At 38.2% G+C, this 71,266-nt stretch overlaps 1 protein-coding gene across 2 annotated transcripts; it reads right to left on the reverse strand.

Moving 5' to 3' along the window:
* Positions 1–322: 322 nt before the first annotated feature.
* On the reverse strand, positions 323–43,249 carry ocrl.L (oculocerebrorenal syndrome of Lowe L homeolog). 2 transcript variants are annotated; one of them, XM_018229874.2, is made up of 24 exons: positions 43,093–43,249; positions 35,890–35,963; positions 31,724–31,803; positions 30,970–31,008; positions 26,840–26,953; positions 21,802–21,909; positions 21,142–21,268; positions 20,167–20,313; positions 19,962–20,063; positions 19,162–19,276; positions 18,920–19,036; positions 16,229–16,416; positions 15,656–15,767; positions 14,930–15,039; positions 13,517–13,652; positions 12,917–13,027; positions 11,332–11,497; positions 8,085–8,320; positions 7,359–7,382; positions 4,041–4,160; positions 2,601–2,685; positions 2,309–2,436; positions 1,295–1,406; positions 323–1,095 (listed from the first exon to the last, which is right to left on the reverse strand). In XM_018229874.2, the coding sequence occupies exons 1-24, from the start codon at positions 43,129–43,131 to the stop codon at positions 950–952; spliced, it is 2,736 nt and encodes a 911-aa protein (XP_018085363.1). In that variant the 5' UTR covers positions 43,132–43,249; the 3' UTR covers positions 323–949. The 2 variants fall into 2 exon arrangements, with proteins under 2 accessions (XP_018085363.1, XP_018085364.1); XM_018229875.2 differs by lacking the exon at positions 7,359–7,382.
* Between the last annotated feature and the right edge of the window lie 28,017 nt (positions 43,250–71,266).

Consider the following 71,266-nt stretch of genomic DNA (forward strand, 5'->3'; position numbering starts at 1 on the left):
TTAAAAAGCTGATGAGCACGTGTCTATGTTCAGGGATGTTCCATGATGATTGCTACCTTAATTTAACCCCCCTTATTTGCCTTTGGGAATTTTTACTTGGCATCACTGATATATGCCATTGTACATATGCCAGGTGCCCTTCAGTATCTGTAATACTCCCGGAATATTAACTTAATAAGAACAATAGCAGGATCTGGCTGAAAAATGTAATTAACCTTTGGCTTGGTTCTAAGGTGCTTTAAGTTACCAACACAGCCGTCTCATCTGCAAGTATAAGAAAAACTATCCGAAACCCCAGAGCAAGTCAACACGTATATCGACATAAATTTTGAGAAAATATTTAAATACAGTTAAAAACAAAATAATGATCACAGGCCATGAACAGTCACTTGGAGAGTGAACATGGCTGCTAATCCCTGCCAAGTGCAAAACTAAAATCGTGTGAATCTTATGAGGCAGAATGACAGGCAGTTAATGTTTCCCAACATCATATATATATATCTACACAATGAAATCAAACAAAAAGAAAAAGGAAAGAGCCGTGACAATGGCACCACTGTTCGAGACGGGACTGACAAAAGCATGACAAGGAGGGGGGTGGGTTCATGGCTATTGTACAAGGTGACTGGTGTTTCACAATTGTGGCTAATATACAAGGTGACTGGTGCTTCACAATCATGGCTAATATACAAGGTGACTTGTGTTTTCACAGTATGAAAGCACGGAAACAGATCTACACCTTGTACAGATAAACCAACTAGGAAGTGTGGTCCATTCTTTGGAGATCATGTTATACACTACACTGGAATACGCATGGGTACAGTACTAAACAACTGCTATAGGCTTTTTCTTTTTTCTGTCCCTGCCATAAGAAGCAGATGCAATGTTCCCAGTCATAGTCCTTTGGCTCTGTAGCAGCCTGGCCCACGTGCCTACTTGTTTTAATCCTCTACAGCACGCCTGATATGGCTTGCTCCTCATCAGTTGACAAAAGGAATCCCAGAATGAAATTGATCCCCCGTTGCCGTTCGCTCGGTGTCTGTTTCCCGATCAAGTTTGGTGGAGGTCGTAGCAGGAGGCTAGTAAAGACTGTAGCTGTTTAAAACAGAAAAGTAAAAAAGGGGTTTGAAATTGAGAGGGGCAAAAAAATTACTTTGTCAGACAATGGCACAATCATATTTTATGCTGAGCAGATAGGCTCGCCCGCAGGCACGCACTGGAAATTTGGAATGTGCAGATGTAACACAGGTCCTTCTGGAGCAGAATACAAAAAAGTGATATGCTGAGCCCTTACCGATCATGTTGGCACTTAGGTTGTTGTCTCCAGTGTACTTAAGCAGCTCTCTCAGAAATGCCATTAAATAGCGGAAAACGTTTCGATGACAACGTGGCAGCTGAGAAATCACCTGTGTGTGAAAGATGGGAAACATCACGGACTGTGACAATAAATGGCAAGAGTCAGGTGGAAGGAATCCACCTCAGAGACATACATACATTTATGGGCCCACTTAAAGTGATACTGACAAGAAAAATAATTCTGAATGTACATTAAAAGTTACCTATAGGTCATGTTGATAATTTTTCACTCATCTGTTTTTGTAAGTAATTGATACTTGAAGTTCCAAAACCTGTTTTGCCAACCTGATACTAACAGATTACTGAAACGCAAATATGGCAGCCCCCTCCTAGAGGAACATGGGGGATCAGATGTGTAATGTAAAAGCATCTGCAAATACTTTTATGGCAAAATTATAGATTACATGCAAACACAATGATAGATGTAAAAAAAGGTTTAATTTCTGGTGTCAGTATCTTTTTAATATGCAGCATATATGGCTGACGTTTGTTCCCCTACTGAGGAATCATGATAGCAATGTAATACAGCATGTACAAAGATATGAAGGTTAGTCGACTATTTCTGTGGGTTACCACATCTCTGCAGGCAAAAAAAACATTGGTAGAAATTATGCTCCATGTTCCATGGGTTATAACAGCTCCAACGTCCCTTTAAATCGAAACACACACATAAAATATGCTTGATAAAATTTAAGGAAGAGCTAATCAGCAGTGATGGCAAATCTGACTCGTTTCGCCAAAACTTTGCAAAACGGCAAAAATTCGAGTCCATGGGCGACAATGTTTTTCGACAATCGACAAACTGGTTAACAAATTATTGACACGCAGCAATTAGAGTCTTTGGGTGTCAATTTTCATAGCTAAACCTAGCCCAAAATGTTGCTCATCAATACTAATTATCTGCCGCTACAATATAAGCTATTAGAGCATAATAACTACACTGCTTTTATACCTGTCGGCACAGTCGGGTATCATGGGAGCAGTCAACGCATCTCTGGTACAGCTCGTAACAAATCACTGGTTCTGGCAATGCTTCCAAAAAGATCAGTAACGCTTCTGCAACAGAATGGTTACTACCAGCTAGAGAGGCTGAGTTAAGGTCGACATTCATTTTTAATATTAGTCTGCATACTCTGTACCCTCCACTGGATGCATTTTTGGCTGCATGTTATTATTTGTATTTATATGGTGAAGGAAAAACAATTCTATGCAATATTACGGATTCATCAGCCTGTTAAGGATACGGATTGTCTCCGGAATGCTGGTATCTAAACATTCAATAATCTGCTGCAACTCCTCTTGTTTTCCTGGGGTCTGAAAGAGATCCTCCTGTAAAACAGGAAAGAGAATGTGAAAAACCATAGAGTTCCCCTGCACTATTAAACAAATAAATAAATATAAAATCTCAAAAAACAAAATAAGGCAGAGACTAGCTAATTTAATGACCCTGCCCGAATAGTCTGATCTTATTGTGTACTTAAAGGTGGCCATACACTATAAGATCCGCTTGTTTGGCAAGATTGACAAACGAGCGGGTCTTAACCCAATATGCCTTCTAATGGCTGGGCGATATCGGGTGAAGCCGAACGATCGGATTACAATGCTGCGAATGGGCGCCGGACCGCATCAACTAGCCGATAATGTCCTGGATCATAGAAAAAAAATCAAACTTGACTGATCGATATGTGGCTGATTTTTGGCCTGATATTGATCAGGAGGACCAGTCGGGAGCCCCCACACACGGGCAGATAAACTGCTGAATCAGTCTGAAGGGTTAACATGTCCAAGGTTCCAGTGGCAGTCGTTTCGTTTGTCCCCTTCACAGTCTAAAGGACCGATATCGGCAGCTTTAATCTGCCCGTGTATGGCCACCTTAACACAGTAAAAACTAAACTGAGTGGCTGCTATGGGGAACTGCATTGAAGCAATAAGTACATGAACTCGTTGTGCGTTACATTAGGAAAGTTTGATTTAAAATGAACAGCATGGAACACTGTGACGTTAGTGCTGAGAGAGGCGGCTTTGGAAAGGACAAAGTGCAGCTGCTGAAAACTACTCTTTGCACAACCACACTCACAAAGACAACTAGAGAAGCACAATGTAAATATAGCTATGAGGAACCAAACATACTGTACATACACACATAGCTAACACAAAAGCAAACATAGAAATGAAATACAGCCTCCTAAAGTTAGACTCATTTTTGTCAGAATGCCAGTCCTAGGGCAGACTCAATGTTGCATTTGCCATTCCACGTTTTAAAAAACACCTTTTAGGCCAGGGGTCCCCAACCTTATTCACTCGTGAGCAACATTCAGATGTAAAAAGAGTTGGGGAGCAACACAAGCATGAAAAATGTTCCTGGGTGGCGCCAAATAAGGGATGTGATTGGCTATTAGTAGCCCCTATGTGGACTGGCATCCTACTGGAGGCTCTGTTTGGCAGTACATCTGGTTTTTATGCAACAAATCTTGTCTCCAAGCCTGGAATTCAAAAATAAGCACCTGCTTTGAGGCCACTGGGAGCAACATCCAAGAGGTTGGGGAGCAACATGTTGCTCACGAGCTACTGGTTGGGGATCACTGTTTTAGGCCAACCTACACCTACCAATTTTAGCTAAAAGGTGTTTGTAGATGTCTGTTTTATGGATACTGTAAGAACGGACACATGCACCCCCAACAAACCTGGTGGCAAGAGTTTTTATATAAGTGATCGACCAAGAGCCAGATCTCCTTTGGGATTTTCATGGGCTTGTCAGCTGCCCCATCACTTTCATCTGGAAGCATCTGCAGAGCTGCTTTCTCCTAAGGGAATAAAGAGATGTAATAACTACTGTAGAACTCACTGTGTGCACTGCAAGGAAAGTTACATTAAAAAATAAATAAAAAAAAACAGTGGAGAATATCTCCATAATAGCAGGCTAAAGATACAAGCTACTTTCACAAAGAAGCAGTACGTCCGTTATTATTACTGCAGTCAGTTATTTAGTTTTCATGGACATTTTATTTCAAATGAAACTAAATAATGAGCAGAGTTACATCGCCCGGCTATTAGCTTGCATATCTTCTGGCCTGCAATTTACATTGCGCAACAAGCAATAAATACATTTCTCACCATGTTTTAGAGAGAGTCTTTGTTTAAAGGAGACACATAGGGTAAAGTAAGTACATTTACAATTTCCATTATTGTGTGTAGATTTTCATGTTTGCAGTTCTTACATGTATCGTGTATGCTGAGCGCCCTCTGCTGTTCTGACCAGAAAACAGTTGGGTAGAATAGCAAAAATGTATTTCCATGCATCAGGAAGAGTCTTTTATATCCGATTGGTTCTGTCACGTGGAGTACGAGAACTGATCATCATGTTTTACTTTACCCTATGTATGCAGCTGAAGGCAAACGTTTGGGCACCACTTGCCAAACAACATAATTAATTCGTTTTGGAAGTGAAAAGTAGTGCACAACTACAGGAATCAGTGGGTTAAAAAAAATCCCAGCAAATGTTAATGTGTATAGTAACACACCCAGCTTGCAAATGTATTTATTATCCAGCTAAGAGCCTTTCAGATCTTGTTGGCAAGTGCCAAAGTTTGGACATCCTCCCACTTGTTCAGCGATAAACACTGGCAGAATGGATTCCACTAAATATCAGCAAATTCTGCATATCAATGTGAAACAGTCCCAGGTTTAGGAATGGCCCCCACATTGACTATCTGTGGGTAGATCCTGAAAGGCACCCCAAGAAGATCTCGGAATTAGCAGTGATCAGCATGAAAGAGTGGGCAAAAATTCCTACAAGAATGAAAGACTTAGCTGGATACAAAAAGCATTTACAGGATGGGATCTGGTGTTACTAAATACTTAAAGGGATACTGTCATGGGAAAACATGTTTTTTTCCCCCCCCCACAAAACGCATCAGGTAATAGTGTTGCTCCAGTCGAATTCTGCACTGAAATCCGTTTCTCAAAAGAGCAAACAGTTTTTTTTTTATATTTAATTTTAAAATCTGACATGGGGCTAGACATATTGTCAGTTTCCCAGCTGCCCCCAGTCATTGTCAATTGTCTTCTGATAAACTTCAGTCACTCTTTACTGCTGTACTGCAAGTTGGAGTGATATCACCCCCTCCCCCCCAGCAGCCTAACAACAGAACAATGGGAAGGTAAACAGATAGCAACTCCATGACACAAGATAACAGCTGCCTGGTAGGAGAAAAATAGTAAAAATCCAGGTCCCACTGAGACACATTTAGTTACAACTGAGTAGGAGAAAAAAAAGCCTGTCAGAAAGCAGTTCCATCCTAAAGTGCTGGCTCTTTCTGAAAGCACATGACCAGGCAAAATGACCTGAGATGGCGCCTACACACCAATATTACAACTTAAAAAAATACACTTGCTGATTCAGGAAATACAATTTTATATGGTAAAGTAATTATTTGCAGTGTAAACAGTGTAATTTAGAAATAAAAACTACACCATAAAAATCATGACAGAATCCCTTTAACTAAACTTTTGCACATGACACAGTTACCATTATCTTTGTTCCTAAGTTTGTAAAATAAACTGTGCATTAACATTTGCTAATACTTGGATTTCTGTAGTAGTTTTGTCCAACGTTTCACAATCAACAAAATATGCAATTTTGCAAGGGTTGCCAAAATGTTGTTTTCAGCTGTATGCCCTTTTTTCAAGGGGCTTTTAGTGTGATGTAGACATTGATATTCTGAGACAATTTCCAATTGGACTTCATTTTTTATTTTAATTGTGTTTTTTTTTTCTCTAGGTATTTAGCTTTCTGGTCTTATTTACCTTGGCAGCCAGGCAGTGTTTTATATGAGAAACTGGAATATGAGTAAATGAGGGACTGAATAGGAAGCAGTGTAAACTAAAAAAAATTGTAGCCTCGACGAGCAATAGTTTTTGGCTGCTGGGGGTCAATAAACTCAATTTGAAAGCTGAAGAGATGAAGGAATTTTTTTAAAAAAAAAAATGAAGACCAATAGCAAAGTTGCTAGGAATAAGACATTCTAGAACAGTGATCCCCAACCAGTAGCTCGCGAGCAACATGTTGCTCTCCAACCCCTTGAATGTTGCTCTCTGTGTCCTCAGAGCAGATGCTTATTTTTGAATTCCAGGCTTGGAAGCAAGTTTTAATTGCATAAAAACTAAGTATAGTACCAAGTAGAGCCTTTTGTAGGCTTCCAGTCCACATAGGGGCAACCAAATGGCCAATCACAGCCCTTATTTGGCACCCCATGGGACTATTTTATGCTTGTGTTGCTCTCCATCTCTTTTTACATTTGAATGTGGCTCACGGGTAAAAAAAGGTTGGGGACCTCTGTTCTAGAACATACATAGGGGCAGTTTTATTGAAGTGTGAAACTACAGCTCACCACAGAAAAAGTCACCCACTTTCTATTCCTATGTTATTATTAGAAGTGTATTTATCAAAGGGTGAAAGTTAGAGTTTCTTATTAATAGTCCCTTAGGAATGAATAGAAAGTGGGTGATTTTTTCTGTGGTGAGTTCTAATCTCACACAACAGATAAAGTAAGTATAGTGTGAATGAGCACAAACAGAAATGGGACAGAATGAAGACTAATGACAATAACTATAACGCCAATATGAACACCCAGCAATAAGAGGCAATATATATACCTGTGTTCTATGTGAGCCCAATATTTTATTGGAAAAATTATAATAGTAAAAAAAAAAAAAACATATTGTTTTATTAATGCTTTATTACACTTCACGCACTGAGCTGGGACAGCTGGAATAAACAATTGTGCTTCTTGCACCAATGAATCGATATCCTGATTAATATATATATATATAAATATATATTGCCCCTTAAATTGCTTGGATGAAAGAGAGGCCTGAACCCTTGGAAAGCTTCTCTGACAGGGAATGGCAGAGACTAACACAAAGACATTACTGTACAGATAAGATCACATCACCAACAACAACAGGGAGAAATACAAATCCTATAGTCTATATTGGGTTACCTTCTCTGAGAAGCTGTCTTCTCCCTAAGAGCAAAAGAAATCAGGTGGCAGAGAGAGGGGAAAAAGAAATGGTGAGATGTACCAATTTCAGATGTTAAAAATATGAAGTATAGGGTTTTATAGCGTGCCATGATCTGCTGTTAGTGGATTCCAGAAAGAAACAGTTAATGTTAGGTGCATTTTAAGACAGAGTTCTAATTTACTATAATTTGGATGATATATGAGATATATTCTAACATTCTGGAAACATTTTGCAGTCATATCTGCACTGGCTGGGGGTGCAATAATGAACTCAAGCACTCGGATATTGAATGGGCACTGTGTTGACAGTTGCATACATCACTATCTGCCTCCTATTGTGGCTTCTGAAAACACAGAGCTGTGAAAAGTCACATTATATATGCAAGTCAGTTCATATAGAAACACATACTATTCGTGGGATAACAAAAAACTGAGTGATACGAACTGGCCTTGCACTGTTCTCCAAAGAATATCACACAGGGATTTTTCATGTTGTTAGTTAAACCAATGAGAATGATCGTTTAGAGCAGGGGTTTGATTTATTTGAATACAGCAGTGTAAGCGCATCATGTTTACGTTATATCACTTCATAAGGGACAGCATCGAGAGACAACGCACACAACAGTGGGTATGAAATAAATCAAAATGTGCACAAGAATTTTAGCTCAACTTCATAAACTGTTTATTTTTTCCTGCCTTACTTACCAGGTCTATGAGTTTGGTGACTGGAATTTCCCGTATGGGCCTTTTCATTCGGCAGAGGGCCTCCAATGATGTACTGAAACAGCTGACTAGGTAGCTCCCACTGATGGTTAAGAAGTAATCCTTGCCTCGATCAAGGTGAAGGACTAAGATATCTTCAATCCTGTCCTCCCCTGAGTTAAGCATGGTGACAGAGTCTTTACTGACATATACGTCCAGGCTTATGTCCACAGTTTCCTCTAAGAAGAGAGAAAGAGTAAAAAGTTTAGTAGACATAACAAGGTATCTAAGAGATAAATGCAGCTTCAGCTTTACAGTGAGACACAAAGTGGGTTTTGCAAAATTTTGATGAACTTATTTTGATGCTTATAATCATACTCCGAATACTAAATCTAAACTCCCAGATAAACAGCAAAGGAACAGAAATCAGAAGAGGACCACCAGAAAGTTAAGCCGGGGTAGGCAACGCAATCAAAGGTCTAGCAAACTATAGCAGATAGTTGAAAGGAACAGTAACATCAAAAAATTAATTTTTAATATAAATATAATGCAGTGTTGCCTTGCACTGGTAAAACTGGTGTGTTTGCTTCAGAAACACTACTATTGTTTATATAAATAAGCTGCTGTGTAACAATGGGGGCAGCCATTCAAAGGAGAAAAGGCTCAGGTTCCACAGCAGATAAGCTCTGTAGAACATAATGGTGTTATCCGTTATCCACTATTTAACCTGTGCCATATAGCCTTTTTTCAATTTCAGCCACTGCTACACAACAGCTTGTTTATATGAACTATAGTAGTGTTTCTGAAGCAAACACATCATTTTTGCCATTATATTTTCATTACTTTAAAACACTAAAATTGCTTGGTGTTATTGTTCCTTTAAACTGGTCAGCTATTTGAAAGCAAACATCCGATTGGTTGCACCATGTTGGCTGTTTCATTATTTTACCCCATGCATACTGGAATACCAGCTAAATGGGTCTGCATGCATGTATACAGTCCCCAAGAAGTCAACAGTGCGTAAAGCCTCTGTTAGGATTTTGAAAACCCAAAAAGCTCAATGCAATGGTTGTGAATTTTAACCTCCTCTTAGCACAACAAAACTCAAAGAAAGAATGGATTTCCTAAAGCTGCTGTAAATGCCCAGAGTCTCTCCGGCAAGGCTGACCACATTACTCTGTGCATGTATGTTAGCTCTTGGTTTCGATTTGACAGACCATCCTGTGAACTTGTAGGATTCGTCCAACCTGAAATTTTTATCTGCAAATGTCCCTTGTTAGCGGGGACATCACAAGATTCTTGTCAACAGCATTAGGCCAACCAAGAAGAGCATGGCCACCTTTACAGTCCCATACACCTGGCAAACAGGTGTGTTCTACATGCAATAAAACAAAAAACAAAGAGCGGTTAGCTCTCATCTACTTGAGAAGTCTACTTCCCTTGCATATAACAAACTGCTTCATTCAAATCATTCTGCAGAGAGATTTATGGTCAAACAAGGTAAACCTGTTTGTTACGGCTCACATTTCCCTTTCAGATACACACGTATGAGATCATTCATGAACCTGCTGGTTGTGCCAATAAGGGTGGAGGCAAATCAGGGCGAGTAAGGGAAAGAATGCGTAATCTTGAAATCCCAGATTAGAAAATTCAGCGAAGGGATGGAAACATTTACAAGTGATTATGTGTATTAAGCAGCATGTCTCTCACAGTCGGCTTAACAGGATGCGGTCATCAGAATAAGTTTTACTTTTAGCCAGGAGAGTTTTTCTTCTTGCATGGAGGTTAACAGGCAATATACATTTTCAAATTTGCATCTATTTTCAGTACTCGTGTTGAGCAAAGGTGTATACAGACAAAAGAAATAAGGAGCCTTACTGGATGCAAAGCAAGTAGATGCCCTAAACATACAAACTATAGCAATATCTCAACTCTTAGGGGCAGATTTATTAAGGGTCATATTGAAAATTCTAATTCAAATTTTTTTTTTATAGTGAAAACTCTCAAAATTGAATTGTGAATAATCCAAACCTGATTCAAATTTTGAGATTTATCAAACCACGCCCCTTTAAAAATTCAAATATTTGTCACCTAAAACCTGCCGAGTTCATGTATAAATCAACGGGAGAGGTCCAGTGACCAATTTGAAGATGTTTTTGGAGAAAAAAAACCTCAATTTGAGTTTATTCGAATTCGATTCAAATTGAGTTTTCAGGTCGGTAATATTAGTTTGAATTTTGAATTTAAGATATTCGATTTTCTTATTCAACAACCCCTTAAAAAAAGAACAGAACAACATTAAAGCTTGTCTAAAAATGGGTATTATAATAAAAACAGGCTAATTATATCCACAATATCCTATTAAATTGAAGAGCCTTTGATTTATTTAATTTCACCTTTAAATGAACGTTTAGTATGATGTAGAGAGTGATATTCTGAGACAATTTGCAATTGGTTTTCATTTTTTATTATTTGTGGTTTTTGACATTTAGCTTTTTATTCAGCAGCTCTCCAGTTTGCAATTCCAAATGACCCTAGCAACCATGCATTGATTTGAATAAGAGACTGGAATATGAATAGGAGAGGGTCTGAATAGAAAGACAAGTAAGAAAAAGTAGCAATAACAATTAATGTTTAGCTTTAAAGAGCATTTGTTTTTTAGTTGGGGTCAGTGACCCCTATTTGAACGCTCGAATGAGTTAGAAGAAAAGGGCAAAGAATTTATAATAAAACTATGAAAAATAAATAATGAAGACCAATGGAAAAGTTGCTTAGAATTAGCCACACACATACTAAAAGTTAACTACCCCTTTAAAACTGTCTAATTAGATGCAATAGGCTGCTAAAAGAATGGGATACCGGTATATGAAGAAGTAAAGAAAAGCCACAGCTCTTCACTTCCTGGAGTTCCAATTGATTGGGTTACTGGCCTAGATGAAAGGAAACTTTACTCTGCTAGAATTTCCAGCCTTGTATACAATGCTATGACATCAGGAATTCATTGCAGGTACCTATATGTTTATAGCACAGATAAATATTATTACATTTCATAACACTGGTATTCTCTTGTAAGCAGAACAAATCATTAGGATTTTTTTTTTTTTTTAGCTAGCAGGTCTTTTAACAGCTACCATCTATTAAATGTAAACTATAAATGGGTACTTATGGTAGACAGACCATAAATGGGGATTTGATTAAAATCATCAAAACTAGCTTAATACATAGAGTCTGTATATATGTAAAGATATACCTGGCTCCAAATATCCTTCACAGGGTTCGGCTCGCAGCCATGGTTTGCAGTACTGCGTGTCGTTGAGTTTAGGAATAAAGGAGAAGTGGCATGTAACTTGCCCATCATTCTTGATCTGGAATTTCTCCTTCTGAAGCTGTCGGAACCGAACATGTTCAAACACAAACTGTAAATAATAATAATATGTTAATATTACAACAAGATAATACAAAATCAAACAAACAGAAAGGGCACTCGTTCTTTAGGATGATTGCTGCCCGACACAGACCAGTGCCAATTCTTATAACTCAAAGGGCAGCTATAGCTTAGGTTAACAGTGCTTTATAATAATAGCCATGAAGCTGCTGTACTGCACCCATGGTTAGCAGCCCTACGTCACTTAAATTAAAGCCCTGTGTGCACCCTAAACTCAATTGGAACAATGCCCCAGAGTGCTCTCCTTCTCCAAGCCTTCTGGAGTGCAACATGGGAAAAAGAACTGCTCGAGGGCAATGCACAGTGGTGCAACTGCATCGATTAGAGGTGGACCAGACGCCTGCAGAAGGTACATTTTTTGAGCTCCGGTGGCCCAAATCTAATAGATGTGGGAAGTGTCAAACCAGCTCGGTCATTATTTAAGTAGTGAATGTTGAACCAAACATTCATACGTTTTAAAAGTTTAATAGATTCTTCTGTCTTCATTAAGCCTACCTTCATATATCTAAGTTAGACAAAATGGTTGTTTGGCTGGGGGCAAAATGTTTAAAAATCCCTGCTCCATTAATTTGAAATATAATTGCTTGAAATGTCCACTGCACTTTTAAGGCAGGTTACGGTAATTTAAAGGTGAACTCAAGTTTAACTGTTATGTTTGGGCTTCTGTACCAGCCTAAGGCAATCATGGCTCTTTAGCAGTAAAGATCAGTGTCTCTTAAGATGCCCCAGTATCTCCCCATCTTCTTTTCTGCTGATTCACTGCACATGCTCTGTGCTGCTGTCACTTACTGAGCTTAGGGACCCACTCATTATGTACAGTACAAATAGAATAGAAATGTCACAATATTTGGCTGATTAGTCATTAATACAGATAATTGCTACATGGCAGCACAGAAACCAGTGCAGCTAGCATCAGAATTTAATAATCAGCCTTGTAGCATCCGCTTATATTACAGGTCAACCTCATTCTCTGCTTAATAATTTGTGATGACGAGCTTCTCAACAGCTGCTCAAAGCACACTGAGCAGACAGTTTCCAAGATGGTGACCCCCTGTGACAAGTTTGAAGTCCTGGATCATTGCTGCTATTGAGAAGCTGTAACTTTAGGCTGGTGCAATAAGTTCAGTATATAAAACATGCCATTTTTAACCATATTCAATTTTTTAAGGTTTAGTTCTTTAAAATGAGACACGAGTGAGCAAAGATGCTACAGATTTGTGATATGAAAGAACAATGGCATTTCAGATCACGGATTCATCTTTTAGAGAAATGAAGCTATTACTGGGAACGATAGGTGTACTGTATATGAACAAGGATATGCAAGCAGAAAAGTGGCTTTAACAATTCATATAAACATTACACAACCAAAATCAACAAGCTGAACACTCACTTCTCTTCTGCTGAGATTTAAAGATGGAAGAAATTCATTCTCCATTCTGTCCATCATGCGCACTATGTCTTCAAATGCCTTTCGATAGCGACGATCGTCGACAACTTTAACCTGGTAGAACAGGATCTCAGTGTTAGGCAATACGTTCTCTCATCAATTCCTACTCTGCAAACAGCTGCCATATTTGTTTTTTGTTAAAATTAAATATGGGTAACGTTATCCTTGTATGAAACTCCTTGGCCAATACATTGATGTTTTGTGTATTCTAATTATCAATTAAAGCAGAGGGAGCCTCATTCTCTATATAATCAGCACAGCAGTGCAGCATAAAATGACTATGCTTCCCAATACGTTATAAAAGTCTATATAAATAGTTGATCCAAGGCACTGCAATAAAGCAACAAGTGCCTGCATGAAATATTTCATGGCTTACAATGAACAATCCCTCTGACACAGATGTAGTCAGTTTCATAGCTGCAAACTACTCCTTAACTACTAGCTTTTGTCTCACTTAGATGCAGAAATTCTTTAAATGGAGAAAATAATGTTAATTACTTTTATAAAATAATTTTCAAGATTAGTAAGCATAAGTATAATTACCCCAATGCTGAATACGGAGCTGATCGGTTTATGGTCACTGGTTTTGAGTTCCATGTGGCTGCGGTATTTTAGCTGCATGATGTTTGTCCCTCTCCACAGTATACGATCGCACCAGGCAGGAACACGACACTTTCCACTGTGTATGAGAGCCGGCATTAAGTGGCATTCATTTTAAAGCATAATACCAAAAATTAATTATGAAGCAGTTTTTAACAATGTCCAAATCCACATGGGTCAGGACACTCATTTTATTATTTACATTTTAGATTTGTCTGATAAAATGCATAAAGGGGTAGTTCATCTGTAAGCTAACTTTTAGTATGTTAGAGAATGGCCAATCCTAAGCAACTTTTCAAATGGTCTTCATTATTTTTTTAAATAGTTTTTGAATTATTTGCCTTCCTCTTCTGACTCTTTCCAGATTTCAAATGGGGGTCACTGACCCTTTCTTAAACCAATGTAAGGCTACAAAAATGTGTTGTTATTGCTACTTTTTATTGCTCATCTTTCTATTCAGACCCTCTCCTATTCATATTCCAGTCTCTTAAGCAAATCAGTTCATGGCTGCTAGGGTAGTTTGGACCATAGCAATCAGATTGTGGAAAATGCAAATTGAAGAGCTGCCCCCATTCTGGTGCACAAACAAGATTTTGAGATGATGCAAGGCTTTCCTTAATAAAAATGTCCACAAAATGGCTCCTGCCTGCTTGCTATAATTATTAATTCCCAGACTGATGGAAACAAGATTCAAATAATTTATATAGTGTAATTAAAGTTTATTTTGCTTGACTAACGTGATATAATAGGATATGGAATCATTTTTTTGGGTTACAGGTCCCCTTTAAAGTTGAACAACCCCTTTAAAAGATCAGTGTATAATCTATACCCTATTGCTTTGTTTTTTTACCACTCTGAAGTTGTTACTGGCTGAGCTTATGGTTTAAGCCTTGCCAACTATTGGCCACGTACAGTCTTACTTTTTGAATAAGCAATTGACTGACAAGATGTACACTTTGTCCATTAACGCAAGCCAGCAGGTTAAGTTTCAAAGCAGAAAAGCAGGCCTGGTTCAGGTGAGTAGGATAGCGCAATTGCACGAGCATAAAGCTAACTGTAAAAAAACAAGTTAATAGCAAAATACTATTTTTCACTCTGTTTTGCAACTATGAGTATTTTGGTGTAAGAAAAACCACCAGGCAACATGACTTTCGTAGCCTAGGAGCACACAGAGCTAACAGCGCATGTCCAGTCAGTAGTGAGTGACATAATAATGGAATACTCCAAGATCAACCCAGTAAATTTACTTAAAACCTCTGATCCCAAGAAACTATCCCAGCAAGAATATTCCTATCCCAATGCAAAGCTTTAGGTTGTAAAGTGGCAGTTTGTAAGATAAACTGACTGTCTACCTACCTGGAATCCCATCGATCTGTTTTTGGATCAAACTTGTATGTGGGAATAAAACTGATGGTGCCTTCCGTGAAATCAGAGAAGACGTTTTTCATCTCTCTTTGGATATTCAGCTAAACAAAATGATGGCAATAATTAAGAAAAGTATCTAAAATAAATCCACTATCTCTATAGAGTCAGCATGGCCTGCATGAGAATTGTAAGCCTTTTCAGATATAAACATGAAAAATGGGATGGCATAAACAGATGGAGCAAATTTTATTTTGGCACAGCATGGTTCAACAAGCAAAATTATTTCAATAAGAAAAATAGAATGTATTGATTATAATAACCCTTTTATGTAAATCGCACTAGAATGCTATGTAGCTCTCTAGAGAAACTGTTCATTCACATCAATAGCTTTTCCTGTGAAGCTTACAATCTAAAGGCCCTATTGCAATGCACAACACAGACACAAAGACAATTTTACCATTAGCCAAATAACCTATGTTGTGATAAATACTTTTAAAGGGCAAGCAAACAGGGTACCCAGAAGAAAACCACACATACAAAGGTATGGATGTATTATAGTGTCATGGTCACGGACCCACCGCAAGATAGCAGAGCTACCCACTGAGTCACCATGCTGCCAAGGGACATATCACTGTGGAAACATAGTGAGCTAATGTGCTTCATCTGTACACAGATAAACCCTGTGCACATTTCTAAGTTAACCCCTCCCCTCTTTACCTGGTCAAATTTCAACAGAGTCTGAATGTCATTTTTCGATATCAAGCTTTTGGCTTCTGCAGCATCAAATTTGCACAGACGGTAGTTTAAGTCTCCCAGCCAAATAACAACACTGTGGAAGAAAAGATATTAACATCAATAAAGCATGGCAAAACATGGTTAAAAACAGACACCCTTGGCAAAAAAGAACGGAGGCCATATATATAGATCAATGTACTGGCCTGCTTATCTGGCCAATGAGTGGCTTTAGTCAGAAAAGGTACAGAGATAAGGGCTTCTTCATCTGATAGGTCCACATCTACCATCTAGAAGGCTAGACAGAGTGACTAATCTGATGGAACTACAGGATAATCTTATTAAGAATAAAGATGGCCAGAGAGTTAGGCCCAAAGATTTGTCTAGAAAAGGCTAAAAAAAATGCAGTTATTTTATGTCCAGTCCATCTCAGGTCACATAATTATTTGCATGTTTATACATAAACACTTCTACATTACTCTCCATTCACTTACATTGTGAAGAATTATACAGTAAAGATAGTTATTTCAGGAAGCGTACAGCTACATTGGAACTTACTCATGTTTCATAATATTCAGGGTAGGTATGTTCTGGTCTGGGACAGTGAAGTTCAGACGGGCACAGATTTCTTTATAATCCTGGTTTCGCCTTTCAAAGTCCTCCACGTGGGCAGCCAGATGAGAATTAACAAAACAGAAGGAGGTGTTGTGGAAAACAAACCTAACTGCAACACCACCCTTGTTACCCTAAAAAGTGAGATGATGATAAGGGTAAATATAGATGTATAGAACAAGTACAGCATTTGTAGGCTTTGTAAAGAACACATACAGCATTAGTAAGCTTTGTGTTTTGGGAGCTGTGATAGATTAAATTCAGCTAAAAATCTTTGATTGATGATGAACGATCAAACAAATAGGTAATGTGTATAATCTCAATATACTTTGTATATGCATGTGTTCAAAGTAGAAACTTTTCTATGGTATTAATTAAAGGGATACGGTCATGGGAAAACATGTTCTTTTCAAAACACATCAGTTAATAGTGCTGCTCCAGCAGAATTCTGCACTGAAAACCATTTTTCAAAAGAGCAAGCAGATTTTTTTTATATTTAATTTTGAAATCTGACATGGGGCTAGACATATTGTCAGTTTCCCAGCTGCCCCTAGTCATGTGCCTTGTTCTCTGTTAAACTTCAGTCACTCTTTACTGCTGTACTTTAAATTGGAGTGATATGACCCCCCCCTCAGTAGCCTAACAAAAGAACAATGGGAAGGTAACCAGATAATAGCTCCCTAACACAAGATAACAGCTCCCTGGTAGATTTAAGAACAACACTCATTAGTAAAAGCCAAGTCCCACTGAGACACATTCAGTTACATTAAGTAGGAAAAATAACAACCTGCCAGAAAGTAGTTCCATCCTAAAGTGCAGGCACAAGTCACATGACTAGCGGCAGTTGGAAAACTGACAAGATGTCTAGTCCCATGTTAGATTTCAAAATTGAATATAAAAATCTGTTTGCTCTTTTGAGAATTGAATTTCAGTGCAGAAGTCTGCACTATTAATTGATTTGTTTTGAATATGTTTTCCCATTACAGTATACCTTTAAGGTTAACAAACTGAGGCCTAATTTGTTTAAAGCATGTGCCTTATGCTAGTGGTATCTTTTTAAGTGGTGCTGAACCAATTGTTTATTGAAAGCTGTGCTTGCCCCATATTCCCAAAGAAGGCTATGCAAAATACATTATATTGTTTTATGTTTTTTTTGCATTTGCTAAAAACAGAGCACACATTTCCACGGAAGAGCTGTCTGGCTACTGAACATCCAGTGACAGGAGTATTGTAGTTCAAGACAAACATGTGGCAGAGCAATGCTATTTATTCCCCAGATTAAAGGAGCTGGTAGTTGCATGTTCGTCACTCCTTGTTGCCAGACACATAATGCATCATAATCATTTCACTCAATAGATTAAAACCCATAATGGCTCAGGGTGATAAAGGAAATTAAATTGCCACATTCAAACAGCACTGCTGTTGCTGACAGACAGTGCTACCGAAAACCCTTTGTCAGTGGAGATAAAGAAACGTCTAGAGACTTAAATATGCCTGTAACATTTAAATGGAAAGTAGAAAGTTCACTTTTCTGGCAAAAAAAAAGCAGATTTTAAATATTCAATTCTATTCAAAATGCTTGTATCTGGTGAAGCCTCTTTAGCTTATACAGGACACACAGGTTTGCAACTTGTTAAACTGATTTACTTGGCCTGTTGACACAAGAGTTAAATGGAATGAATTGTATGTGTTTGTATATAATACTCCATGACCTCACACTGTCCTGCAGCCAACAATAATAAAAAAATCTAATATACAGAGACGGAAAGTTTTTGCAGGAAATAAACTATGCCTGCATACTGTAGTCTCTGAAAAACAACACAGCAGCTTTCAGCTATATGCATAAATGCAAAGCTGTCAAGTCCTTACTTTACTGCAAAGGAAAACATATACTATATGATATATGATTTTTTTTGGAAAAGCCTTTGCTTCCTCTTTACAACACACCCTATTTTGTGTGCTGGTAGGACTTAATTTAGACTTTGAGATCTCCTGTTACTGTGAATAATGTGCCATTGCCCTTTAGTTAATCATGCCCCCTCCCCCCTTTGTCCCATTGGATAATGGACTTTTTGTTTAATTGCCTTTATCATGTCCATTGATACAGTATGGGTGTATATTGTGTGAACAGTCTATTGTGTATTCTACTGAGGTTTGAATAAAGATTTATGGTTATTTTACTTTGCCTGTTTGTGGGAATCACTGAATGCCTGCCAGAAAACTTTGTTGAGGATATTATAATACTACTGCTGGTTTGTCTGTAGTCGTTATGCTGGTTTTACAACATGTATATATAGTGTTTCCCGTGGGAGGATTTAAATGAGTCTAGAAATAAAATATGTAACAAGCACCTGATAATAAACTCAGATGAGTAGTAAATAAAGTAGGACTGTTGCAAGTTTAGAGACTTGGAAATTGTTTCTCAGGCTCTGGAGCACAAGAAGTAGTAGAAGTAATGTTGCAAATGACATGAAAGTTAAAAAGTGTACAGCCAGTCCATCCTAAAGCTTTGTCTCAGCATCTTTGCTAGCCAATGGGGACATTTTATTCCTCAACTTTTACCCTGTGTACCCCAGAAGTCCAACAGAATAATTATGTGCATAAATGTTAGTTATAAAGAATTAGGGGGGTACTTACCATTTTCCCCATGATGCCTGTTCCCACAGATTCTGCTACAACCTCTCGAATGTGCTTGAAGTGCTCGGTCTTTGCAAACACAAGCATCATCATTCCAACAAGGCGGATTAGTCGCACCTAAAAGTATACAAGGCCTTAAAGTAGAAGAAACATACAAAAAAAACTACAGCCAGCTTAGTAGGCAATTAGTCTTTTGAGAATTGTGGCACGAAAAAGCATAGAAATTTAGAAATAGTACATACATTCTTGTACTTGGCTTTACTGTGCAGGCTCCTCTCTACAGCTTCCAGCCACTCCTGCTCCTTCCCTGAGTCGAAATAAAAGAACGCTTCTGTGCTGAGGTCCAGTTCCTGAAAGCTGAACCAGGAAAAATTATTCAAAGCAGTCAAGAACCTTGTTGAATTATCAGAGGTTGTTTTTTTTATGGTGAGCTATATTGATGTGCGGGTTGGGTTTCTCTCGACCCGCACCTGCCCGCCATACGCCCTCCCCTCCACCCGCCTTCCTTTTATAGACCCGGGCGCCCCACCGATGACGTCACAAAAGGGAGCGGGGCGAGCAGGCGCGCGTCTATAAAAGTTGAACCCGGAAGCCACCATTTGTAAGGTCGTGGGCAGGGGGAGCAGTTAGAAGAGCTCAACCCGGACCCCGACCCGGAAAGGGGGGATCACTAGTAGATCACTAGTGAGCTACATGTGGCACTTTTAACTAAGACTGCACTGCAGCACCCAGAATTCTCTTGTAGTCATTTAGGGAACCCTGGGAGTTGTAATGCCTTTAGCCATTTCACTTTTTGTTTCTAACAATATGTATACCTCAAAAACTATGTTTTTTGCACTTCAGTTTCTTGCACATCAAACCCCATCAACCTCCAACAGATGTTTTGAGGGATTCTGAGAATACACATTATTTTAAATCCATGTAATGATGTAAAAATGGGAGCAAACAATTTGGGGAAATATTAAGGGAAGAAAACACCTTATTGCCACAATAGCAATATATATCAGCTGAAATAAGGCTTAATGATGTTACTAAAACTCACCCAATAACATAGACATCAGGAGGCTCTGAATCCGCTTGTAACCAAGGTTCCAATCCGCCATCTGGAGACTGACCATTTACATTCCATGTTCCTACAAAAAACCTTCAGAAGTAAAGAAACCACATTAAGTATATGAAGGAATTAAAACACAGAACTTTACCAAAAGCCAATGATCACCCATCAAATTTGCAAAACCTTTACTGACCTAAAGTTCTTTATATTTACATATTCATTTTCTTTCTTTGCAAGGATGTGCTTTATTAATCCTTCCCTTTGACCAGACTGGGGGTTTGGTGTAAACAGTTTCTTCATGCTGTTGGTCACTCTTGGTTTTTCCCATCCTGATACATCTCTGTCCAGTGGGGTAAAAAAAAAAGCTGAACAGAGCACATAGATACAAATGCAAGTTCTTGATTACCTACTTTAACAGCTACTGGTTTATATCTTAAGAAACACTGTACTCCTTCCTATGACCAAACTCCCACACATACAAACAGATGTAGCTGGCCTGCCTAACTGAAGCACTTGGCACATAGCCATGTATAGGTAGACTGGGAGAAAGTTGTCACATTGCATTTCTTAAAGGCAATAACACAGGCATGTTTATTAGACCCTCAATTATTTGCAGCAGTAATACTTCCACAATCTAAAGCGTTTACAGAAACCAAAACCGCTCTAGAGGTTAAAGCATGACTCCATGAAGGGTGTTAGGAAATAAAGTTGACTGCAAACTGTATGTAGGTGTAGGTGGCTTATCATTTTTCTATATTAAAGGAATTCACAGCTGGCCTACTCTGGAACTGCAAGCTACCAATAATTAGACATGGGTTAAAGGGCAAAACTGGTGCCAGGAATAAACCAGGATATTGGGAAGTAATGACTTGCACAGAGTTTCCATAGGTGCTGAATAGTAAGTCATCACTTTACACCAAGACATAGAAAGAAGTTGTATGCCTTTATCTTCCCTTTAAATCTCCAACAATTGAGTCTCCTAAATCTAAAAAAATGTCTTTCAACTTTTAAAGGCTATTTAATGAATACCGAAGAAGTGCATGTGCTCCCAAGCAAGGATATATCCATATGTTGAGATGGAAGGTTAAAATTGGGCAGCCAGGTGTTATGACATGATACAAACTTGAATAAACAAGACCAGACAGGATTCTGTTTATGAGGTACTTACGGCCTTTCCATGGGAGCAGGTGAGGGAGGAGGAGGAGGCTCTCTGCGAGATCCCATCTGCTGATTTTGAATGTTTCTTCTCTTCTCTAGATTGACTGAACTGAAATTGTCTTCAAACCCCAACGTACCTATATGATAATCAATGGGAGTAAGAGAGGAATGTGTGTTAAAACAGTTCACTTCTGCACAGGGGCATCATCTCATCAGTGCTTACTAAAATTGTTGTGGTACATGTTTCTATACTCCCCTATGGTGGATCCATAGGTTAAAGCAAAGTAATTCCCATTTGATCATTCAAATATTCAATGTGTAAGTGGTCATATTGCAGTTAAACAGCTGCTAGTCTGGTCATGCTAAATAGTGCTCATGGGGAGCGGATTGCGTTCTGCCTTCTCTAGCTTTTAGAAATGATAGGACTTGTTACCATTGTTTGATACCATTGTTTACTGAATTGTACATGCTAATTTAGACATAAATCTGACCTGTAAATTTCTAAAATGCAAACATTTGTTTTTTGTAACTATGAAATTAAATCTAAATAACCAGTGGGAGGAGTGAGGGAGACACAATAGGTGCTCTGTCATTGGCAGGCAAGACCTATAAACGCTGCTTTGGTTATAGAATTAGCTTCATAAAATCCCGCCACAGTCTTTGCACATACCATGGGTTGATTCCTTCGATGAAATGCCTGCCACATCGTCTGTTTTATTTGCAGGCTGGTACCAGTTTGAGGACTCTTTCTTCTCAGACCGGGAGTGTCTCACACGCCCTGCGAGAAAAAGTTGTTATGAAGTACACTCTTGCCCTTTCACTTTAATTACTAACAATTACAGGAGTCAATGTGTAAGGACCTTCAGAATCTTAAAAGCAATTAAGTATTATGTGATGACTCAAAGAAATGTACCTGTATGAAAAAAATGTCCTGTTCTTTGAGGGTCAGTTACAACGATAACCAGAAGGCAAATTAAAGGGCTACTTAGAGTGAATAGTGTTTTATTATCCATTTAAATAAAGGGGTTAAGCGGGCCATACTCTGCTGGATTTCCCCAAATGAGTAGATCTGTGCCAGTTTTGTATACCCACACCCAGGGTTAAACTGCAGCTTACAAACACCTGTCAGATGAGGACCACATTAAAACTTTCATGTGACCCTAGTTTGATGGGATTTTCAAGTCTGCATAATTGTTATCTGCTGGAGTTTTAGCTAGATATTGGTCAAAAAGGCTCATCAGTGGACCCCATACATGGATCAATAAGCTGCTGACTCTGGAGGGACTATCAGTCCATGTATGTCCACCTTTACTCTGCACAGTTTCATTCAGAATTTCTAATCTAGCCCATATAAATAACATATTACATAACCATGGGAGCTGTAAGTTCCAGATAAAGTCAATTTAAAATATAATTCCTGGTTCTTTATACAAAGGCATTTCCATATAATTGGACTCCTACTGAATACTTTATCTGCAGCTGCTCGGGCAGACACAACTGGTAAAGTGTAAAGACAATATTAACACAATATGGTTTTGCTTGCCTTTAAATTAATTCCCAACGGTATTCAAACCACAAACCTCAGCATCCAAACAAATATTTCATTTTTAAAAGAGAATGTTAAAGGGATCCTGTCATCAGAAAACATGTTTTTTGCAAAACGCATCAGTTAATAGTGCTACTCCAGCAGAATTATGCACTGAAATCCATTTCTCAAAAGAGTAAACAGATTTTTTTATATTCAATTTTGAAATCTGACATGGGGCTAGACATTTTGTCAATTTTCCAGCTGCCCCTGGTCATGTGACTTGTGCCTGCACTTTAGGAGAGAAATGCTTTCTGGCAGGCTGCTGTTTTTCTCTCAATGTAATTGAATGTGTCTCAGTGGGACATGGGTTTTTACTATTGAGTGTTGTTCTTAGATCTAGCAAGCAGCTGTTATCTTGTGTTAGGGAGCTGCTATCTGGTTACCTTCCCATTGTTCTTTTGTTTGGCTGCTGGGGGGTAAAAGGGAGGGGGTGATATCACTCTAATTTTCAGTACAGCAGTAAAGAGTGATTGAAGTTTATCAGAGCACAAGTCACATGACTTGGGGCAGCTGGGAAATTGACAATATGTCTAGCCCCATGTCAGAATTGAATATAAAAAAATTTGTTTGCTCTTTTGAGAAATGGTTTTCAGTGCAGAATTCTGCTGGAGCAGCACTAGTAACTGATTCATTTTGAAAATGTTTTTTCCCCATGACAGTATCCCTTTAATGTAAAGGCATTAAAGAAAAACAAAAAGCTGCAGTTTTTAGGCTGTTGTGGCATATGAATGTTTACATAACAGTTCATCCGATGGTTACTTCCTTTTTAAATATGATTCTAAATAAACAGTGATAGCTTCCCTGCAAATAGGACTGAAGTGATGAGTCATATTGTCACCACTTATCTAGCTTGTCCAAGAAAGCAGAAAACAGAACTAAAGCCTATTTTAACTCATTTTACATCCTCATACAGACATTACAGATGATTTTATGGCATGAAAGTATACACTGAGCCGAAGGAATTTTTAAAAGTCTTTTAGAGTATATAAGGTATAATTTATTAAATACAACTTATAATACATCAGTCACAAAGTGAGCCCATTATAACGGATGATATAACTGAACACTTCTGTAATGCTGTTGTGTAATGATACACAAATATCACCAAGGAATTATTTTTTTTTTTTCACATGAAGAAAACAAATTTTGCTTAACCCTTTAAGTGCCACAGAATTAGATTCAACGTTTTGCTGCACTCCACGTGGGGAGATGCTCCTTCTTCCCCAGCCACTAGGCAACAAGCAAGGTCCTAGGGTGCAATGACCCAATTGTTCACGAGGCAACAGCAAACAAAACACATTGAAAAAAAAAAAAAAAAAAAAAAAAGAAGTTTTGCAGTTCGGTAATTTGGAGTAGAAAGACATATTTACCAAGTTTGGTTTTAGCAGGATGTGTAATTTCCAAAAATATATATATTTTTCTTACTGTTTCTTAAAACAGGCAGTATGTTTTTTGTCTTTGCAGTAGTAGAAGAAATACATCTCAAAGTTTGCACACCTAAGGTATATTTTGGGGTGTGTAAATAGCACATATTTGTGTAATCCTATGCATGGTGGGCATTAACCTGTTCAAAAGCTGCTTGACGTTCAAATATTTTTATCTGGTATCTAACGATATGTCAGAGATGTGGAAAAATACAAGCATTGAAACAATTTCTAGATATTTCATTAAAATGTGTACTTTCCAAAAATATATACTTTTCTATGGTGAACTTATTTTTTATTGGCTTTGCCCTACATAAAATGCATTAAATGTGTTGATTTTGCAGTCAAAGTCAAAGAGATCCCCAATGATAATTTATGAGCACAATTTTTATTTAAATTTCTCTACATGCTAGTCACTTTGGTAATTTTATTCAGCATCAAACTGTTCAGTGGACCCCTGGCATTCATAATAAAGAGGTGCTTCACCTTTAAGTTAAATTTTAGTATGTTAGAGAAGATCCAGCAACTTTTCAATTGGCCTTCATGTTTTATTTTTTATAGTTCTTGAATTATTTGCCTTTTTCTTCTTCTCTTCTCTGACCCCATCTAAAAACAGTCCCGAACTGCCTTCCGTCTGCTTGAATGAAGAATCGCCTGCGCTAATGCACTCGCGACGCTTCGATTTCCGAAGTCGCCCGAAGCTTCGGGCGACTTCGGAAATCGAAGCGCCGCAAGTGCATTAGCGCAGGCAATTCTTTAACCTTGCAGACGGAAGGCAGTTCGGGGAGATTGTCGCCCCACAGAAGAGGCGATTAGTCGCCAGACAACTAAATCTTCGCTTCTGCCCCAACCCTGAATTGGAAAGACTTGTTTACCCATTTTGGAACAATCTGAATATGTACTTTTCCCTTTAAAATCTACTATGAGTATTTTTTGGCCTTGCAATCTGGAATAGTGCCTTGAAAGTTTGGCAGTGCCCTGTTGGGAGTTTTTGATCTATAAAATAAAACATGTGGTATTGACACACTTAGGAGACATGGGGCTTTCCAATTCACTTGCAGTTCCATATACTAAAATAATACATTGTTCATCATACAGGTATGTAAATAATATAATAAACATTATTAATTAAAGTTTTTTAATTAATGCCTACCGTGTTAGTATTCATAGCCATGAATGCAGCTTGGACCAGTACTGCAGCCAGCTGTTCTATTAGGAATGCAGTGCCAGACCAGAGTTGCAGTATTCCACAATACTGGTTCAACAGTGTGAGCATCAGAACATTAGCCTGTGTGACACTAATCAGCCTGTTGGATGTTGGAGTTACACCCAACTACCTTGATTAAAATGGCACGCACACACGCTATTGACTGAAAACATTTTAGCCTGGCACCGATTTTTGCCAAAACTGCTTTGAGTGGGATTAAATGGAATACAGCTGAAGCAAACATTATTTTGACAACAAACGGCACAGCAGGTACAAGTTAATTAAAGGGAGTGACAGGGAGGGCCATTTATGCTACATGTCTAGATAAGGTCTTCTAGTTCTGTAGCCAATGGATGTAAATAAAAAATGGTTTATTTATGCATCGGTACGGGATTTTTCATTGCAACAAGCAGTCACTATGAATTCTGGGACACGACAGAGAATTATGTCATATAACACTTTTTTTTTTCATTAATGGTATAAATGACAACGTGCATAACATTTAAGCATTGACTCTTTCTTTGATGCAGCCAGTGCCCCATAAATTCACTTTTCCAATGTACATAGAGGGCTTTGTTGTGTCGAAATGACTCACTGGTGAATACGGAAACCAAACATTTTAAGGGTAAAAGTTTTGAAAAATCTTCTGGCCCTGATGCTAAAGGTTATAAATGGAACTTAGCTTCTTTGATACTAAGTGGGTATTTAAAGCACCTTTAGAGAATAGACAGTAAAAATTGTTTGCAGTTTGCTGAAAGCAGGTTAGGGAGAAGTAAAATGAACTCTAGATGTATAATTATGATTTCCTTGTGTAAAATGCAAAACATACTTACCGACCAAGCGACTATATGGGGCCTATTTATCATGGTATGTAAAAAAAACAGAGGGCAAATACACCACACATCACCAGGCAGTACAGTGTAAAAAAATGGCGTACTTATCAAGATGTGTATTGATTTTCAGCAATCACGTACCTCTGTAAAAATCCAGTGTAAACAGAAGCAGCCATATAAATATATAATAGGAAAATACATTGGTTTTTTTTTTCTGACATAACTTACTTGCCGCCTTGAATGTTTCCCATTGAAGTTTATGGATTACAAGGGGTCTGAAGTGGTGTAAAATAATGGCGTCAAATCCGGCGTTCAGGTGGCGTAAATAAAAACACACGACTTGATAAATTTGCCATTTATTTTACACAGTTTTTACACAGTTTTTCTAGAGATAATTGTTTTACACAGTATGATAAATAGGCCCCATATGTGTGCCCTCTCTCATGTTTGTACTAAGGACATTAATAGATGCACCTTAGGCTATATATAAGAAACTCAACCTATGCCTACGGCTAGCATACAGGCAGTGTTTGCCCACCTTTAATTATGTTTCAGGTTGAACTTTTTCTCTATTGACACAAATATGGTCCATGAGAAACCAGTTTTATTAAAACAGACCAGAATCTGGACCTTTATGAAGAATCTCACACTCTTACCTTCCTGCACATGCCTCATTTCTGCAAGCAGCTCCATGCATTTCTCTTCATCTGGGATCTCAAATCGGCGTTCTATAGACCAAGGGTCTGCCTGGACTTTGAGCTTGCATCCACCTGCAGCGAGAGCGATGCACAGCATTATCAATGTAACAAGTAACAAGCATGGGAAATACGCACCCTAAAAAATAAATGAGGCGCCAATCATCTGGAATCAGCCCACAAATGACCCCAATCCATTAGACAAAAGAAGCCAAGGGATTACACACTCCGAAAATAAAAATGCAAAAGTCTTTATTAAATAATCACAATGTTTTCATCAGGGGAAAAATGTAGAAAAAGGCGTTGCATTATAAATGTAACTGCAGCACTGAGTACATAACAATGAAAGGTTTATAATTCATACAGGTCGTGGTATACAGTATCTAATAGTGGTAAGTCTGAACCAACTTGACATGGTGAGTAATCCTGAAAAGTTATCACCAAGAGCTGCTTTTTCAGTTTGATTGAGGGGTTCTTAAGATCATCCAGTGAATCCCATTACTTAAACTTTACCGCTAATAAACCAAATCATTCATTCCTGCTTTCTCAATGCAGTCCCTTGTGCAATCAAATAGTCAGATGGCTGATCAAAGAAGTTTTTACATAGTTCTGCATGAAATGTTTTCCTACACAAATACAAGAGGTCCTATGCACTGATTCTGCCCATTATCAATATATTAAGGACACTGAAACATTTTGTTTCTTACCCTTTATTGCAATATATGGACAAACAATCCCTGTTTTGTTTAAAGGGTAAGGCATTTTTAGTAGCTTAAGGCACAACATGTTTCAATATCCTTAATATATTGATGTTTGAGTGCAGAGAATCTCTTGTATTTGTGAATTTTGTGGTTACAACCTTATTGCACCCCTGCTTAATGTTTTTAAAAATTAGTGCAGAGAAAAACTTGTTTGAAATGTTTTCCTAACAAATAAAGCTCCCTGCATTGTAAATTATAGGGATGAGTTTGTTTCTTAAAACTTTACTAAAATCTAATACCAAATATGCCATACTACATTTGAAGCAATCTGCAATTTGAAGCATTTATTTTGCAATGTTTCCCCTTTTGTACTGAATACATGCCAGTATCTGCATACATTACAGTTAAAAGGAAAGCTAAACCCTAAAAATAAATATTGCTACAAATGCCATAATTTATATTCTGAATTTATTTAACCAGCCTAAAGGTTCAGAATCTCTATAGTAGTAATGATCCAGGCCTTCAAAGTTTCATCTTGGATTTTGTTAGCTACACTTGCATGCTCAGTGGGTTTTGAGCGGCTGATGAGAAGCTAGACTTAGGGGTGTCACAAATGATCAAGCAGACATATGCCATTGGTCATATAAATCAATGCTACAGGGCAGATTATTAATTCTGATGCCAATTGTGCTGGTTTCTGAACTGCTATGTACCAATAATCTGAATTATTTACTAATGAGCCTTATATTTTAACATTATATAACATATATTCAGTATATTGTTCATTTGTCCCTAAACTCAGCAGCAGCATAGAGCACGTGCAGTGAATTAGCAGAAAAGAAGATGGGGAGCTACAGAGGCATCTTTGGAGGCATATATCTTTACTTCTAAAGTGATATCGCTACCTTGGACTGGTATATAAACCTAAAACATAATGTACAGGTATGGGGTCCGTTTTCCGGAAACTCTTTATTCAGAAAGCTCCGAATTACGTTATGGCTGACTCCCATAGACTCCATTTTATCCAAATAATCCACATTATTAAAAAAATATTTTCTTTTTCTCTGTAATAATAAAACAGTACCTTGATTGCAGCCAAGATATAATTCATTCTTAATGGAAGCAGAACCAGCCTATTGGGTTTATTTAAAGTTTAAAAGATTTTAAAGTAGACTTAAGGTATGAAGATCCAAATTATGGAAAGATCTGTTATCCGGAAAAACCCTAGCCCCAAGCATTCTGGATAACAGGTCCAATACCTGTACAACATGTGTGCCCTGTGTCTAAGTTTTCAGTTTTCCAGCAGTTAATGTGCCAGCTAAGTACACAAAGTCTGCCCATTTTGACTGTTCTACACTTTTTTTGCTTTTGCTGAAAGCAGGCCAAATTCCAACTTTAAAGAGGACTTTTAGCATCTTTTTTTTTTTTTAAACGTTTTTCTTTTTTTATAGTAGACGTAAACCAGCTGTGCACATTATTCTTGTCGGGCCTATGTTCCTGCAGCCATTCAAACTAGTTGTGAGCCACCAGCTCCTTCAACAAACTAGTCAAACCCAAACAAATCATAATTGGGAGATAAAGCAGGAGGGGTAATTTTTGCAAAAACAAAAAGGGACGCAAGTGTGCAATCCTTGGTGCTCATCTAAAGAGCACTTGTGCCCCCATCCAGTGCTCAGTGAAAAGGGCAGTTTAAGGACGAGGCCCGATGTAGGCTGTGTGTCCTGTGCCTCAAATGCCACGCAAGGTAGAGTTGGGAAGGGAAGATGCCTACATGCCATCCCCACCTGGCCCTTAAAATAAAGCATGGCCTAATGCAGGCCACACGATTCTTAACACAGTTCACAGAAACTCCAAAACAGTGTAGAGGCCTGCAGATAATTCTCCACACAAAGAAAATGCATGATTGCGGTCTTTTTTTGCACACTGTATGGGGCATTGTAAATCAGCCATAGAGTCTAATGGACTAGTAGTGCTGGACAACTTGATTTTCTTTCTAGTCACTCCACCATGGATGTCAGATTTTACACACCCAGCCCATAAAACTATGTTCCTTTCAAAACAGCATACCAACAAAGGCCATCCTTTCTTTTGTGCCACTGTTTATACTGTACAGACATACATATCTCTTTAAGGTCAGGTGTAGCATGTTGTCTACATTCCATTCCACCCTTTTACCACTGGAGCAGCAAAGGGACATGTGAGATCAGATATCCTACACTAGTGACATACAACAAAGGTGAAACCAACCTATACACTTGGAAATGATCAGTACCTAACCATAGATTTGTTTTAAAACCCAGTGAATGATTGTCAACTTGTAAGGGCTGCTTTAGGATAGGGGTTAGATTGTCCCATTCCCTAGCCACCAATCAAATATTTCCTTTCATTTTTCGAGTATGATCAATGACCTCCATCAGACTGCCCAACTTTGTCCATGTGTTAGGCCCCGTCACTCCTAAATGGCTATAGTTTCTCCAAGTTTTTCATACTTGCCAGGGGCACCACAAGCACTTTTCCTTTCCTGTACCCCTTGTTGAACATATACTTCAGAGCCAGAATGAGCATGTGTGCATAATGATATATCTGTTCAGGTATAGGATCCTTTATCCGGAACAACCCCCCAAAAAACTAATTCAATAACAGCAAATCCTCTAATCTATATATTTTGAAATTTCTCCACGCATAAATTACATATTTTCAACCCTATACTGCAAATATAAAACAAATACAGCTGTGTTAATAAATCACACAAAAGATAAGTTACCGTGTCATCACCCATATAATAAAATTTTCGATTTTACTACAACTGCTTGCCTTAAATTCATTTCAAATAATTTACTACAATAAAAATACATGTATAAAGAACACAGGAAATGCACACCTCATAGGACAAGCAAATGCTTGGATGATTAGAGAGATAAAAGTAAAATAGATGCAAAAATATATATACATAGAGACACCCACACACACCCACACCCACATATTAGGGTTCCACTGGTTAGGTGACAAGATTTGGCTAATTCACATTTTGCATGATTATAAATGGCTTAACAGCCGTATAGGAGATGCTCCGTCTGACCGAATATCTGGCCAAACATCGGACAGATGTCAACAGGCTTGAAAATCAAATAGGGGCAAGGCCCGCCTCGACTAGGTTAAGTAGTTCTAGTCCCAAAGGCCTGTATCCATGAAGCCAAATATTGGATCAAGCAGCCTCAAGGTAGGCAAACAAGCAGATCTTTCAGTGTATGGGCACCTCAAGCCAATTGACTTTAAAGTTCTAGACAAATGTAAGCAACAAAATTTTGATAGACAACACACTTTTTGTACACTGTTCTCATACATACATACATATATGTGTGCGTTACAAAGTAATGTTTTTGTACTTACTATTAGTTGGAATGTCAATGAGAAGTGTCTCTTCTGCTTCTGAAATACAAAATATAAGAAATAAGAGATAAACCAGAATTGACAAATTCACTGGATATCCAGCACACTCCATGGTTACATAAAACTAAAAATTATTTATCTGTTAATCTGAAATGACTATGCTGGTTTGGAGAGGCAAGCACAATATTTTTGCACCTATTAAACACTGCCCACTCTGTTTATTGCAAGTTGAAGTGGCGAGTGAAACTCTGCATGTAACAAGCTTATTATCAGAGAGCCCCAAGTGAAATTACAGATTTAGTGGGAAATAAAGTTGCTAGAAGTTTAAGCAAAACAAACACTAAATTAAATCTAAAGTTACAAATTCTGACACAGGTGTGTGCCAAAACACTGTTTTTAAACATTTTCTCAGCTACTTGTCTAGCATCCCTCTCATTTACAAAGTACTGGTACATTTACATTTTCTCATTTAGCATTTTAATCAGGAACAATGAAAGTGTAACACAAAGCTAAATAGTGCAGCATTTTCTTATATACTTATTTTAACTTTTTTTTTACTTTGGCTGGTTAGTTTTTGTCCACAAGCAATAAGCAGAATATTGCAATTTTTGAGAGCATAAAAATAGCCAAATTATGTTTTCATATTATCTACCATAACAATACAGCTTGAATTTTTCAGTTACTATTGCACCTGTCTTAAAAATTGAGGTTGCGTAAATGTGCAAATTGTAATGTAGCCTTGTCTATACTCTACCTTGCACAAATTTAAAGTTGCTGGTGATAGGTAAAATATCTTCGCTGACTGAATTTTTCCCTTGATTGTGAATGACTAGCCTGTAAAGAAAAAAAAAGGGATGAATCTATATTTAGTGCCGTACAGGATTTCAAAATGAATGGTTGTGTGTCTTTAATTAGTACTAAACATTAAGTCAGTTTATTCAAACTACTTCCCATGATCACCGAGCTTTTCCTAACACAGTACTCTTGTTATTATACGCAGCTACCACCCACGCAGAATTACTTCACATTGAAAATCTGATCACAGACATTTATTCAGCCTTTGAGTATCCACCCACCCTTACAGAATGTAAACGTATTCATGGCTCAACAAAGATATCTGTATAATACTAATAAACAAATCTAGGAATGAAAGCATGTTGTAGTATAGAATAAAAACAAATGCAGCCTGAATGTGCAGGCATTATAAAGATTTAATCAATGCAAACAAGTTTTATAATTCGATATGAACTTTTCTGTCTGCATTAAGTAATGCTCTCAGGATCATTTCAGGATCTGTTTAGTAAAGTCCATGACCCCACGTATTGCATGCTTCTGCAGTGTGCCAAAGCGTTAATGGTAAAACAACAAACTGCTTTCTTAGGAATAAAATACTGTACGTTAGGTAGGCACAAACCCCTTTTTTATACGTTAAGGTTGTCGGGGAAATTCAGTTACCGGAGACAACTTGAGGTGCAATCAAAGTTTATTTGACATAGGCTCTATGGATTCTGAACGATGAAGAGTCAGAACCCTGAACAAAGAAATCACAGGATTTATATAGACTGCAATGAAAGGGAGACATCATTAAAAGCATATAGATATTTCTCTACAATGCAGAAAAATAAACTGCTCAAATAGCCAAACAGGTGGCTCTGCCCTGAAAACTAAGGTAGTAGTGACCGAGGCTAACATGAGATCAGAATCCATCCAAGTCAGGTTGGCTGTGCAGGGGAAGATGCATACACAGAATTGTGTTTTCTATTAGTCAATACCCATTCAAGGCACATATGCTCCTAAGTGGTGTAGAAACAGAAACATTAATATTGCAAAACTGATCATTACAGATTATGCGGCGTTCGTGCAGCCGTACAGGCGCACCATTAATTAATCAGGTTTTAGAGAGAACACAACATAACCGGAACAATATTTTATGTGACTAGAGACCTAGCACATATATGATTTATTTGTTTCATTCAAACAAATGTAAGCTCTGTGATTGCAGGTTCAGAATGCAGCCCAGATCCTCTTTTGAGAACCTTGTAAAGGGGCTGAAAATATAAAAGAACCCTGGCACCGTCTTAAATAAATACACCATTCTTTTGCTTGATTATGCAAAATAATACAAAACCTCTAAAAATGTAAGTTTTTTTTAGGCAATTACTAGAAATACAAAAATAAAAAAAAATCTAAAAACCTCTTAAGGTCCTAATGGATTAAACATTTTACAATTGGGTCAGTGCAGCTCTCCTTGATTTCTATAGGACCTTGACTGCTTTTATTTACCTGCTTTTAAGTTTTGTATTAGAGTTTTTTGTGGATTTTTTCACTTTATAAATCTCAAATTTTAAGAGATGACTTGAGAAATACAAAATATGAATTTCTAGAGAAAAAAAATGATTCCTCTAAAAAAAAAAAGTAAATTCAAATGTTAGTAAATAAGCCTCTTAATATCTCAGTTTTTTTCTAAGATTTCAGGTGTTCCAGTACACTTTTATTGAGGTTAAGCTTTCACGTTTGAGGACATTTTAAAAGAAAATTTTGGGTTCAAGCAAATCAGCAGAAATAACTTCATACTTCGGAAATATAATGCTTAAACCGTAAAATCCACAGAACAAAAAAAAAATGGAATGTTGCTTCTGAACTTTGTCCTCCAGTTCTAGCAGCTCATCAATACTTCTGTTTTTTTTGTTCAATTTTACAAAAAGGTCAGAGATTAATGTTACCAGAAACCATTGTACAATTGTAACAGGTGTAACAGAAAATAAAAAAAAATTCCTCTTCTCCTCGCTGCCAACTAATGTGTGGATGAAAGGTAGACTCATGCTAGAAGTGCACAAGTTGTTCTGAATTCTACCTTCATGAAAAAATCATTGCTAACAGGGCAAACTTTCCACTAACTGGAAAAAGAACAGTCCCATCTAGAGCTACAGAATGAAACTTTAGCCTGAGACAGAATTCAGCAATGTTTTTTTACTGAAATATTCAGATACCTCAGATACACTGTGTCTGAGCAATAATACGAAAAAACTTTTCTCATACAAAAATAATGAAAACTTTACTATGAATGCCAAACACATACAGAAAGAAACCGAGATGCATTTCATTTCAACTATCAGTCAAGTCTAGCAGCAGCATTACATATACTGTATATTATATATGGAGAGATACACAACTCACCTAAATGATTTCTAAATGAACACATCAATTACAAGCATAGACCATAAACTAGATGATACATAGAAATGATCTGGTAAATCACAGCTGCTTAGGAACTGAAATTAAGAATATTTCTGATACGTGTGAACTCTGATAGATTACTTTATCAGTTTTCTATTTATCAGTCTATTCTTGTAACAAGTTGCACAAAATCCCCATTATAATTTGTGAATAAAGACTGTATTTACAACATAAATAAAAAAATGTGTCTTTCTGCATAGGCAGATTTATGGAGACTATATATCTGATCTCCATTCTGAAGTCCATTAAGAGTGTGGTTTGTGTAAAGCATTTATTAACTGCCCTCGATATTCCTGGAACTATAGCTGAATGAATGACACAGCAGCGTCCGGCTTCAACGTCTGTTACCTTGTTAAAGGGGTTCACCTTTAAGTATATTTTTAGTATGTTAGAGAGTAACTCATTCTAAGCAACTTTTCAATTAGCCTTTATTTTTTCTATTTTCTATTTTCTAAATTATTTGCCTTTTTCTTCTGACTTTTTCAAACTCACTGACGCCATCTAAAAAACAAATGCTCTGTAAGGTGAACAACCCCTTTAAGAGGTAAGGCGAACCCCCAGACCAAACACTATGGGGCACAATTCACTAACCTGCGGAGTTGCGCTAGCGCAGGCTTCGCCACACTTCGCCAGGGCACCGCTAATTCACTAAAATCCGAAGTTGTGCTCAGAAGGCGAATGGTAGCGAAGTTGCGCTAGCGTTAATTCGTCAAGGAAAGCGAAGTTACGCTAGCGATGCCTAATTTGCATACGGCGCCAAGTTAAAGTACAATGGACGTATATGTAGCAGCAAATACAATACACAAGCCTGGGAAAGCTTCATAAAATAAAATAGGGTTGTAATATTGTCCTACACATGTGCCCACAGTATAGTTTGGGTGCCATATGTTAGGAAATGTAGGGGGGAAGGAGGGTACCCCCAAAAAAAATTACGATCTTTTTCAGTCTATCAACCTTAAAAAATGAAAAGACGCCAGCGTTTTTTGGGACTGATCTGAGGTGGTGAAGGCAAGTCTGGCGCAAGAGGTAACGTTCAGTAAAATGCGCAAGTTAGTGAATTAGCGTAGTAACGTCCCATCGCCATAGCGCAACTTCGCCTGGCGTAAGGGTGCGAAGTAGCGCTAGAGTAGGTCCACTTCGCTAGCGAATTTACGCCAGCACTTGTTAGTAAATCGGCGAAGTAACAAAATGACCCCACGCTGGCGAATTTGCGCTAGCGTTAGCCGCTTCGCTTCTTAGTGAATTTGCCCCTAAACCTCTAAAAGACTAAAAAAACTCTGACCAAAGGTGTTATTCTTGGCCATATAAATTTATATAAGCTAGGCAAAATCTTCAAAACTGTAAAAACAAGACCAATGCTAGATTGTTAAAATTTCTTATCATATGAATTTACCGTAGTTGCCCTTCCTTGATGACATTTCACAAGATACGTGAGCTCAGGGACATAAGGAAGGGACGAATAATTTCGGGGCGCTGATGTATTTAAAAAGGAATAGAAAACCAAACCTGCAAGAAAAATCAATCCCAACCCTATCTGCAACCAATTACTCACTACCTGCCAACATCCATACAATAAATGTCCTTATATTTTAGTCAGTTTTGATCTTATTGTTATATATGCCCAAACACACTATTCAGTTGGTCAAAGCAGAATAAATGCCAGGTGGTTTATTTTAAACTTACGCATATTGGCCATCTCGCAATTGGTTTAAGATGAGCAGACAGGGTTCCTTGCGTCCCGACTTCAATTCGTGTCCCTCCAGTCAATTAGAGCAGTCAAGAAAAACATTGATCTTGTGACAGAGTAAAAAGTCATTCAGACATTTTAAATCAAACATGTTAATTGCAAACGCAGAGCCAAAATGTACGCAGTAATAAAATGAAACTAATTATGCCTAAATCAATGCACCCAGGGGCATGGCTGAGTCATTTTTAGCAATTGGAGAACTACACATTAGTGCATAAATTTCCCATAAATAAAGTTATTTTTATTAATACTTTCGGCACAACAAGCTTTTACTGCAGAGAAAGAAAAAAAAAATTGGGAATGTATGCCCACACATAAATAAATAAATGATCCCACTTAGCACCACGCTAGATGACCAGTCTTGACACATTGAGATTGTACTCTAATATATTTATTTATTTATTTATTTTTATATATATATATATATATATATATATATATATATATATATATATATATATATATATATATCCAAAATGGGTGCCGCCTATGCTCATTTTGGATTTTATATATATTGGAAAAAAGCTGAACTTTTCCTTATAAGTCTGAGCACTAGACACGATATTTAGATAAGTGAGTGCTGCTGTATACTTGTATAAATATAAATATCCCTTTTATTTGAATGCCTCCTCCGTCAATTGAACAAAGGTACAGGCTCAATGTGTTTTGTTTGCTTGGAGTGTTAGTGCTCCTTTAATTGGCTTTAACAATTTCTCTTTGTTAACTTCCTGTCAATAAACTGCAACCTGAGGACAGATAAAAGATAACACATACGTTTTCGGCTGATTTTATCGGAGATTCAAACAGTATGCAAAACTCATCCTTATCCTGCCTCGGAGCACAGTAAATATTGTCAGGATATCCATCCACCAGTTTAAAGTGACTCCCAGCATACTTTGCATGTCATGCACACTGAAATGGATATTTGGTTAACATGAATAAACATAATATATAACACATAATATATACGGAGCTTGCACATACTGCACAATGATCTACAATTTGAAGAATGCAAAATGCAGGGACATAAACACGACTTAAAAATTATTTCATTATTACAGGTATGGGATCCGTTATACGGAAACCATTTATCCAGTAAGCTTCATATTACTGAAAGGCCATCTACCATAGACTCCATTTTATCCAAATAATCCAATTTTTTAAAAAGAAAACGAGTGGTAGCTTTTCAGGTACAGAGCCGACAAGCACTTAGTGAAGTCACATTAATATTGGGCATGGAGGAAACATAGAGCTGCAAAAGCTGCCCAGGATTCCTACTGGAGCAGAATATTCCTTCTTGACCAAAATATATATATGTGTTTAAACAATACACTGTGTGATTCATAAGTTAAACTGAAACCTGTCAAGACCAATGCAATAAATTATATAAAATGAAAAGAATTTTTCTTTGGAAACTTTTCAAACATCAAAGCAATGTCAACTGCTCCTTAGCCTAATCTCTTTATAAAGAGCTTTAACTCCCTCTCTGACCAAAACACACTTTTGTTGGACTTCTTTTGGGTTAAATAGGAGATTGTTTTTTTCATTTGTTTTTTTTTTTTAATACCAGTGGTTGCAATACAGGTATGGGGTACATTATTCGAAAAAGTTCCGAATTAGAGAAAGGCCGCCTCCCATAGACTACATTATATCCAAATTCTTAAAAACGATTTCCCTTTTCTCTGTTTTAATATAACAGTACATTGTACTTGATCCCAACTAAGATATAATGAATCCTTATTGGAAGAAAAAACAGCCTATTGGGTTTATTTAATGTTTACATGATTTTCTAGTAGACGTGAAGCATGAAGATCCAAATTATGGGAAGATCTGTTCCCCAGGTCCCAAGCATTCTGGATAACAGGTCCCATGCCTGTACTACTGAAATAATGTTATTTCAGTAACATTTTACTACTGTGACAAAACTTCCATTATCTTGTTATAATCTTTTAAGTTTCCTTACTTGTTGAAAATGCCTAAATACATCAGTATGTAGTAAATCCGCTATTATGATACTTTATAAAAAGGGCTCCAGTGCCGCAGACACATAAAAATCAAGAATTCCGTGGGTTACTGACTAATAATGTCTCAATATGTTAGAGTAGAGGGCAGCTTACAGCAAAGCATTAACAATACAGGTTGCGCCCACAGACAGCTGCTGTGATTAATTAGATGGCAACTGCACCCAGTCTGTGGGAATCCAATGTGCCCAGTTTAATGTCTAAATACGGGTGCTAATTTCTTTACATACATGCAGTCTGATGAGAAGCAACTGTTCCATAGCAATATAAAATTCTGGTCTCCCTTGACTAAATAGGCATGACTGCCATCCAGTTAATTCTTTGACTTGGTAGGAACCCAATTGGAGTGCAACAGCAGAAAAGCTTGTAGAGCGCACAATCTCTACAGATAAAAGCATGAAGGAATAACGGGTAAAAAACAAGAAAAAAAAATACTGAAGCAGAAGAAAAGGCTTTGCAGTTAGTTTTGGGATTTTATTAAAATCTCTCAAAATAACTTACAATAAAATGTATATTCCTCAGCTGTCCCTGGTCACCCCAGTGTGGTTGCTACCTACACTGTCTTCATTGTGCAGTGAAAGCCAATCAGAGAGTAATATATGTTACATGATGTCACTCAAACATTAATATATGAGTGACTTCATGCTTAGGAATGGTTCGCTTTTAAGTTAACTTAGTATGTCATAGAATGGCTAATTCTAGGCAACTTTTCAATTGGCCTTCATTTTTTATTTTATATATTTTTGTAATTATTTGCCTTCTTCTTCGGACTCTTTCCAGCTTTCAAATGGGGGCCATTGACCCCTTTTAAAAACAAAAGATGTGTAAATTTACAAATGTAATGTTATTGTTACTTTGCATTACTCGTCTTTCTAGTCAGATCCTCTCCTATTCAAATCTGAGTCTCTTAGTCAAGTCAATACATGGTTGCTAGGGTAATGTGGACCCTAGCAACCAAATTACAGAAACTGCAAACTGGAAAGCTGCTGGATAAAAGCTAAATAACTCAAAACCCTCAAATAATAAACAATTAAAACCAATAGCAATGAGAATATAACACTCACATGATACTAAAAGTTAATTCAAAGGTGAACAACCCCTTTAAGCAGTCCTGCAGGAGTAAGCAGCAAAACAGTGTCACTTTTTTCAACAGTGCAATGTTAACGGCTTGCGCTGAACATATTTTTCAACTATTGTTTTCATTAAGAAATATGGTTGTTTTTTGTAATTTCTTGCACTCAATGAAAAATGAAAGTAAAGTCAAGTATCCTAACCCAACAAGCAAATGAAAAACAAAACTGGCAGACCTGTTTGTACATAACGGAAAAAAAAACACCAAGATACATTTAACTTTAACAGGGAAATGTAATAAAAGTCGCAAAGAGCAAAACAATTCGCACCAATAAGACTAAAAATCCACATCTCGCAATGTAATATTGTTCCTTAAATTGTTATTGCATTGCGAATTTTAATTGCGCATTGCGAATTTTAATTGCGCACTCATAAGAAGTGCTTGAAGGTGTCGTAATCATTTGGAGCAAACATAACGACTTTTTCAGTTGCGCATTGGCGCAAACTATAAAATTCGCAAACGGTCTTTCACTGTCGGAAGTGGTCGCTAAACAGTTTCCGGGCTCGCAAAAGCTATATTAAATTCGCACAAAGCAAAATTTGTTCGCGCAAAGGCATAACTTTTTGCATTGCGAATAGTTTTTCCGTTAGCGATTTTTATTACATTCCCCCGTATATTCGCAAAATCCTTATTAAGAAATAACTTACCAACCTATCTTGCAGCTCTCGATTTCTCCTCCCTGCCTTCTATAGTAGATAGCAAGGGAGGAGAAATCGATCACCGCACAATGTCGCTTTTTCTGAAGAGGAGTGCAAGCGGAGTATTGGTAAGTTATTTCTTAATAACGATTTTGCAAATTTAAAGTTAAATGTGTCTTGGTGGGTTTTTTTTTTATTATGTACAATTTTTTTTTTACATTTTTTTATGTTACTGGTCCTTTAGTAGAGAGGCTGTCTGATTAGACTACGGATTTGTTTATACCTTGCTCGTAGGGACAGAAAGTAGTCTCTCTCTGGTCTAGCAATTGCTGTATATCTTTAAACTGGCTTTTATCTAGTAATAATAGTAAAGGTAATAAAAAACAATCTTTAAATGTGACTATTTAAAACATTTTAAAAAATATGTTCCTTTAAATTCAATAGGAATATTGCTCCATCTCTCCAAAACTCACAAAAAGCTAACACAGTAACAACTGAAGCTCCTACATAACTCTGGAACCGCCCTTAGAGCAGGGATTTTTTTCGAGAAAAAAAAGATTTTACATATAAAATTGCAAGCATTAGCACTTTTTATATATTGGAATGGTCGAATAATCAAACGATTTTTAGTTTGAATCGAAGTCGAAGGTTGTAGTAGCCTATTCGATGGTCGAAGTACCCCTAAAAAATACTTCATAATTAAACGTTTTTTTTACTTTGAATCCTTCACTCGAGCTTAGTAAATGTGCCCCTTGGTCTGTTTCCATGTGACATAGCTGGTTATAACAGCATTATGTTACAATACAAACAATACTCACAATGCAATAACTGACACTTTGTTATTACAACAAATTACGCAACCCTGCTGAAAGCCATTGAAGATATCAGTCATTAGCAAATGTTCCATTACGTGTCAAGAGACACAGAGTCCTCTGAACTTAGAAGTTCATGAAGGTACTTTAATCCTGATTTACAGTAGGAGGGACAACAGGCTATAAAAGTGCAATGTAATGTCACCGTGCACATAATATATGCAGGATTATATACAGGGAATTTTGTGTATCTGCGAGAATCATGATTGCTGCTTATGCCACACACACAAGTCCTGGCAACAAATATGTGGAGAATTGTCACAGTTCAACGAGAATCGCACAAAGCAAAAAGGATAATCTTTTGAGGAAACATTCTTGGGCCAATGTCATAGCAATTCTGACAAGCAATGTGATGCAACTAATTTTGAAGTGACACAACATAGCCATGATCTACATATGCGTATTACACGGGAAGAAGCAATGCAGGGTGAACACTTAATGATGCTGTGATATGATCATCTCAGAACTCTTTGGTGCCCTCAAACAGAACATACATTAGCTAATGCTCGCAATGTATTTAGAGCTCATGTTTATCACTACAGCACACTGGGAATTTGTACCAAACAGTAATGATGCCAGGTACTGAGTACAGTCAATAGAGAATTTTCAATATTACCATTTCATAACTTGGTTTGGCCACAAAACAAAAATCATCATGAACCAGATCGCACAGGACGACAACCTGCTAAATTACATAAATATACTAATGTGAATAAAATCAACCAACCCTGTTAGCACATACAGTATAACTAGATGGCAAAAAGCTCCATATATAGACCTTCATTCATGATCTAGAGTTGGTAATAAATGCCCAATTTTCCAACCACACTGCCTGACCCATCAGATCAGTTTTATGCGCTCAATACAGCTTGTGAGTGTGTTCATGGTATATCAGCATATGACAAAGTGAGAGGAGCTGCAGCTCCTTTTTAACCACCTGTCATATCCGAACACTTGGGTTGCTGTCCAGGAAAAAATAAAAACAGCAGACAAATTAACAGGATACATTGAAGGTCCAGCCAATGAGTGGAGGTGGTGTAGAAGCCAGGGTTCTGATCCAGCAGCAGCGATGAGCGAATTTTTTCACCAAGTTTTGCAGCGAAAATTACGCCCATAAAGGACTCCAATGGGTGAAAAAAAATTGTTGCTTATCGAAAAAATTTGTTGTGTGCCGCCCATAGACATTCAGCAAAATTTCAAGAATTTTCATGTGTTTTAAAGTAGGGATGCACCGAATCCACTGTTTTGGATTCGGCGAACCCCTGAATCTTTGCGAAAGATTCGGCTGAATACCGAACCAGATCCAAATTTGCATATGCAAATTAGGGGTGTGAAGGGGAAAACATTTTTTTTTACTTCCTTGTTTTGCGCCAAAAAGTGCATATGCAAATTTGGATTCGGTTCAGATGGCAGAAAGATTCAGCCGAATCCGAACGGAAAAGGCCAAATCCCGAACCGAATCCTGGATTCGGTGCATCCCTATTTTAAAGTAATAAAAATATAATGTACTGATGCGCTGCACTGGTAAAACTGGCGTTTGCTTCAGAAACTTGACTTTCTATAAACAAGGAGAAAAGGCACAGGTTGCACAGCGGACACCAGATAAACATTGTTGGGTTCCACATAGCTTATCCGTTATCTGCTATGCGTCCTGTGCCTGAATGGCTACACAGCAGCTTGTTTATATAAACTATTGTAGCCTTTATGAAGCAAACACCCCAGTTTTACCAGTGCAGGGCAATAGTGATGGGCGAATAAATTCAGCAGGCATGAATTTGCAGTGAATTTCCACGTTTCAGCGCCGGCGAATAAATTTGCTAAACTGCCACTGAAATTCATGGACAAATTCAAAAAAATTTGCACATGGCGGAAAAGTCAATTGCGTCAAAACCGATGTGTATCAACATTATTCGGATGCCCATTGACTTTAACGCCGGCGTTAAAATGGACACGGGCAACAGAATTGACTCGCCCATCGAAATTCACGTTCTACGGATTTCGAGGGAATTCACCCATCACAACAGGGCTCTACATTATTTATTCATTACTTTAAAACACTTTCATTTTTTCTATGTTACTATGTTACTGTTCCTTAAAAGGCAGTGGGTTTCCTAGGTGCAATAATCCATAGCAACCAATCAGTAGGTAACATTTGCTGGTCACCTGTTCCAAATGGTACATTATTATCGGTTGCTGTAAGTGACTGCACAAAGGACAGTGTAATTGCTTGTATAACACATGGGAGATGGTTGTGGTCCAACAGGGATCTAGAAGCCACAGAGGCTGTAACATCCTGAGCTCTGATTCGCTGGGGATGCTGGGAATTGTAGTGCAGCTGCCAGTAGAATGTGGCTGGCCTATTGGCGACGGACATGGTACAAGCGGTCGCACTCAGCTCTGTTCTACTGCGTTCCATAGATTCCTTCGCCCCCCAGATTGCACGGACAACCCCACCCCAGAATGGTTCAAAGGATACAGTTACCGCACCGCTAGGAACTTGCTTATGCCGATCCATGTTATATCGCTCCTTGCCGGCCCTTCTCTTTCCAGGCCCAGGCTCGCCCGCCGGCTCCACCTCCGGAGAGTGACGTCAGCACGCAGCGTCAGAACTGCTGCCATCTTGTGGCGCATAAGGTCACTGGCAGCTGTTTGAGTGGAGGCGCAGAGTGTGGATGTTTGTTGTTCAATTTCCTCTCATGATCCGCCAAACCAATGACCAAAGGTCATTCTACACGTCAAACCTTTCTACGTCTATTTAGTTAGTGGGTTTTGACATGGAATTAGTTCAGAAGGGGTAGTTTACCTGAAAATAAACTTTTAGCATTGGCTTTTTTTTCACAATTTTTACTGCAGTTAGTCAATACATTTATTTTTTATAATTTATGAATTGTCAATTGCCACCTGTTTGGTTTTGACCCGAACAATTCAGTTTTTCTAAGGCCTGTTCTGGTCTCAAGTTTCTGTTCTGTTTTCAGCCTTGGGAGAACTAAACAATATAGGCCAATAAAGGAATAATCATGTGAGGTTAATTTCTTATTACAGAGACAAAAAAAAAAAAAAGCTAATCAATTAGAAATAAAACATTCCTTTTCTAAATTAGCATTGCTGTATTTCAGAGCTTTCTGGACAGTTGATTTCTGTATAAGAGATCCCATACATATAATTAAAGGATTGGGCTTACTCGTCAGGTAGAATATAGATAAGAGACAGGGTTGTCACCAGTGTGTTTTGAACTGGACATCAAAACTTTCTGTACAGTTTACAACATTGAGAAAACTGGATGGAAATCCAGCCAGTTGTGTCTATGTGATGCAATAGCCCCGCCCTGATGTCATTACTCCACCTACTTCATTGTGCCTACCTCTTATATCATCACTGCTCCACCCCAATTTAATCTGCCCTACCCCTTTGTTCGGGTTTAGCCAGGGCTGGATTTACATAGCTGGCGCCCCTAAACCAACTGTCGTTTGTCGCTATGGTTGCCACCAGGCCTAGCCAGGAAAACAGCAGCCAGGGCTGGGCCCAGTATTACAAAGTTACTGGCAATGTAGTTGCTGGTAAGTTTGTAATACCCCAAAGTGCCTCCCCGATCTGCCCCTTCCAGTAAAAACTTACCAGCCTCTTACTCTTCATCCTACCCAAAGACTCTCTCAGACGTCTGGTGATGTCATCGCCTGCCCCTCACCGCCATCATCCCACCCCTTTACATCATCACCCCGCCTCCTGGTATGTCACCTCCCCTACTTGCCGGTAAGGATATTTTAAAAAAGTGACAGCCCTACCTGCTATCAGGTTGATAGGGTTTAGCTGCCCTAGCAACCAAGCAGCAGTTTGGAATTAGAAATTGATTATGGGCATTAGGGAGCAGATTTTTTAAGGGTCCAATGGTAAAATTACATTTTTGAGTTTCAAAATTCACACATTCAAATTGTAATCGTGATTCGAATGTGAGATTTAGACGCCTTGACCATGGAAACAGTCCTAATTTGAATATTCACCATCTAAAACCTGCCGAGTTCATATACAAGTCAATGGCAGAGGTCTGCTGAGACATTTGCAGATGTTAATAGCCTTCCTGAAATTCAAGTTTTTTCAGGAGGAAAAATTAGATTCATACGAATCTAATATGATTTAAAATTTTCGGGTTGGAACCTTTCGATCGAATTCTAGTCATTCAAATTTTTCCTTAAATAACCTCCCAGTCAAATTGTGAGTATATACGAATTAAAACCACATGAATTCGACCTTAGATAAATTCTCCTCTAGAAGTCCTGGATAGTAATATAAGACAAACATGATAAAAATAAAGACCAATTTGAAGTGTCACAGATAGGGTTGTCATCTGGCTGGTATTTTACCGGCCTGGCCGGTAAAAATGTTACCTGATGCCAATGTAGGGAAAAACCATAAAAATGTAGGATGGCTGAAACTTTTTTCCAGTAAAGGTGGCAACCCTAGTCACAGATGATCTTTCTTTCTTTTCAAATACATAATTTTATTAAATTTGTCATAAGCAAGCAGGAAATGTCAAGGATGATCTTTCTTTTCATTGCCAGGATTAGTCACCCTGCAAACCGGACATCATTTTCAGCTGTAAACCAAATGGCAGAAGAGAAAGACTGAGATTTAAAAAGGCAATAAGGTTTAAAAGTCAAGATAAACTGAAACATTGCTTAAAATTTGTCTATCTTATAAAAAGCCAAATGTCCCCTTTAACTACAGGCAATATCCCATCCTTATTTTGATTTAGGGTGCATTGTTTTCCATTTTCTCTTTATCGACAGTTTATTAACTGGGCATGCTGGCTTTGGCAGAATAGTTGAAGGATTTTCCCATGCAGACCATTGAGTATGTTGCAAGTGTCAGGAAGGCAAATTCAATGTAGTAACTATATCAGGGCAGGGAGTTTATCTGGCAATCTATATCAATTGCCATCATGTTCTTGGTTTTGCTTAGATTATTCCATATTATCCCCCTTCACCCTGCTGTCCACAGCCAAGTTTTTTTTTATAGAGGACGTTCACTTGTAAATTAAATTTTCATTATGTTATAGATGCATCTATTCTAAGCAGCTTTTCACTTGTGCTTCATTATTTGATTTACATCTGTCCAGCCTGAAATGAAAAATGCTGTCTAGTTGTCAGTCAGTAAACAAAATAGTTTGAATTGTTATTGTTAATTTGTTATTGCGGTCTATGTTATTAAAGTTCAGGTGAAAAGAACTACTCCTTTAAACCTCACACAAAGGAAGGTGGGATGGCCTGGATATGTGGGAAGGCCAAAAGGACTGGGACTAGGGCGGAACAATTTTAGGGCTAGCATGCTGCTAATGGGCTAAATACTTCTAACAATAAAGAGTGCAGCTACCTTTTATTTTTGTGGCACTAGCATTTCAAAGTAAAAGGGCAAGGTGGAGTGGGAGTCAAGCAGGAGAGTGTTGCAGCAGGTTGTGGCTGACGATGAGAGGGGTGTTGTGAATGGGAGGAAACAGTTGGGAGATTGTAGGGGTAGCCTGGCTTAGGGGAGCAGTTAAAATCCATATCTGGGTCTGTAGCAGGTAGTGCAGCAGCCAGTCTTGGGAGCTAGACGTTACCCGACTTCCTAGTATCAAGTTTCAGGGGTATAGCAACACATGCTACAGAATTATGTGGATTAGCTGCCAGGCTTCTGCAACAGGAGTCAAACTTATCTAAACAATATAAAGATACAGTACAGTGGCCAAATAAACACCAAGTATGACAAACTACTTGCTTTGCTACCAAGCAAACAGAAGTTTGAAGTGGAGCTGCCCATACATAGGGTCAAAAAAATCTGTCTGTTTTTCAGTGTTGGGGCTCAATGGGAGGCAGTTTTAACAAGCCATCCTTGGTTCGTCTAAATTGCAAATCCAGTCTGATGCTTTGATCAACATTGATGCCAGTGTTACTAACAGAGAAGAAATACAACTGTACAACTATAGAAAAGTTGATATTGTATCCAGAGAAGGCAACAACCCCTAGAGGTGACAGAGGCAACAAAACCATTTCACCTTCATTGAGATTATTGAAATTTGATTGTGACCTTGTATGGCCAAATTGTCCATCAGATGTTTCATTGGGTAAAGTTATGTCCCTGTGATTTAAACTGCACTTTCTGCATTTCTTTGGTTTTCTTACTTTATCTGCCATTTTAACCTGTCTCTGGGGGAAGCTTCCCATCTATTAAGCATCTTTATAGTACATTACCTATAGTCTTTATTTCATTACCTATTTATTAGTGGTGCTTGCGAAGCAAAGCATCACTACTGTTATTAGTGGTGCTTGCGAAGCAAAGCATCACTACTGTTATCTTGCAAACTTATTTTTATTCTTCTTCCGTATGAAAGTTTGGCGCGTAACTAGTCCCGCACCGTTTGTCCTAGACCCATGAATGAGGTGTCAAATCGTGCGGCTTAATCGGGAATGGGGTGGTATGACTTTTCTAAGGGGTGGGTGGTTAATTGCCCCTTGCGGGGGCAATTAACCACCCCGAAAAGTCCCATAGATTAACATTGAGGCCAACTTTTGACGGATTCTAGCGCAGAGAGGGAATCTTGTAGAAACGTTAAATTTACCACATTTGAAGAGGTTTGCGACCTGTGTCAGATGATACCCCACACGAGGGTATAAGTTTTACCCCCGGGGCAGGAGAGGTCCCCAAATTTGCCCCATTGACTTATAATGGGGAATTTATCGAATAATTAGTTTGTCGCAGACCCATGAATGAGGTGTCAAACCGTTCAGCTTATTCGGGAATGGGGTGTTGTGACTTTTCTGTCCTATTTTGGGGACCCAAAAAGTGAGCGGAGCCGCAAACAACCAATCAGATTTTCCCTATTGACTTCAATGAGAAAATGTAAACAGCTGTAATTCTCACAGTAATAAAGCCAGAGCTCCCAAACTTGGCACCGTGGGTCACTGGGTGACTGCGGCCAAAATTTACAAAAAGTGGGCGGAGTCTACAACAGCCAATCAAATTTCAGCCATTCAATTAAATAGGAAAATTTTAAACTGCTGCCGCTCTTAGACGGTTAATGGCAGCCTCCTCAAAGTTGGCACAGTTGGTCACTGGGGGACTGGGATTAAAATTAAGAAAAGTGGGTGGAGCCAAAACCAACCAATCAGATTTCTTTGATTGGTTTAATGGGAAAAATTAAGAAGGCTGCCATTCTCTCAGTATTGATGTCAGGGACCTTGAATATCACAAATGTGGTCGCTGGGGGTTTCCACTTCAAGTTTAGAAAAAGTGGGCGGGGCCACCAACAACCAATCAAATTTCATTCATTGATTTTCAATAGAAAAAAATAGAAATGCTGCCATTTTTACACATTAAATGACAGCATTCCCAAACTTTGGTATGTTAGTCACTGAGTGACTGTGGTTCACAATTAGGAAAAAAAGGGGCGGGGCAACAACAGCCAATCAGATTTCAGCCTTTGACCTTAATGAAAAATGATAAACTGCTGCTATTATCACGGTTTAAATGCTAGGTGTACCAAACTTGGCTCAATTACTCACTGGGTGACTGTGGTCAAAATTTAGGAAAAGTGGGTGGAGCCATAAACAGCCAATCCGTTTTCACCTATTGACTTCAATGTAAAATTTTGATTACCGCCGTTCTCACAGTTTTAAAACCGGAGGCCCCAAACTTGGCACTGACCATGACTAGGTAACTGGGGTTAAAATTCAGAAAAATGGGCGGAGCTTAAGACAGCCAATCAAATTTTACCTAACGCTATTCAATGGGAATATTTAAATTCCTGTCATTCTTACACTGTTAATGTAAGAGTGCTCAAACTTGGTCCATTTGGTGACTGGGTTGCAAATTTTTAAAAGTGGGCGGAGCCAAAAATAGCCAGTTTGTTTGGATTGATTTCAATGGTAAAATTTGGTTGGCTTTAAATTTCACCGGTTTAATCCGGATTCTACCGACTTTGTGTACTCTCTAGGCACCAGGGGCGACTGGGCAAGACACCCAACATATATGGGGGGCCTGAGTTTTGCCACGGCAAGCACCACTCACATTTTCTTCAGGAAATGTACCTCTCTAGTTCCTATTGCTGGTGTACTGAGTCATGTTCTTGCATGTGAGGAGCATATTAGCTTGTGATCTGATCTTACTGGACAAACTGCAAGTAAATGGCTCATTAAGATTTTATAAAGTGCAGAAGCTGGAAACAAGGAAATGCATTTAGCAGCAACAGCAGTAATATTTACAGCTAATTTAGCTGGATCATTTACAGTACAGTATTAAGAAACCTAAATTAAAGCCTTGACAAAAGTACAAAATTTTTGCCTAGAAAGAGACAATTAATGTATCAAAACTTTTAAGTATGTTACTGAGCTGCTTCTGGGAAGCTTTAAGTAGAAAATAAAACCTGAAAATTAATTCTTACAAAAAGCTGTCCAAAACAATTAAGCTATTGAAAAAGTAATTGTTTATGGTGATCTCCCCCTTTAAGGTAAAAAAAAAATTAAAACATGCCATTACAGAATCAACTTCTTGCTGGTGACATAAGATTATATCATTTTGTAACCCATCTTGTGTCTCTTGTGTTATTTTCTCTCATTATGGATCTGATTTACTAAAAAAAATTATCTAATTTTTTTAATGAAAGTCGACTTAACTCCCTTCCAAAAAGTGAACTAATTTATCAATAATTTTCTTGAAAAAAATCAGAGAAACAAACGTCAAAATAAAATCGTCAATTAAATAGAATTTTCCGGATTATTGGACAAAAACCCAGATTTTGGATTATCCAGCTCAGATTACGATGTCAAAAAACAACTTCAGGGACATCTGTCATTGACTTCTACACAACCTCGACAGGTTTGAGATGGCATATTTTAGGATACAGATTTTTGGCAGTTTTGGAGTATAATAAATCTCTAAAAATTAGAGGGTTTTTTTCCACAAAAAATGTGAGTTTACCTCTTAAAATTGTCAATGTCAAAAAATGTAGGTTTAATAAATGGGCCCCTATCAGTTCGCTTGTTTATAGGCACATTGCTGACACACCAAAGGAATCAGGCTCACGCATTCTCTCTCATCGGGAAAGCTGGAAATTTCAGTGCAATTGCGTCTGTTGAAATGAGAACTGCAACAACTCTGGAATTCTGCGAAAAATGTTGCATTATGGGTAAAAAAAATGGCCATTGCATTCAGAGATGCACTTTGTAAACTGCATCTGTCGTAAGTAATGATCCTTTGTAAAAATGATTTCACAAAATGTTTCAATTCTCTTTAAACATCACAAATCTGTTTGCTCCATTTATAGTTCCGAACTGCATTGATCAATAAAATCTTATCAGGTGCCAAGCTTAAGTCTTTTATTTATGCAGCCATTTTTGTACAGAACTAATGCACAACCTGCTGTGTTTAGGTCATCAAAGAACATGGCCGTGCATGCTAATTAACATGGCAATTCCAAGGAAATAACAAATGAAAAGGACAGAACACAAACCATGTGTCCCTCTGCTTAGATGGAGTTGCTGAAATAACTCACCAGTGGCTGAGATGTAACAGATGGGTTAGTTAGCATATGAGATATTAATTACATTATAAATTTGGGCTCCAAACCAGCCCATTGTAAGTGCAGACAATGTTCTTTATTGTCAATGGCTGATGGATATTTCTTTGGCACTAGCACTGTGAGAGACAGCTGGATTTGCCATATTCTATTTGTAGATTACTTTTATGTCATTTTTGTAGTGTTTGAATTGTGTATTTTAGTTAGTAAGTATGGTGTGTGTGTAAATAGGGGATGCTGTATTAGCACACTGCCATTACCCCAGGTGCTGCTGCTTCCATCACCTACATACTAGCTTTTAGTTTTGCTGCAGTCCTTAAAATCTGAATTGAACTGTGACCCTAATCTGTTAACCAGCTTCATTCAGTAGTGGTATGAGTAGAGTGCATAGATACAATATATATATATTTAGCTATAGGATCTAATATGGAGAAATCAGCTTTCCACAATTCACCAATATCATTGCATCCTTATTACAGGCCATGTTGTAGGGCTAGTACTGAGTCAGTAGTCTGATGCCTTCAGCTTTAGAAAACTCTGTGCTGCATTATCAGTAGAGCAGAACTGCAGTTTCAGTCCAGTTTTGTGTATGTTGTGACTCGGCTCTGCGTACATCATGATGCAAATTTGACCCAGAGGGCGCTATTTCAAGCATTATTCAGGAATAAGACTTTGCTCAGACATCATCTTGGCTCATTTCTACCACTCTTTCTACTGAACCGTGTTCTACAGTGTTGTTAACCCCGGAACTCGCTTTTGGACTCTCCCTGTCGCTACTTCACATAAAATTACTGCTCTACTGGTTTTGACCTTGCCTTTGACTTCGCAGGATGGCCACCTATCCTGACCATTGGCCTGTCTCACCTCCCAATTCTTCTCTGCAGTGATTTGTGGTTCTTCAGCTGCTATCTGCTGTTTTTCCCAGGCTCTCATACCTTCCCTCACCAGTAACTCCTCTGTTCAGTACTGTTTGGGGAACTGTAAGAGCTAATTCAGCTAATTGGTTCCAGACTCCTGTAAGACTTACATTGTCATCTGATTTTTCAGAATGTGTGAAATTGTAACTAGCAAGTTGCTTCAGTTGCCTCAACTAACGTACAACAAGTGAATCAGATACTAATGCAGTTATCAAAACTGTGATCCAGAAGTGTCAATATTCATACACAAACACAGGTGAAGAAACATGGGCAGCATATTATATTAGGGGTGCACTGAATCCACTATTTTGGATTCGGCCGAACCCCCGAATACTTTACGAAAGATTCGGCCGAATACCGAATCCGGTATTTTATTGATCAATGCAGTTCGGAACTATAAGTGGAGCAAACAAATTTTTGATGTTTAAAGAGAATTGAAACATACGGAATCCGAATCTTAATTTGCATATGCAAATTAGGGATGCACCGAATCCACTATTTTGGATTCGGCCGAACCCCCGAATCCTTCATGAAAGGTTCTGCCGAATACCGAACTGAATCGGAATCCTAATTTGCATATGCAAATTAGGGGTGGGAAGGGGAAAACATTTTTTGCTTACTTCTTTTGTGACAAAAAGTCACTCGATTTCCCTCCCTGCCCCTAATTTGCATTTGCAAATTAGGATTCAGATTCGGTTCGGCCTGGCAGAAGGAATCGGCCGAATCCGAATCCTGCTGAAAAAGGCCGAATCATAGTAACATAGTAAGTAAGGTTGAAAAAAGACACATGTCCATCGAGTTCAACCTTTTTTTTTCTTCTTTTTATTAACTACCTATCTGCCAGTTGATCCAGAGGAAGGCAAAAAACCTATCTGAAGCCTCTCCAATTTGCCTCAGAGGGGGAAAAATTCCTTCCTGACTCCAAAATGGCAATCGGACTAGTCCCTGGATCAACTTGTACTATGAACTATCTCCCATACCCCTGTATTCCCTCACTTGCTAAAAAGCCATCCAACCCCTTCTTAAAGCTATCTAATGTATCAGCCTGTACCACTGATTCAGGGAGAGAATTCCACCTCTTCACAGCTCTCACTGTAAAAAACCCCTTCCGAATATTTAGGGGAACCTCTTTTCTTCTAATCGGAATGGGTGACCTCGTGTAGGAAAGACCCACTGGTAAATAAAGCATTAGAGAGATTATTATATGATCCCATTATATTCCAGCGTGAACATCCCCAATTTAGCCAGTCTTTCCTCATAGCTAAGATTTTCCATACCTTTTACCAGCTTAGTTGCCCTTCTCTGTACCCTCTCTAATACAATAATGTCCTGTTTGAGTGATGAAGACCAAAACTGTACGGCATATTCTAGATGGGGCCTTACAAGTGCTCTATACAGTGGAAGAATGACCCCCTCCTCCCTTGACTCTATGCCCCTTTTAATACAGCTCAAGACCTTATTTGCCCTTGATGCTGCTGACTGGCATTGCTTGCTACAGCCAAGTTTATCATCTACAAGGACTCCAAGGTCCTTTTCCATAATGGGTTTGCCTAGTGCAGTCCCATTAAGGGTATAAGTGGCTTGGATATTTTTACATCCCAGGTGCATGACTTTACATTTATCAACATTGAATCTCATTTGCCACTTAGCTGCCCAGATTGCCAGTTTGTCAAGATCATGTTGCAAGGATGACACATCCTGGATGGAATTAATTGGGCTGGATAATTTTGTGTCATCTGCAAACACTGATACATTACTTACACCACCCTCCCCTAAGTCATTAATGAACAAGTTAAATAAAAGTGGACCCAATACTGAGCCCTGGGGGACCCCACTAAGAACCTTACTCCAAGTAGAGAATGTCCCATTAACAACCACCCTCTGTACCCGATCCTGTAGCCAGTTTTCTATCCACGTGCAAACGACTTCATTAAGCCCAACAGACCTTAGTTTAGAAAGCAGTCGTTTCCCGAACCGAATCCTGGATTTAGTGCATCCCTAATTGAAATTAGGGGTAGGAAGGGGAAAACATTTTTTACTTCCTTGTTTTGTGACAAAAAGTCATGAGAATATGCAAATTCGAATTCGGTTTGGACGGGCAGAAGAATCCGAATCCTGCTGAAAATCCAAATCCTGCTGAAAAAAAGCCGAATCCTGGCCAAATCCCGAACTGCATCCTGGATTTGATGCATTCCTTCATTATATACAATTTAACAAAACTAATTTTGTGGCACAATGCAAGCTAGGGATGATGCAGCTTAGCATGCACCCACAAATATGCTCAAATTCTGAGGGAAAGAATGTTGCAACGTGGGGGAAAAAAATTGCTAATTTGCCTAATTCAGATTTTTGCATTCATAAAGAAGTGCTAAGATTTCTATTTTTTCTTTCCCTAGCATGTTTCATTTGAGACTGAGTAGCTCATCCTACCAACTTTAGTCATTCAGTTGAGTCCTTGCTACTTACAATGAAGATTTCTTGTGATATTCAGTAGTATAGAGAGTATATAGAGAGTGCTATCAGGACTATCAGTGTGTGTTCGATTAATATATTCATATCATTGTATACATTAAAATGAATTCATATAGCTTGATGGTTGCATGCTTTGGGCAGTTTAGTGTAAAGCGTTACATTTTTTATAGTGTTGCACTATACTTGTGAACTTCCTCATTTTTTTATAGAAGGTATTTTTGAAAGCTACTGTTTGGTGGTTTGCAGGATTGCCATGTAAGGAAGCAGAGGAAGCAACCTTCCAATGTTGATTTCTTCATTCAGTCCTTAATGCTACTTTGAGAGTTGTAAACAGAACAATATAAAGTATATGAAGCTAAATGCACAAATTAAACAACTGACATGCTCTAGGCTATTCTCCCTATGATGTATGCAAATAAAGTATAAAGAATCTGATACCCCATTTGCGTGATGAGTGCGCCTATACAGCATATACTTGCCTTTGTAAAGGATTTAGAAGGAAAATAAGGTTAATGAAGGATTACCACACCTCTGGAAAAATATGAGCTGCCTTTGTTTATATTTAAAGAGAGTAAAGTTATACAGCATATACTAAAAATGTCTTTATATGTATATGTAAGTTTAGCCTCACATATAAGCACTTTGCTGCCATTCTAACAAAATCCATCTATAAACAGAATCCCAGCCTTGGAAACAAAATATTTCATCCTTCCTAAGCCCACTTTTTCTTTCTTTGTTTTTTTTTTGCTCCTGTGACTAGGGTTGCCATCTCTTCTGGGAAAAAAACACCAACCTCCCTAAAGTGTTATCTTTGTGCCCCATTAATATCAATTGGCCTTAAAGGGATACTGTCATGGGGAAAAACATTTTTTTCAAAATGCATCAGTTAATAGTGCGGCTCCACTATTCCGTTAAAACACTTTCATTTTTTGGTGTTACTGTTACTATAAAGGAAGGATATAGCAGAACATATCCAAAAATAGAAAACAGTGCAAGAAAAAAGAACAAGGGACAAGAGAAAGGGGTGGAGTTTCTGAAGCAAAAACACCCGTTTTGCCACTGCAGGGCAAAAATACGTTATATTTTCTTTCCTTTAAAACACTGACAGTGTTTTTTTGACAGAACATGTCAAAAAATAGAAAATGGGACAACATTGGACAAGAGAAAGGGGTGGAGTTAAGAAAGAGCAGAAGACAATGAAAATGGGAAGAAAATGTGAATAAAACAAAGGTAAAGGCATCTTACAATAGACAGAGTTATCAGAAAATCCAGTTTTGATGGTCTGCTTAGCTTCCTGGTGAAGTTTGCTATATACAACTAAGGGTAGGACTCCACAAGCATTTTTGTCGCGATCCGATGCGCTGCGACAAAAATAAGGCAAGAGATAGAATTGCATGGTGTCGCAGCGTTGATCGGTCGCGATCCAACTGTCGGATACAGACGCAGTGCATGCGTTCTGTCGCAGCGCATCGGATTGCGACAAAATCACTCGTGGAGTCCTACCCTAACACCTAGGACCCAATCAATGTTTCTATCCATTTTTCTAATTTTGCTAGATAACTCACATCTATCTACTGAAGGCTATTGAAACTAAATAATTAAAATAGTATTAATATTGCGATACTGAACTTGCCCAAAATACTTTTATACCATTGTAACAACCTATGTAGTGACCTTGCTTTTGAGGGGACTTAAACTGTATTCAAACATATAACTCTGGATAGAGGACAGGTGAGAAATTGTTGGGCTTAATGGAGTGAGTTCAAAAGTTTCCTCAGTGATCCTACTCTAGGTACTGTTCCACAAATAATATCAATATGTGATTTATTTTTTAATATACCACAACAATCTTCAACACAGTAGAGGTGAGCAAAACCCAGAATGACTTGTGCAAGTGAGATTTTAGATTTAATGAGATAAAAAGGTAAAAAAAAATTAGTAAGCACCTCAGCAGGTATCCGGACGTCTGGATATCTCTATCTCATAAAGTGACATAATTACCTTGTGGTTTTCATAAACAGAAATAAGTAAAATTGATTTTTCCTTTTCATACCAGTGGTCAGGTGTGGTTATTATCGTTGTTTTTGAAATTCTGCCCTCACATTCACAGTCCTCTTTCTCTCCATTACAACTCAGAGTTATATTAGTTTCAGGCAGTTTGTGCTCCTACCTTGTTTTACTAGTTCACTTCTTCTGCATGGGGGTGGCTACTGAGGTAAATCATCTTTCAACCATTAATGTAAATTGCATTTGTAGGTGGAATGTCAACCAATCCAAAAGTCATATCTGGCCCACTTACTTTTCTAACAACTGCTACTTTTCCCAGTATTTTCCTTCATATTCTTTCTTCCAACCCACCTAACGTTTCCCATAGTCAGTGTCCAGATCCCGTCCCGTCTCATTCCTGTAGAGTGGGCTGCTTGGATTTGTTCAGTGACCCTCCATTTCAAAGCTGGATGAGTCAAAAAAAGAAGGCAAATAATTCAGAAACTATAAAAGGTAAATAATGAAGACCAGTTGAAAAGCTGCGTAGAATTAGCCATTTTATACATACTAAAAGTTAACGTAACGGTAAACCACTCCTTTAATCAAACATCCCTGTTTCCCACTGCCACTTGGTGGAACATCCTGTAGCCTCTCACCTGTTCCGTGTCTTTTACTCTCATTGTTAACCCCACCTTATAAATGAGAAATCTCTATGCTTTTATTTAGCAGCAACCTCAGCCATTCCCTGTCTGCCGTGCTCCATAGATAGCTGTGGGATAAAGTATTGTTCAATAGACTGGCAATCTTCGCAGTCGAAAAGTACTTGAACAGGTAAATGTTTAACAGTCAGGATAAATGTTTTAGGGTTTCTTCTGTAAAGAAAAAGTCCCAGTGTAAAAACCTAAAAAGGTTATTGTCTCACCATTAATATATGGGGTTGCTCATGCCCCAGACCTACAGCTCGAGGTGGAGGTATCCAACCAAAAGAGAAAACGGCAGGCACTCACAGATCCCATAAATGCGTTTGTAAAAAAACGGAGAACTTTATTTAGGCTACAGAGTAGATAAACACATAGCCTTATGCGTTTTGTGTCAATAGGCACATTAGGCTGTACAAAAAAACACACAGGTATGCCATATATATATATGGGTTCAGGGTATATATCTGGTATACCGGTGTGTTTTTTTTGTGCCTATTGGCACGAAACATGTAAGGCTATGTGTTTATCTACTCTGTGGCCTTAATAAAGTTCTCCGTTTTTTTACAAACCCGTTTGTGGGATCTGTGAGTGCCTGCCATTTTTTCTACTGTAATAAGTGTTTTTAAATATATATAATCTCCTGTTATTGCATTTATGATTAGTTTAGGAAATTGTTCGGTATATTTTGTATACGGCATGGTGACTGGTGCTGGGAAATAAATGATAATGATTTTCATTTACATAGAGTGACCTGTTCAGATGCAAGTTTTCAGTCTTGGTTGTCCTTGGGAGCTGCGCCAATACAGAGTAATATTTGTGTGTTCAGTCTATTCAAACTTCATTATTTCCACTTTAGTCATCGCAGCCGTTGTAACTTTAAAAGTGCTGATTTTGCTGACAACCTACGAGCTGCTGGATTTTCTACAACACTCAGGAGGCTTATAAAATAATGCATCTTTTTGTTTTCAAAAGACAAGGCAGGGATAGCTGTTCCCACAAGGATACTGGCAAAGAAGCTTTTAACATTTGAAAGTGATAACCTTTACCTCTTACACTGAGTGTATGTGTAATGCGCAGTGTGTCAGCCCTGAGGATGTAATTCATCACAGCAATATCACATGAATATCCAAACCGGAATTTACACTGCCTGATCTGCAGCAGTATGCCATGTAAAGAATGCCCAAACACTGCTAGAGTTAAGAAGTTAGCAATGAAACCTGGATCCCTTAGATGAGAAAGGGCACAAAGCCATGATTTGTGGATACAATGCAGGCAGGCAGAGTCTCGTGGGTTATCTCCAGGTAGAGTAACATTCTGCTTAAATAATGCAAATTAGCAGTTCTCAGTTATATTCCTCAAAGACTGCTAGTCAGCCAGAATTTTAGCTTTTTTTTCTGCTTAAATACAAAGGAATTAATTTGTGTTTAAAGCATTGTAACCTTACAGTATCTGTGGTGACTCTTGTGGGCTACTGTACTGCTGACCAGACTTGAGCCTACTCATACTGGCAAAAGTTTTTTTCCAAGGAAAATGAAAGGATAAGCAAACTTTTAAAATAAATAGATGTAAAACTGATGAGAGTTCCATTCTAAGCACTTTTCCTATTTACATTCATAATTTTTGTTTTTAATTCCAAGATATTAAGGTATACTGTTAAAGGAACCGTAACACCAAAAAATGAAAGCATTTTAAAGTAATTAACATATAATATACTGTTAGCATGCACTGGTAAAATATGTGTGTTTGCTTCAGAAAGACTACTATTGCTTATATAATCAAGCTGAAAAAAAGGAGAAAAGACACAGGTTACAAAGCACATAACAGGTATTTTATCCATTATCTACTATGTTACCCAGGAGTGCCCATACTTTGCTAATAAATACTTTTATTGTCCCATTAGTATCTACATCCATAAAAGCATTGTTAGCATTCTGTTCCATGGAAAATATTACTTAAATATTGATTTATGAGAAAATAATATTATTTAAATATTAATTTATGAGAAAACAACAGCTATTTCTTATGTAAATTTTACATCAATATCTAAATGAAAAACATTAAACAGAAGGGTGATTTAGACAAGCTGTTTGTTGACACTTTCTTGAGATCTACTTATCACCAGCTACATGTCTACTGGTAGCAGAGACGGGCCAAGCCGGGCAGGCGCCCTAGGTAGCCTGCCCGGCTGCTGCGCCGGCTGGTTGAGTGCTTCTGCGCATGCGCGAAAAGACGCTTCTGTGCATAAGCGAAAAGACGCTTCTGCGCATGCGCGAAAAGACGCTTCTGCGCATAAGCGAAAAGACACTTCTGCACATGCGCGAATTGACGCATGCATACGCGCACAGATGGGAACAAGTGGGCAGTCGGCAGAGAAGGGTCCGGACTAGGGGTAGGATTAAGTACATGCCTGGCGCCCCTCCACCTTTGCACCCTAGGCACGTGCCTACTCTGCCTACCCCTAGTTCCGGCCCTGACTGGTAGATCCCGATCTACATTTTGGACACCCCTGATGTAGCCTGTGCCTTTTCTCCTTTTTTCAGCTCTGAATGGCTGCCCCCAAAAGCAGCTTGTTTATATAAGCTATTGAAGAGTTTCTGAAGCAAACACGCCAGTTTTACCAGTGCAGTGCAATAGTACATTATATTTTAATTACATTGATATACTTTCACTTTTTGGTGTTACTGTTCCTTTAATATAAATAAAATTTTGTTACAACAGAGCCACTTTCTGGTAAGTTTCCGAGCATTCTGACCACCATTTAATCGAGGAAGTAGTCAGGAGAAAGAAAGAGGGATGGTCTGATGTTCTTCAGGTTAGGAAAGACATGTGAAAAGTTATCTGAGGTTTCTAATGTTTTTCCTAACTGGCAGGGTATCAAGTCAAACAGGAGCCACACATACATTGCATCTAAAAGGGGTTCTGCCTGTTTATTGTAGTCACAGAGTGTCAAAGCAGAATAATGCTTTGGGTGGATAAACCTCCCGTCATCTCGTGGCACCTTTTGGATGCAACAAATGTACAGGCTTGCCTCGAGCTATGCATCACATGCACCATGACATGTTGTTTTTAAAAGTCCTCTGCGCCTGAAGCTATGGAGAAAGGTAATGTACTAAAAGCCTGGAGCTACCGTCATATGAAGTGAATCCAGCAATTGTTAGCCCCTGCATTGTTCACCTGTTGACACCTTAGACAGACTGAAGAAGTGGTACCAGCACTGTGTCACTGTACGATGTACAGTATGTAACCAGATAATAGCTCCCTGACACAACATAACTGCTCCCTGGTAGATAAAAGAATAGCACTCAATAGTAAAAATCCAGGTCCCACTGTGACTCCTTCAGTTATTACATTGAGTAGGAGAAACAACAGCCTGCCAGAAAGCTGGCTCTTTCTGAAAGCACATGACCAGGCAAAATGACCTGAGATGGCCTCCTACACACCAATATTACAACTAAAAAAATACACTTGTTGGTTCAGGAATTACATTTTACATGGTGAATTATTTTCAGTATATAGTGTAATTTAGAAGTAAAAATGATACCATAAAAATCATGACTGAATCCCTTTAAAAGCAAACATCTTATTGCCATGGGTCGTTGCTCCTGGGCATTCCTGGGTAGTCCATTTTATTACATTTGGGAGTAAAAGTGGTCCTGATCAGTTACTTGCTTGGTCCTGATCTGTTTTCTTGTCTCCTGCTCTATGCTGCCTTTGCCTTCCCTACAAAAAGATTCTGGCCCTCCGAACCACAACATTTGGACAGCACTAGTTTAGAACACTTCTGGCTGCTAGGGTCACTGATAAATACAGATGTTTTTAAAGACATATAGTATATAAACTGCAATAAATTAAGACCAGCTGCAGCCTTTGCCATTTAGGCAGCAAAGCAACACATTCATGACAAAAAAAAAGAACAAAATTGCTTGAGTAAAACAGTACCTTGGGTACAGACTTGTGAGATAGGTCTCATTTACACAAGCTATTTATGAGGCTCAGTTTGGCTTATGAGGAAAGGAACGAAAGCTTCCCTTCAATTATCTCTTTATGAAAATTGGCTAGTGCTGGGTTGAACAGCTTATTATGCAGCACAAGACAAGAATATTTCCATATGGATGTTTCTCTCTAGATTACATGTATACCTAGGGAAAAATACCCCCATTGCCAACTAGATGTCAGTATCGCCTCACAAAATAACACAGTACTTCGCAAATAATGTGCAAACATTTGTTTAAATATTCAGCCATATGTAAATTGATTTGGAAACAGCAAGGCCATATTTTGAATCTATTACTTGTCATTAGCTTGCTCACCTTTACCCCAACAAAGCTTCATGTTCGGCTGGGAAACGCACAGTATAAAAAGACTATATGCAGTACAATAGTCAAAATAACAAGATTTTATTCCACACAGAGAACTTACAGCTATAATAATTGCTTTACATGGATATATACTGTATTGTAAGTATTATGTTCAATAGCTCTTGGCTAACTTGTGAAAATAGCTTGTTCCTACAGATAGATAGATGATAGATAGATAGATAGATAGATAGATAGATAGATAGATAGATAGATAGATAGATAGATAGATAGATGTTAGATAGATAAATAGATAGATATAGATAGATAGATAGATAGATAGATAGATAGATAGATAGATAGATAGAATTAAGCCTGGGAGTTGGTACTGTAATAAAAAGGCAGTGATTGGATTCTCACACTAGGGTGCAGTAGTGAACAGTTTAGTTCTCAGGATTAACAAATGTGTGAATTTGACCTGATCGATTATATTATTTAAATCTGTATGGACAGAATTATAGGGAGCTGCTTGTGTCTTACTAAATCTAGTGCACATTTTTCATGTAATGTCAGCTAAGACATTTTTGTGAATGCCCACACCTTGTTCTAGGGTGAACTAGTCTGCATAAGCTTCATTTCTCCATTTCAGATAAAAGGGATCATCAATAAAGACCAATATGAGTAGAATGTTAATCCTGCTGAAAGTTTCATGTAGATCAATTAGAGTAGGATTTGGGCAATATACTTTTGGTTTTATTTGCTCTCCTATAAAGTTAGATGATAAAGTTAGATGATTGCCAAAATGTTTTTTTTTATATTTGATTAGCTCAAAACACTACTTTTATCCTTCACAAGTTCCTGTGACTCTAGTTCTCAAACAATCAAACCCATGATTATTAAATAATGACTTCAAGAGGTAGTTCACCTTTTAGTTAACTTTTAGTATGTTATAGAATGGCCAATTCTAAGCCCATTTTCAATTGATCTTCATTATTTTATTTGTTATAGTTTTTTAATTATTTGCCTTTTTTCTGTCTTTTCCCAAATGGGGGTCACTGACCCCACCTAAAATTATTATTATTGCTACTTTTTACTACTCATCTTCCTATTCAGGCCACTCCTATTCATATTTCATTCTCTTATTGAAATCAATGCATGTTAGCTAAGGTAATTTGGACCCTAGCACCAGATTGCTGAAATTGCAAACTGGAGAGCTGCTGCATAAAAAAGCTAAATCATTTAAAAACTACAAATAATGAAAAACGAAAACCAATTGCAATTTGTCTCAGAATATCACTCTCTACATCAGGAATCCCCAACCTTTTTCAACAGTGAGCAACATTCAGATGTAAAAAGGTTTGGAGAGCAACACAAGCATGAAAAATGTTCCTGGATGGAGCCAAATAAGGGCTGTGATTGGCTATTGTTAGCCCCTATGTGGACTGACAGTCTGCAGGAGGCTCTGTTTAGTTGTACATCTGTTTTGTGCAACCAAAACTAGCCTCCAAGCCTGGAATTCAAAAATAACCCCTACTTTAAGGCCACTAAGAGCAACATCCAAGGGTTTGGGGAGCAACATGTTGCTCACGAGCTACTGGTTGGGGATCACTGCTACATTATACAAAAAGTTAATTGAAAGGTGAACAACCGCTTTAAAGGGTGCAAGCTTGGGATTCATAGGCAACAGGCTTATGAGTGAAATCAAAACAAAATAATGGAAGAGACAATGTTTTAGCAAGGTTATGAATGCCTTATCATTTTGTATAGGCAGGGAGGCACAGCAGTAACAGTATACATATATCAAGCTACTCATATCTAGGACTAAATTCCATGCATTTCCCCACTTCTATAAAGTACAACTTTTTTACTCAGCTCAATGTGGCAAATGATGTCATTATTTGGGGACTGAAAGCAGAATAGGTAAAAAAAAGGCCAGTATACGAGCATCCACTGTTCCCATTCTGCAGAGGTTTATTTTTATATCATAATGTTAAAATGATTTCTATAGGACATCAAAGTAATATTGATTAAATTGCAGTCGTAGCTATTTCCCACTGACGTCTCTGCATATTTTTACATAAATCAATGTCAATTCATCTTACATTGTTTGACTAATACCTAGAGGCAAGCAGTTGTGCCTATGAGAGAGATGTGTCATGCACTTGGGAATCTGAGATTCGGGATGAAATGCATTGTGGGATTTATATTCAAAACACTTCCCTGTTTTAAAGTCAGGAAGAAAAAAATGCCAGATGTTGCTTGGTACATGGCATATTAGACACCCAATGGCCACTGGAGTGGCAAAGCACAAAAGAAAGCATATACAGTACAGGTATGGAATTTATTATATGGAATGCTTGCCACCAATATGGATTCATACAGTTATGAATCTGGTACAATGTACTGTGTTATGATTACAGAAAAAAGGAAATTAAAAGAAAAAAATCATTACTTGTTTAGATAGGGCTCAATGGCATATTGCAATACGATATTTCAATATGGAGCTCTATACCTTAAAACTACTATAATATTTTCACATACATCAAAGGTATTATTTTGTCATCAAAATGGGTTCATGCTAGCATAGATAGCATCAATTACTATGTACTGTATTTTTGTTATAATATTTTTTATTATAGAGAAAAGCTAATCAGTAAAATAAATAATTGTTTGTAGGACATTAGGGAATACCATTCAATTTAGAGCTTTCTGTATAATGGATTTCCAGGTAATAGACCCCATCCCTGTAAAAAAAAGAGAAAATAGATGTAATGCAAGAGATATTTAGTTTGCTCCAGTTTACCCCTCAGTATGTATCACAGCTTTGGACACCAGTCCATAGAAAAAGTGCAGAGATTTGCAACTGAACTTGTATAAGGAAAGAAACAATAAGTGAGAGGAATGTGGCACTTGTGAGGGCACATGGTAACTCTTTACAAATATGTTGGAGGGCATTATTGATATATATACTGTATACAACACACTTGCCACCTCCAAAAAAGGCCTCGTTCCACCTTGCATCTAATACTCCTCTCTGCAGTTGCACGCTTGTCCTGTAAAACGCACAGTAAAACAGTGAGGTTGGCAGACATAATGTTTGCCCAAATAATGCCCAATGTGCAGTCTTCCAGTGTTGATGGCCATTAATGGAACATGCACGCTAGAAACCAGTGCACATGATTCTTCTGGCAATCAACTCATGGAAGCCTGAATACGGGATGTGGATAGAAACTGTCAAACCCACTTCACTACTATGCATTCTTAGCATTAGATGTTGGTTTGGAAGTGGGAAGGGGATCTTGACCTAAGGGGATCACAAGAGCATGCAGAAAACACACTCATTTACTTGTACTAAATGAAAATGGAACCCATTAAATTAGAAGAAACTCCCCATTTAATGTAATCATCATCTTTCTATCATCTATCTATCTATCCATCCATCCATCCATCCATCCATCCATCCATCTATCTATCTATCTATCTATCTATCTATCTATCTATCTATCTTCTATCTATCTATCATTTATTTACATCCATTATGTTATTCCCTGCTCTCTGTGGTATTCTGTACTCAAGGTAACCATTGCTTTATACACATCTATCTTTATGGAAAAATAAATGGAAGGTGAACCCTGTCTCAACACAGTATATTTTCCCTCTATAATTTATTGAGCGCAGCTACTTTCACTACTCCTTATCTTCAATTCATATAAGCCCAAACCAAGGTGCCAAAGTGTTAGCAAGCTTTGGTGGAATAATACCCTGTTTTGTGTAAACCACATGACAAGAACCTGCTAAGTTGCAGATTAATTTTTGCTTGTCAGGTCTGTGCTATGTAATTGAGTAGCAAATGTCACATGTATTCACGTGGTATTTAATAGATTACGAGATGGAATCTGACAGCTCAAATCCAGCAAATGTTTATCTTCTTTCCTCAAACAGGACAGTCATTTTGCTTCTGCAGTTCCATCCATATGAGTAAATGATCAGGAGGGAATTCTTACTTAAATGGATTTTATTAAAAGCGTCAGGAAACAATTAAAAAAATACCTTTAAAATGAATGCCACAGTAGAAAAAGATTGTCTTATTAGTATACATTGCAGTGTTTTGCATATTGCAACTGCATATTGTAGTTAATATAAATGCATTTAAAGTATTGCTTTGATAAAATTAGATAATTTGTAATTTGCATTTCTAATTATTAGTATTTTTATAGAGCCAATATATTCCCCCACATTTTCCAGAGATTTTGCATCATTCAAACTAGAATCTGCCCAAGCAAAGCTTACAACCCAAGGTCTGTAAGTAGTAGTATGGCACAGTGTTTGGAATATCAGGGAGATCATTATAACATTCCCAGCAATTCAGTAAAACTTGATAGCTCTGGTTTGGAAGAGGTCATAGCTTGCAAGACATAGTCTATAGCATGGATCTCCTGCCAATTATGGGCCATGATTGACTATTGGTAGCCCCTATGTGGACTAGGAGCCTACAGAAGCCTCTGTTTGACTGTACACCTGGTTTCTATGGAACCAAAACTTGCCCCTAAACCAGGAATTAAAAAATAAACACTTGCTTTGTGGATATTGGGAGCAAAGGTTGGTGTCAGGCTTACCAGTATAATCCAGTCGTAGAAGGAGCTTGAGCTGTAGATAGTGAACCCACAAGCGCCTCACACAACCGCTACCCACCTGGAGTGGAACAGGGAGCAGGGTTGTGGAGAGTAGCCAATGAGACGATTAGCAAAGGTACAAGAGGATTAGGCAGAGTCGTGGTCAGGAGGTCCGAGGTCGAAAGGCAGGCAGCAAGGTTCGTAAACGGAGAGACAGGCCGAAGGGTCGAGACAGACAGCAGAAATCGTAATCCGGGAACAGGCGAAGGTCAACAACAGGAAATCATAAGAGAAGAGATGCTAGGGTTTCAGTTAGATAACCTAATAACCAGGCAATGCATCTCCATCAGAACCAGGTTTAAATAATGTCAATTTGGCGCCAACTGGCGTCATTCCGCCGGCGTCGCCGTGCTGACGTCAAGTCCGTCTCAGGCGCTCCCGTCCGCGTCTTTGCGTCGGCGACCGCCGCCGGCGCCTCCGCGCCCACGACCGTCGCCAGCGCCCAGCGTCACGCGCCGACGCGCACTAACACGCCGCGCCTGCGCCGGCAAGAATGCAGACCCGAATCCTCACAGTTGGTGAGCAATGTGTTGAGCCACTGGTTTGGGGATCACTGGTCTACAGATGAAATGGAAAGGCTGTCCAAGTAAATATGTTTCATAGGGCACAATAAAGGAACCATTTTCAGAATAACCGTCCAATATACAAAGCTTAACAGAAATTCAGGGCATTCACAGGTTATCCACAATGATAAATTGTTGAGATGTTTTGACACATCTAGGCCTGTCTTTACTAAATCCTATCAAGATTTCTCAATGTTTAATAAAGATGAACATTAAACATTTTGACATCAACTTGACAATAAATTTCTCATTATGGAAAATCCATGAGTGCAAAGCTTGTGGCACAAATGTCGACACATTAGAAAATGAAAATTTCCTTGGAGCAATTAACTTTCAATAATAAAAACCTACTGGTGCTAGACATGGCACCAGTATAGATAGTGGAGTGATTCCAGAATGAATGCCTCCCTTCCTGACACCTCCCTATCCGAGATCCTATTCTTAAACCATGGATATTAACATGAAGTTAGACATTCATTTGTTGCAATAACATCCTCCACTGCTGTAGGAAGGTTTTCTATGAGAAGTTGGAGCCTTGTTGATGGAATTGTATTCCATTTAGCCACAAAACCATTAGTAGAATGGGGATCAGACCTGGTTCATAATAAGCATTTCAAATTATCCCAAAACTATATTCTGTTGGGTTGAGGTAAAGACTCAGTCAAGTTCTTCCCATCCCATATCAGCAAACTGACTCTGTGCAGACCTTGTTTTGTAAATTGGATATTATTGTGCTCATGCAGTCCCCTAACTGTTACCAAAAATTAGGAAACAATTAATTGCTAAGAATGTCATTGTATGAAGTACCCTTATCACATGTAGTGGGATAATTATTTTTCATATAACATTACATGTTAGATTAAATGCCTTTAAGTAGACCGGGCCCCATAAATATCCTTAAGAGGGTCATAGCCAATCTGCGGGCCTCCCGATGGAGCCTTGCCTTAAGGGAGTCTTGCCCAAAACAGCCTCAGACCATTATTCCTTTTCCTCCAAACTTTACCATTATGCATTCAAGCAGGTAGTGTTCTCTTGGCATCTTCCCAACCCAAATTGCACAATTCTACTTACCTAGTATCCAATGGCAATGACTTTTACAACATCCAGCTGAAACTCAGCATTGTTAATGGTGATGTTGTTTTGTTTGCTTCTAATCAACCTTATAAACCCCAAACTCCCTGCAAACAGTACTTGTGCTGATTTATCTTCCGGAGACAATTTGGAATTTAGCGGTGAGAGCCCAAGCTGAGCAAGCAATGTTATACAGTATGTATGTGTCTGGATATTTTGACCACATAATTTTAGACTAAACAACGTGTCCAGATAATTTAGTCCATATACAGTAGTGTATGAGACTGCAGTTTGTTGCTGGACACATCTTTTAGATAAGAGCAGCAAGCTTTAACATTAGTGTTCCTTTAAAAGACATTACCATATAGAAAACTTTTTCACTAAAAACAGAACACACAGCATAGAGGTCTAAATCAAGCCTACCAAATAGTAGTAAATTATGCAAATATACTCTGTAATCAAGGCCTGCAAATACACATATGTGAATATCTGTTGCTGATATATATGGAAATTTAGAAGCCAATCATGGCGCAGTGGTCGACTTCAGATGCTGACTTCTAAATGGTAATTTTCAAATAGAAGGAGCTATGCATATAAATGTGCTATTTTATGAAGGCAGTAGAAAATGGTCAGTGATTTAAAAAAATAAAAAAAAATACAGAGAATGCACATTTCTCAATTTGGTGTTCTCTGTTGCTGGAGCTTGTTTTTGTTTCATTTTCCTTATCTCAGCAACAAGCACATAAATTTAACACACACATACTGTATATATATGTATGTATATATATATATATATATATATATATATATATATATATATATATATATATATATATATATATATATATATATATATAATTCAGACCAGTGTAATTAGTATATTTCATTAAGTTATTTATTTTCAAAGTGAGGTATAGGATAGCACTAGCCATAAAATGTATACATGTCAAGTGCACAAGGCTGTAATATGCATTATATCGAAACCCATGTGCCGCTCACCATAAAACACTTTTTGGTCCGGGTGCCTCTTGCCCTGGACCCTTTATTTAAATCTTGGAGCCAGTGCAGTCCACCCGATCTCCCCACACATGGGAAAAATTAAAAAAAAAAGGTAAAATGTCGAGTCTTACCCCAACGTTGTTGTGACCTGGGTGCCGCTTCCCAGAGTCGGCCACTAAGAAGAACGTAATCAGCACATCAACCTTTTCAACAGCGCATTTCGGAAACCACCTTGAAGAAGGTCTGATGTGCTTTGTAACTACGCACCACTTGGTGGTGTTATTTGAGTTGAACATATGAAGGAGTTTTAGGAGTTCCACAGCACAGCAACTGAATTGATTTTGGTCCACCATGTGGGTCTCTGCTCATGAGGAAAAGATCAATGCTGAAAGTCTGTGGGATCTGCCAGGCTGCACAGTGCACTGTTTCTTTTTAAAAAGTCTTAGGGGCAAATTCACTAAGAATCGTAGTTGCGCCAGGCGCAAATTCGCCGCACTTCGCCAGGCGTAGTTTCGCCAGCGCTCCGCAAATTCACTAAAATCCGAAGTTGCGCACAGGGGTAGCGTAAGTTTGCGAAGTTGCGCTAGCGTTAATTCGCCAAGCGAAGCGAAGTTTCGCTAGCGATGGTTAATTTTCATACGGCGCCAAATTCAAATTTCAATGGAGGAATACGTATCAGCACTACAAATGCCTAGAAAACCTTCAAAACATCAAATAAAAATTTTATTTTGCCCTACACATGTGCCCACTGTATAGTTAAGTTGCCATGTGTTAGGAAATGTAGGGGGGAAGGAGGGGAGCCCCAAAAATTTTTTCGATCTTTTTCAGCCTATCACCCATAATATAGAAAACACGCCAGCATTTTTTTGGGACTTAGAAAAAATCCCTATCTACTCTATTGTGCTTCGCCTGGTCTGAGGTGGCGAAGGAAGTCTAGCGTAAAAGGTGGCGTTCAGAACAATGCGCGCGTTAGTGAATTTGCGTAGTTTCGTTCGTTTCGCAAATTTGCCAGGCGTAAGGGTGCGAAGTTACACTAGCGAAATAACGCCAGCGTCCGTTAGTGAATTTGCGAAGTAACGAAAATGCCCGACGCTAGCGAATTGACGCTAGCGTTCGGCGCTTCGGCGCTTAGTGAATTTGCCCCTTAGTGTTGCACAGTATTTGTTCTTAAAGGGCACCTATCGTCAAAATATGTTCTTGCCAATGCCATTGGCTAATGGGTGGCCATTTTATGACACTAAGGGGCCTATTTATCATGCTGTGTAAAAATTGCAGTGAAGCATTACAGGTGATCAGCAATTAGATTTCAACAGTTAGAAAATAAAAGCAAAAATCTGATTGGTTGCACCTTTTAAACAATGCAATTCCTATATTTCTGGTATATGCAAACACATTCGACCTCTAGACAATAATAAAAATAATTGTTTTTTGGATAAAGGCCTCACAATGACAACAGGATCTTAGAGCATAGTCTCTATTCTGTGCCATAGAATTGTTCACCATCAGGCCTGGATTTACAATGAAACAATGGGGATTGGCGCATGGAAAATTTAAACTATCTTATCTCCTGCGCATCCCCAGTGTTTCTGAACCAATGTGGATGTGGTTGGGCAGCATGCCACCCCCTAAAATACTGCACAAATCTGGGCCTGTCCACCATTGTTACTATTCTTTATAGTATTTATATTTCAATGGATCCCCAAATCAGTTGGCTGAAGGGTAGTAGATTTGGATAAAGATTTGGGTAAATATTTTGATAACATTCACATTTCTCAGAGATCATGGGGACATGCAGATCAGTTGGGGAATCATTCTGAAAAGATTTATACCGCAATTTGCATTGATATAAACCAATTTGCCACTTGATTTGCATTGAAAGGATTTTATTTGATTCCTGCATCATTGCTCGCTATTCATCTTTACTGTAATCAAATTGGAATTAAATTACATCTGATTTGCTCACATTTAGTTAGCAGCCAGCATATGGCAGGAGCCTATTATAGCTGCTACCTCACCCCATTGAAAGGCAGACACATTAAAGCATTGAGATCTATCTATTGGTATCTATATTACAATCTGACTATAGGAAGAGATTTGGTAAAATACAAAAAGAACCCCTTTAGAGAGTATGCACATTCCCAAATATAATCAGGCATGGATCTTGTGAAAATAACTTTGCAGATATATCTCCAGATCTCCAGATTGCAACCAATCATCAGATTTAAACAGTCACCTACAAGTTACAAAACAAAAGCAAAGATCTGTTTGTTTGCTATGGGCAACATCTTCGGAGATGTTTATCTTCAATGTTAGTAAACATGCCCCTTAACTTTTAGGGAATTATTTACTAAAATCCGAATTTATCTTATATTTTATTTAAAAAAAAAACACGACCAAACTCCCAATGCCAATTTTAGCTCATGTATTAATAAAAAATTAAATTTAATTGTATCAAGGAACAATTTGATAAAACTGAGTGAAAAGCTGAATTGCTAAATCGCAAAAACGTATTCATGTTTTTACCCGACCAGACCACAAAAACTTCAAATTGAAGGTGCCTCTGCCATTCACTTATACAAGTCCCCGACAGGTATGAGATGGCGAATTTTCAGATTCGGGCTTTTTGCAGCATCAGGGTATAATACTTCTCGAAAAATTCGAGTGAATAAGCTCGAATTTTTTGAGATTTTAACATTCGGATTTTAATAAATAACTCCCTAAATCAATAACTGCTGTGTGGGAAGTGCAGTTTATCTTTACTACTAATTAATTGTTGGTACCTGCCTATCAGCTATATAGCTGTCAACGACTGCATTAATAACACAGAAAGGGCAAATGAATCAGAAAGAGTGAAATACAGAATACAGTAGCCCATAACAGGTTTAATAAACATCTACTACAGTTTAATGGACTTATATAAATAGCAACAGTTCTACCTTAATATAAAAAAGTTCAAGTACATTATACAAAACTGTCTCCAGCTACTTCAAGAATGTTTTTCTGGTTTATCTATATAGTGTTAATATAGTTATGTAGCTGTTTATGGATGATGCCAGAATTTCCCAGCATATCAACATATTATTAATACAGTGGCATAACTTTGGGAGCCGGGCCCCCCTGCATGAACTCATGGGTTACCTGCAGCTTGAGCAAAATCAGGTGTCACGTGCTATTCTGTGTATTCTATGGGTCACCCTCGACCCCACCCTCCAATGTAAGTCCTTTTTTCCCCCAATCCCCCCATCAGTCATGGGGGCCTGCCCTCTCTATAGTATTGGGAGCTTTTCGGAGTAATATCATGGTTGGTTTCTCAAAGCAATATGGTTCCAGGATCAGTGACACCATTAAAATGCAAAAGATTCCTCCAATGAGAATCTCTGTGTAAATCTGGCTCCGTGTTCTTTGTTCCTGCAACTGGAGCTGGAA

The sequence above is a fragment of the Xenopus laevis genome, chromosome 8L (assembly GCF_017654675.1).
Source record: "Xenopus laevis strain J_2021 chromosome 8L, Xenopus_laevis_v10.1, whole genome shotgun sequence".
NCBI classification, from domain to species: domain Eukaryota; kingdom Metazoa; phylum Chordata; class Amphibia; order Anura; family Pipidae; genus Xenopus; species Xenopus laevis.

Coding starts and splice junctions, on each gene's coding strand:
- ocrl.L (XM_018229874.2), bottom strand. CDS start 43,131: ATGGATCGGCATAAGCAAGTTCCTAGCGGTGCGGTAACT. Junction 15,768..16,228: donor CTGAATATTATGAAACATGA/GTAAGTTCCAAT, acceptor TTTCTTCCACAG/TGTTGTTATTTGGCTGGGAG. Junction 4,161..7,358: donor AAGACAGCTTCTCAGAGAAG/GTAACCCAATAT, acceptor TTATTCCCTTAG/GAGAAAGCAGCTCTGCAGAT.